General features: G+C 38.6%; 2 protein-coding genes across 2 annotated transcripts; both read right to left on the minus strand.

Annotated features, from left to right (window-relative positions):
• Positions 1–1,305: 1,305 nt before the first annotated feature.
• elovl2.L (ELOVL fatty acid elongase 2 L homeolog) lies at positions 1,306–40,856 on the minus strand. The gene is given in 8 exon segments (NM_001094095.1): positions 1,306–2,027; positions 3,856–3,990; positions 5,423–5,547; positions 10,521–10,692; positions 10,898–10,975; positions 16,001–16,188; positions 19,674–19,737; positions 40,763–40,856. Coding segments are annotated over 8 exon segments (891 nt in total). The 5' UTR covers positions 40,766–40,856; the 3' UTR covers positions 1,306–1,901.
• Positions 40,857–59,843: 18,987 nt separating this feature from the next.
• On the minus strand, positions 59,844–67,795 carry LOC108719133 (small integral membrane protein 13). Its single transcript, XM_018267791.2, has 3 exons — positions 67,634–67,795; positions 63,582–63,667; positions 59,844–61,454 (listed from the first exon to the last, which is right to left on the minus strand). The coding sequence occupies exons 1-3, from the start codon at positions 67,753–67,755 to the stop codon at positions 61,261–61,263; spliced, it is 402 nt and encodes a 133-aa protein (XP_018123280.1). The 5' UTR covers positions 67,756–67,795; the 3' UTR covers positions 59,844–61,260.
• Between the last annotated feature and the right edge of the window lie 4,294 nt (positions 67,796–72,089).

Consider the following 72,089-nt stretch of genomic DNA (forward strand, 5'->3'; position numbering starts at 1 on the left):
ACCTGTACTTCCACAGGACAGAACCACCCCAAGTTATATGCAAGAGTATAACTTGTATATAACTTGTTATACCTTGTGGAGCCAGCTGGGCATCAGAAGTAGGCCTTGACTGGCAATCTGTGGGTTCTGGCAAATGCCAGAGGGGCTGTTATAAGGTGCCATAGAAATTCAGTATTTAGTGGGCTGGTGGGAGTTGTTTGGGCCTCTGTGTAGGCTTATTGGGCCTATGTGTACCTCAAATGCCAGGGCCTATTTTAATTCTCAGTCCAGACCTGATCAGAAGCTATTATAAGAAATGGAAGACCAAAATCAGAAGCATTTACTACATATAGTTGTTAATCATTACTGTATTCATAGGCGGTGCCATGTTGAATTAGCTGGATCAGGTTTTTAAAATTGTGGCTGGAAAACCTGGTAGTTGTTTCTATGTCAGTAAGTATATTGTCTTTTGTTCATGAAATAGGATTTTTTTTTATAATGGTTATGCTATCCAAAGAATTTCCCATATGCACAATGTATTATTCCTGTGTATTCAGTCTTCTTGAGATAAGCTTGTCACTTCAGACTGAAATCTGGTCACTTGTCACATGTTCATATTATTTTTTTAATAATTGTTGGATTGTGTCCTTGACACACTTGATGCTAAGGGTTCTACACCATGACACTTTAGCGCCTAGAATTCAATAGCGCTGGAAGCAAGATAAGTATGCATATGGTGTAAGAGAGCCATACAAAGCCTAAGGGAATTTTAATTTTCAGTTTTAGGAAGGAATAACATGTTGGTATGTATAGGGTTACCATTTCTGATTGCTGGCATAAGTTTTAAACCAGTCAATACTAAGCAAGCGGAATAAGAAAATGATGAAATCTACATGATCCGCCAGGACTTGCATTTGAATTTTTAACTAGTAATGTAAATTTAAATCGTTTGGAAGATTTTTACTAGACCAGTCCATTTAGAACAAAACATGTATGGATTGAACACAAACTCCATTGTCACCGATTTCTAAACCAAAACTGATTGAAAGAGGAACTAAAATGGAATGTCCTGCAAGATTGTTGTTTTCGAGGCTCTGGGAAGAGTCACAAGGGAACATGAGTTAAAGTGATGGTGTAACAGTAGGACTACTGTCTCGTGCTTCATCCAACTAGAAATCTCTTTCTGGTAGGATACTATTCCAAATGTTTCTGAATATTACCCCTTTAATACATTTGCTGTAATACTGCAATGTGCATGCACTGTGAAAATTGCATTGGGGGCATTCGATTTAATGGGTTAACATAAAAGTAAATCACTTTCAGGGCTTTTTTTTTTTTTTTTTGAAGAGTTGATGAATCAATACAATCATATTAATTGACAATTGTGACCCTTAAAAGACTTTACTAGACAGTTTCATGTTATTTTAGAACTGTTCTAGCACCCTTCCCTCCTATAAGTTCTATAAGGATTTAGCAGTAAAGTAAAATTGGAGGTATTCAAAGCCAAAAAGGGCACAGTCACAGTTCGTTATTCCGGAATATTTTTTGATTCTTGTTGTTACCTTGGCTAACAGTAGCATGTCATCTTCACAAAGAACGACGAACACAAGCACATCTAATGCCCTATGTTATATATTTAAAACTGTTAAAAAAAAATGTAAAAGAATTTCAGTGGGAGGGCATAAGGCATTTTCTGGACTATAGTTTTTAAAAAAATGCTCTCCATCTGCATCATTATTAAAGTAGTATTTAGACAAAAGCTTCAGCTGCACATTCCCAAAGCCTAAATGTTATCAGGTTAATATTTCAGTGCAGTTGTTTTTTTTTTCATAATTGTTTCAAGCAGAATTCGGTCAGTAGGTATGAGGATTCCTATGTCTGTTTAAGCATTGGTTTTTTTAAGAATATCTCCTCTTAGTACACTATTGCTCCTTCTTATGCAGTACCCCGTTGCTTGCATTTATTAAGTCTTTGTGATAGCCATTCTTCATTTCAGTCAGGACTGGGATTCCATTTGGATCTGATTTGGAAGGTCTTTTCTTGTAAGCCTAAAGAAAGCAAAGGAAACAAAAAAGAAAAGATCAGGGGTATCTCTCGTCAGTGGTGTAACTAGATATTACTGGGCCCCAGAGCAAAATAAATTTAGGGCAACAAAATATTGGTAAGCTGATCTATTGAAAATTGACCTATTATACCAAGATATATTGAACTTGCTCATTAATTAGGGCCTCATTGGGACCCATACACAACTGTGTAGCCCTGCCCCTGTCAGATGTGCATTTTACACTGTAATTTACATTGCACTTAATGGAATGAAGTCTATCAAAATAACCAAGAATATCCTGTAAAAAAAGCCCTTAGCCTTTGTCGCTTAGCCCTCCGTGCTCAAGGCTGATAACCCAAGCTCACAAGCTGAACGCATAACACAGAAGGCTGAGGGCTAAGTAGGGAGGACCGAGCCACGAGGGGGGAGATTGCAACAGCAAGTGTGGGCAGCACGGAGGTGTGACTGCAGACTCTTCGGATCACTGAGTATAATAAAAGGCGAGTCTGCATACTACTTCGTTAGGAGAGCGAATGCAGGAGCGTTCTCCTGACAATATCCTAAAATGCGTTCCATAATGCAGGGCCCCTCATGCCCCCCCCCTGGAATATTTCCTGTGGACGCCTCTGGTGGCAGCTAATTATTACAAGAAGGCTTTGGTGTTCATAGTTGGATAAATAATTTAAAAGCCATCAATAATAAGAAGAATGTGTAAAGTATTTTTTTTGGTACATAGCTATTGGTTCCTTTGCATTAGAATTTAGTAATTAATGAGCCCTAAAGTGGTTTAGTAATATAGTGCTGTGTTGCCATCAAGCACAATTATGAGTGGAGTCTGAAGGATGAGACTGAGAACCACTATGTTAATCTAAGCAGTTTAAGTACAGTCATGGGACCTGTTTCCCAGAATGCTCATGACCTGGGGCAGGGGTAGGGAACCTGCGGCTGCAGAGCCTCATGCAGCCTTCATCCTGCTTCCTGCGGCTCAGTCTTGCGGCTTTGCCTGTCAGGTCGTATTTACAGCCCTCGCACCTGCTGGTGGCTTCTTGAGTGTGCGACCGCGGTAAGCACACTCAAGAAGCTGCAAGCAGGTGCGAGGGCTGTATAGACGTCCCAGGAGTGGCAAGACTGAGCCACAGCAAGATGATTCATCATGGTCCTTACTGCGGTCACACACTCAAGACAAGAGAAAGACAATCAGCATGGAGCTTCAGAAACAGAAGTCACATTAAACAGATGAGAACACTAGGATTTAATAGGGCTATTCAGTGTTTAATTTATTTCAAAGTAGCCTTGCATATACACACTGCACTTCTGTTTGTTGTATTCTGTTATTGTAACAGTTAAAATTAAAAAAAGGTTAAAAAAGTTTATAAGCTGTGTTATGTTTTGCGGCTCCAGACTATTTTTCTTTAGTGGACGATGGGGCAAAATGGCTCTTTTGATAGTAAAGGTTGCTGAACCCTGACCTGGGGTTTCCCGGATAAGGTATCCTTTAGTAATTTGGATCTCCATACCTTAAGTCTACTTAATAAATAAACCCAATAGGCTTGTTTTGCCTCCAATGAGAATTGACTCGAAATCTTAGCTGGGATCAAGTACAAGGTACTGTTTTATTACTGCAGAGATAAAGGAAACTGTTTTTAAAAAATAGAATTAGTTTGATTAAAATGGAGTCTATGGGAGATGGCCTTTCTCTAATTCAGAGCTTTCTGGATAACGGGATTCCCGATAACTTAGCCCATACCGGTGTTTCAAATTGTTCTGCATTGAAAAACTTGCAATGATCTGTGAATATGTGCATATGGATAATGAACCTTCCATTCACTTACCTTTAAGTAAAAGTTTACAAAAAGCATAACTAGAGTAGTCATGTATGAGGACTGGAACATGAGGCACCCAAAAGGAAACCCACAGGGTTTAACTGCTGCACTCAGTGTGTGCGTAATCGTCAGCAGGAATTGCACCTAAAATAAATGCACCATAACTGTGTCAAAGTTTATCAGTTTTAAAATCTAGTTCCAAGAAATAATCATTTATTGCGGATGCAGCGGATTAAACAATTAACATGGTAAAGTTAATTTTGTATTGGACCTTTTATAATTCCACATGTAAATATTCAATTTAATATAGAGTATTTCCATCAACTAAGCGAAAGATTTTTGTTTTAAAAGGGACATTTCATCAAAAATTTTAAATTGAAATCCATGTTCCCTATTCAAATATAAGCCTGTTTCCATTATGGTTTTATTAAACATTGTGCACAGATCTGCCAATAGGAGTCTGCTGCAGGACTTGGAAACAATGAGCAGTGTTCTGCACTCCAGTTCTGCAAATCCTGGAATCCAGAACTCCAATCTCTGTTCATTCTTTCTAAGGCCGGAGGCCGCCAGTAGACCTGTATGAGTAGTGAGATGCAACCCAAAGTAAATGTTTCTTTCAGTGATGTTGCTCAGTGCTGCTCAGCATTATCACCGAGCACCAACACCTCTTCAGTCCTTAATCCTCAAAACGAACAAATCTTTCAACTGCAGTATGTTTTTAAGGAAAGCATTGATTTTCTAACTGTATCCATCTGTATTTCACATTGAAAAAAAAGAAAACTGGGGCTTTTTGGTTGCTAGGGTGATTTGGATCCTAGCAACCAAATTACTGAATTTGCAAACTGGAGGTCTGCTGAATAAAAAGCTACGCAACTTAAATAACACATAATAATAAATAAAAACCAAATGTATCAGAATATCACTCTCTACATCATACTAAAAGTTAATTTAAAGGTGAACAGCCCCACCAAAAAGAGTAATGTAGTCACATGTCCTACTGCTTCTGCATTGATTTTAAATGCTGGAATATAAATGGGAGAGGGCTTGAATAGAAAGCTAAGTAATAAAAATAGCAACAGTAAATGTGTTGCCTTATGGATCATTTACATGGGGTCAGTGACCCCCATTTGATAGCTGGAATAATTAAAAAAAAAAAAATAATAAATTAAAAAAAAAAACATTAAGGCCAATTGAAAAGTTGCTTAGAATTAGCCATTCTATAACATAATAAAAGTAAACTTAAAGATGAGTCATCCCTTTAAGGGCAGTACAGCTTGAAATAGAAGCTAATGAAGCAGCAGATTGTGGCTGACAATTTTAAACAACTTATGGCTTTGTTTACTAAACACTGTTGAGGTTACATATCCGCTATACATAATGTTTCACAACAATTCAATATTAAATCTAGGGTAAAGCAAGATCATCACTATGCACCAGAAAATAAGCCAAAAAACATGACGCAGTTATAGCACTGATGGACTGAAGATGCTGTGGGGAATATTATACTCAAAATAAAGTGAAATCAGATACAGAAAGTGTGCACAACAATGTACCATATTGTATATTTACTACATACCAGCTGTGCCTGAGTGAGGTATTTCTTCCACCAAAGGTATTTATGCATGGATGGAATAACGGACAGACCATAATATGAGTACATGAGAACATGAATAAAGCTATTAAGCGTTGGTCCAAAAAAACCTGAAATAAAAGTATTTTATAGTTATTAGGCAACATATTACAACCTGTTTTATGCAGATATACAAATAATTATTTTATTTTATTCACCATCGTTTCTACAAAGGGGTCAATGGCTTTTAGTTTTAGGCCAATAGAACATGGTAAGAAGCTGAAGCAATCCTTCATATTAAAAAGTTTGGGAACCCCTCTTAATTCTTTGGAGTTTTGTTTATCATTGGCTGAGCTTTCAAAGTAGCAACTTTATTTTAATATAAAACATGCCTTATGGAAACAGTAGTATTTCAGCAGTGACATAAAGTTTATTGGATTAACAGAAAATATGCATCATAACAATCTGGGAACCTCAACAGAGATTATATCAATACTTAGTTGAGCCTCTTTTTGCAAATGTAACAGCATCTAGACACCTCCTATAGCCTTTGATGAGTGTCTGGGTGTGGGTATTTTTGACCATTCGTCCATACAAAATCTCTCCAGTATAGTTAAACTTGATGGCTGCCGAGCATGGACAGCCTGCTTCAAATCATCCCATAGATTTTTGATGCTATTCGATGCTATTCAAGTCGAGGGACTGTGATGGCCATTTCAGAATATTGTACTACTCCCTCTGCATAAATGCCTTTGCATTTCCAAGTGTGTTTAGGGTCATTGTCTTGTTGGAATATCCAACCCCTGCGTAGCTTCAACTTTGTGACTTATGCTTGAATATTATCCTGAGATATTTGGTATTGGATATTGGGTTGAATAAATTCACCCGACCCTCGACTCTAACAAGAGCCCCAGTCCCTGAACTAGCCCCACAGCATGATGGAACCTCCACCAGATTTCACAGTAGGTAGCAGGTGTTTTTCTTGCAATGCAGTGTTTTTCTTCAACCATGCAAATTGCTTTTTGTTATGACCAAATAACTCAATTTATGTCTCATCAGTCCAAAGCACTTTGTTCCAAAATTACTGGCATGAGTGCAGAAAGGGCTTCTTTGTGCAAATTGTGCTGAATTGTAGAACGATGTACAGATATATCTGCAGCAAGATGTTCTTGCAGGTCTTTGGAGGTGATCTTTGGGTTGTCTGTAACCATTCTCACAATCCTCCACATATGCCGCTCCTGTATTTTTCTTTGCCTGCCAGACCTGGGTTTTTACAGCAACTGTGCCTGTGGCTTTCCATTTCCTGATTACATTCCTTACAGTTGAAATTGACAGTTGAGATACCTTTTTGTAGCCTTCCCCTAAACCATGATACTGAACAATCTTTGTTTTCAGATCTTTTAAAAGTTGCTTTGAGGATCCCATGCTGTCACTCTTCAAAGGAGAGTCAAACAGAAGCACAACTTGCAATTGGCCTCCTTAAATATATTTTCTTATGATTGGACACACCTGCCTATGAAGTTCAAGGCTTAACAAGCTAATGCAACCAATTTGGTGTTGCCAATAATCAGTATTGAGCAGTTATGTGCATTCAAATTTTGTTGAAAGTGGAGTAAATTATTATGCAGGCTGAGAGGGGTTCCCCAACTTTTTCGTATGACTGTATGATTTAACAATTGTTTATGTGGAATGTAACTGCTTATCCGTTGAGAATTTTCAGGAAATATGCTTTCTTTTGCAATTATCACCAGACAAGCAGGGACACAAGTGTTTGTGAAGCAAGTAACATTCTGTATTGGGGTCTGCTTTACATGTTGGGGACAGTGTGCCTTTGCTCTTGGGGTTCCCAAGCTGCCATTGTCCCTGACTCTACTATTGTTGTGTACTCCCCTTAAGGAAAGCCAGAAAGGGGCATAGTCAGTAAAAAGAGACCATAGCAAAGACATTTCACTATGTTTTTATTTATATCCTACACATATACTGAAATCCTACTCCGGGAGATACCACAATGATGCCTTGGTCTGCCCTAACCCACCCTCTTCCAACCCTAAACTAACTAGGCTCAGGATATACCTGCAGTGGACCCTCTCTGACATGTCTGGAATAAATAAGCCATGGCTGACAGAAGGAGGGGAAATCAGAGCACACTGATATCTCTGGTAACCTGGGTCTTGGACAGAGTTCGAACCTGCCAGCAACCCACTTAAATAATGTTGTACCTTCCTAAACCCAACTGACCCACTGGTCCTGTAGGTTTGGACCAGCCTGTACAACATTGTAGCAGAACTATCAGGCAATAGTAACCACTGCACAGTCTTTTGTCTACATTTTCCCACTCAGTACTTACATAGGGGGTGGGCCGATCCCTCTTTACAGAACAAAGAAATTTTGTTAATAGGCTTTCATGCACATTGCTTGTTAAAGTTCATAAAGCTAAAGAATGTAGAAGTGTTTGGAAACTAATCTGCTAAAACCATAATAAACCCAAGTTATGCTTTGATTAAGAATTACTTGTATATAATGATGTCTTTTTTTTCTTTTAAGGGAGATTTTCTAATGTCAATTACATTACAAAAGTTCAAGAAAATAACTTGCTAGTGTAAGATCTACAGTGGATTTAATATGAAAAGGTGGACTTCTTAAAATTTGCATTATTCTGTGCATTTCCATTATGATCATTACTTTGCAACTAAAAACCCCTGTTTTTGTAAACACATGCACTTGCATATATACTGAATTACTTACAGTATGAGACAGGGGACCAGGGAATGTGCATTGATTAATTGGCCAAATCAGTAGCACTTCCATTGTATTGAAACACATTTTAACTTAGCCTTGGAGAGCACCCACAACCCCCCTATTTTGTATTTCCATTATACCTGATTTGTGTGTAACTCATAATTAATTTGTGGTCAATACTGCATTTGGGGAACTATATTGTATCATTCCCAGTGTTTGTTGTGGCCCTGTACTGCCTGAGATACCCTATAGGTCTCACAAACTGTACTTGTACAGTATCATGTTACTACAGGTATGGGACCTGTTATTCAAAACACCTGGGACCAAGATTTTCCTGATAAGGAATCTTTCTGTAATTTGGTAACTATACTGTACTTCATCTACTAAAAATCATTTAAACACTAAATAAATGTTATACAGTAGGTTTGTTTGCCTCCAATAAGTATTCATTACAGCTTAGTTGGGATCAAGTACCAGGTAACAATTTATTATTACAGAGAAAACTTAACTTTTAAAAATGTGATTTGATTAAAATGGAATCTATGGCAGATAGGCTTCCTGTAATTTGAAGCTTTCCAGATAACTTGTTCCCGGATAATGAATCCCATACATGTTTTTTTTTTATTCTAAAAAAAGTTAGTTTCTAAAATACCTAAAAATGGTTTCCTTCTGAGCTGGACCCACATTTGCTGACATTTTCATATAAATCAATCACTTTTGGAAAAAACTATGTGGTGATGAGTCTATGCGTAGGCTCGCTTACAAAACAGTTAAGATACAGTAGGGGTATTTATTCTAAAATCTTCCACATACCAGATACAAAAAAATTGCACCTCCCCACCCGAAGGTCCAAATTAACTAATTGTGTCTGAATGAAATAGAGGGTTGAGAAAAACAATAAATATTTGTAGCCTATGAGTGCCATTTAGGCACGAAACGCATTAGGCTTCTTGTATGTCCTAATAAAGTCTTTTTATTTTATTAAAACATGAGCTAATGATTTACTAGCAAATGGACCTCCCCAAATGGACTAGTTCAAATAGCAGTGTGCCAACTGTCCAAAAGTATATTCCTGGACCGATTGGTTCAGTGGTAATGTGGGGGTGATGGCAGATAATGTAGCTCAATTGCATATGTTAAAGGGGTGGTTCACCTTTAGGTTAACTTTTAGTATGTTATAGAATGGCCAATTCTAATCAACTTTTATATTGGTCTAAATTAGGCTTGGGCGAATTCGACCCGTTTAATTTCGACAAAAATTTGCCGTTGGTGAAATGTTGCAGACGCCCATTAAAGTCTATGAGCGGCAAAATTTGTTTGATGCAAGACGCCATACAAGTCTATGGGTGTCATTTCCACGGCAAAACAAGTTGAAAAAATCCGCCCATCCCTAGTCTTCATTATTTATTTTTCAGAGTTTTTTTTAATTATTTGCCTTCTTCTGACTCTTTCCAGCTTTAAAATAGGGGTCACTGACCCCATCTAAAAACAAATGCTCTGTATGGCTACACGTTTAGGGGCTGATTCACTAAGGGTCGAATATCGAGGGTTAATTAACCCTCGATATTCGACTAGGAATTGAAATCCTTCGACTTCGAATATCGAAGTCGAAGGATTTAGCGCAAATACTGCGATAGTACGATTGAAGGATTATTCCTTCGATCGAACTATTAAATCCTTCGAATCGACAGATTGGAAGGATTTTAATCCAACGATCCAAGGAATACCCTTCGATCAAAAAAACTTAGGAAAGCCTATAGGCTAACATTGACTTCGGTAGCTTTTAGCTGCCGAACTAGGGGGTTGAAGTTTTTTTTAAAGAGACAGTACTTCGACTATCGAATGGTCGAATAGTCGAACGATTTTTAGTTCGAATTCTTCGAGTCGTAGTCAAAGGTCGAAGTAGCCCATTCGATGGTCGAAGTAGCCCAAAAAAATACTTCGAAATTCGAAGTTTTTTTACTTCGAATCCTTCACTCGAATTTAGTGAATCGGCCCCTTACAGTTATTGCTACTTTTTGTTACTGTTCTTTCTATTTGGGCCCTCTACTTTACATATTTAAGTCTCTTATTCAACTGAGTGCATGGTTGCTAAGGATAGTTGGACCCTAGTAACTAGATTGTTGACATTGCAAACTTGAGAGCTGCCAAAAAGCCAAATAACTCAAAAAACACAAATAATAAAAAATGAAAACCAATTGCAAATTTTCTCAGAATATTACTCTCTACATCATACTAAAAGTTAACTCAAAGATGAACAGCCTGTTTAAAGAACAACATAGAGAGAGTCTATTGCATTGTAATGTTGTTTTTATGGCAATTCAGTGAAAAATGTATTACACATTACCATATAATGAACACTTACTTTGACCACATGGGATCCAGTTCAATACACACCACCATATATTGAACATAGTGGCATGGTGATATACATGAAGGAATGTAATTTGACTGTTCTTTTTCCGTAGAACAAAGAATATTGTGTCCATGAACTCAATAGCTTTCGAAAAATAGTACCACCACAATACTTTAGCCACCTGCAAATAAGAATGATAAAATAAATCTTAATTTGAATCGTGTAGCAACATAAGACATGCACAGAGCCAAGTACATTCAGTTTTAAAAGGATAATAAAAAGGCAAAGATGGTTACTTTGCAAATGACCAAGTTTGGAGCAACTAGTATGTTTGCTGGCAGTAATACTGTAAAAGTTCTTGTCACACTTTTTAAGTTCCAACTCACCCGAACATCTGCTTCTCCCGCACTATCAAGGTTCTGGCATTGTAAATTGTATGCCCCTTGCCATGTTGAAAGAATAAGCTAGGGGAAAAAAACACACCAAAAATGATTTATTACAAACATTCAGGTGATTGGTTAGTTAGCCATTATCTTTGTTAAAACAATCTAGGTATCATGTTCTATACAAACTGTAAATCTGGTTGCTTATAACTGTTAATATTCAGTATATCCTTCAACATATAGGTTACATTTCTGTGCTCATTTATTAGAAATATAATAATTTCACTTTAATTTTGTACTTGACAAATCCTCTTCTTTATTTCCTTTTTTTTAAGTACAAAAGATGAAAACAGATTCAAAAAAATAGAAATGACTGCTACACATAGAATCCTCCCCCATTTGTTAACCTTGAATACAGTGCAGATATCTGGAACACTCGCCAGCATGGGACATAACCTACAATGAAATGTGCCATGTACCTCTCTAGGCAAATAGTGACAGTGCAATTTATCATTCTGACAAAACTAGGTGAACTGAGGACTAGTAAATGCACATTATAATCTCTCTCGCAGCTATGTCTGAATGTAATAAAAGAACCCAGGATGATCACTTTAGATGCGCAAAAGAAATCTTACAGCCAGTTTGAAAGATAGTGGTTTGAGCTAGTAACACAGGATATCTTGACAGCGCACATGGATTTCCGGTGAATCCAATTACAGTGCATTCTTCATAAGAAACTAATATTCCTATTCCTCTGATTCTCATTTACAACCACAGAAAGTCAATGACTGCCCCCAGCTCTCTGCAGACCTAGACCTTTGTGACTTGCCCACAAATCCGGCCCCGGTTACTGATTGGATTTGAATTGCTCTATTTGACCCAGTGCTGAAACTCCCGACCCCCAATGTATCTACTGTTCTCTCATGGTCTCAGCAGTCATCATATAGAGCTGCTGCCTCGTCTTCCATCATGCCCTCTCTGCTTAACTTTGCTCTTTCCACCAGGTAGTCCGAGCCAATGTACATATCACTGTTAAAGGAGACATATACAATATATAAAAAAAACTAATTGTATACTATATATATGGCGCTGGTTTTACTTTTGGCTGTTGTGGTAGAATGAGCACAGAGAAGTGTAAAAAGGTACGTTTTACCTTTAATTTCTCCAATGTAGGAGTTGGATGCTGCAAGGGAGATGTGTGTAAACAAAGAATGGTTTCTCTGTTTAAAGGGATACTGTCATTGGAAAACATGTTTTTTTCAAAACGCATCAGTTAATAGTGCTACTCCAGCAGAATTCTGCACTGAAATCCATTTCTCAAAAGAGCAAACAGATTTTTTTATATTCAATTTTGAAATCTGACATGGGGCTAGACATTTTGTAAGTTTCCCAGCTGCCCCCAGTCATGTGACTTGTGCCTGCACTTTAGGAGAGAGATGCTTTCTGGCAGGCTGCTGTTTTTCCTTCTCAGTGTAACGGAATGTGTCTCAGTGGGACATGGGTTTTTACTATTGAGTGTTCTTAAATCTACCAAGCAACTGTTATCTTGTGTTAGGGAGCTGCTATCTAGTTACCTTCCCATTGTTCTTTTGTTTGGCTGCTGGGGGAAAAAGGGAGGGGGGTGATATCACTCCAACTTGCAGTACAGCAGTAAAGAGTGATTGAAGTTTATCAGAGCACAAGTCACATAACTTGGGGCAGCTGGGAAATTGACAATATGTCTAGCCCCATGTCAGATTTCAAAATTGAATATAAAAAAATCTGTTTGCTCTTTTGAGAAATGGATTTCAGTGCAGAATTCTGCTGGAGCAGCGCTATTAACTGATTCATTTTGGAAAAAAAAATTTTTCCCATGACAGTATCCCTTTAAAGGAGTTTGCTGGCTGGCCCTGGAAGCTATAGTGCTTGGGAAGGAACAGGCAATCCATTCCAGTGGTCCAGTTTGCATGTTGGAGCTCACTTTCCACAGGAAGGCTGTTCTGTGTAAAGGTATTTACTGCTATTGAGAGTGTTAGGAAGGTCTCTCAGAGCAGGGCACAGAACAGGCGAGGTTACCTGTCTGTGTTAGGAACTACCAGAGGGGCTATAAGACGCTGTGTCCCTGTCCTTAAGCTCTCGATCATCTGTTTACCTGCCTACTATAGTTGATTTCCCCCAAAAATTACAGGTACAGACAGCCAGCTTCTCCCACTGTATATTGATATTGTCTTCAAAATTAGCCCCTTTATTTGAGCTCTACATAGATGTTCTCCGGTCCCTGTTTCAAATGAAGGGTGGGCGTGTCCTAACGCTCCCTGTCAGAAGCACAGTAGGGGGGGGGGAATGGGCAATCACAGCCCTGCAGTCACACAAGCAAAGACAGACTTCAGTTCCCTATCAGGTCAGCCTAGCTTTTGATTGGTTCCCATCCTACAATGCAGTGTGCTGAGTGTCGCGGGCTTCCCTGCACAGCCTGGGAAGGGAGGCAGCAGGAAGTGGGACAGATGGGCGGGATTAGTAGGGATTTTGCAGACATATTCAATAAATCAGCCTGAAGCACTCCTTTTTTTAAGCACATTACTTCTATATTTAAAATAGTATAATACACTAGTACGTTCCTATGTTTAACACAAAATGTCTCCTTTAAGCATCTTCTGGGCCTGATCTGCTGATGTCTCATGAGCTAGTTGAACTGTAATAGCAATTAACTCCTGGATACTATATCCCTTCTGCCTCTCCCTGATATGATTTATTTTTATGTAGTGATTATGAAGTCAATATTAAAAAAGCTGAAAAGTTATACTGAAGAGCATTTAATTGCTCTTAAGTCAAAGGACTTTTGATTTCAAATTTTTACCTAAAATTACTTTATTAACCATAGATTTGTAGCTGTTAGTGGAACAGTACGTGCTTTTATATTATACTCCCCCGCATATTCTACTTTCTCCCATCATTATAATCACAAGTGAGGAATGTTGTAAATGAAGCCTTAACAAAGGGATATTGAATTAGAAGTGTTACAGAGGTCACTTTTATCCAGGCACAAATGTTAAACTGCTGGATGCTTTTCAGTGGGAACATTTCTTTTCATACAGAAATACAGAAGAACACATACAGCCTTCATATACGTCTGTATTTCATGTGCTGTTCTGGTGCTTGAGGAAAGGCATTGCAAGATCTGAGAAATGAAATCTTAGCATAATAAAAAATGGGTTTATTTTCCATCATAGCAATTAGTGGAATACACCATGTGGCTACAGCTAAGCCCCTAGCTCTGAAGCTATAAAACTGCATCTATATCACTCTATATCACTTTCTATTTTGAAATTATTCAGAATACCATAAAATATATTTGAAACTGTGTTAAAGGGGACATAAAAACTGCACAAAAAAAACTGAGACTTTTTTTTTTATAAATGTTTTATCAAGGGTTAAAGCAACAGTAAGGTTATATGCTAGGAATTCTGCACATATAAACACCTATACATAAAAACTCCATGCAAATAGTACTCTAGGTGGAATCTAGTTGAAATTGGAGTCCAAGCACAACAATACTAATGACTGTGCCATCAAGCTATGGGCAGTAAGACAAATATATATAACAAATAAATATATAGGTAAAATGTAACATTTTTCTGATGAATTATCCCTATTTATTTTGGTTTGTGCATTACCATGATTCAAAATTCTTTATGCCTTCTCGCCCTGGTCACTGTCAGTTCACTATTAAGAATGCATACAACCTAACCTAAGCCACTACAGCCCTGTTATGATGATTACATGCTCAAAAATCATTGGGTAACCCATCATGTGCAGCCAAAAACACTATTTACACAATGCCTGCCTAGATTCATATACTGTAAATAATGTTTGGAAATGCAGTTCTGCAACATGTGTACTGGCAAAGCTTTGTACACATTTAGGGGCACATTTACTAAGCTCGAGTGAAGGATTTGAATGAAACTACGGACTTCGACTTCGATTCGAAAGTTTCGAATTAAAAATCTTTCGATAGTCGAAGTACTGTCTCTTTAAAAAATACTTCGATTACATACTTCAGCAGTTTAAACCTACCGAGGTACAATGTTAGCCTATGGGGACCTTCAACAGCACACTTTCCTAACCTTTTTTTGATCGAAGAAAAGTCCTTTGATCGCTTAAAATCGCTCAAATCGTTCGAACGATTTTTACTTTGATCGATCGATCGATGGATTTGCGTAAATCCTTCGAATTCGATATTTGAATTCGAAGGATTTAAATTCGAGGGTCGAATTCGAGGGTTTGTTAACCCTCGATATTCGACCCTTGATAAATGTGCCACATAGTGTTTTACAGGTATGGAACCTATTATCCAGAATGCCTGGGACCTTAGGTTTCGGGCTTTCTGTAATTTAGATGTCCATACCTTAAGTCTTCTAAACATCATTTACAAATTAAATAAATCCAATAGGATTGTTTTCCCACCAACAAGGATCAAGTATAAGGAACTGTTATCACAGAGAAAAAGGCAATATTTTTAATTATTTCATTAAAATGGAGTCTATGGCAGAGCACCTTCCCATAATTCTGAGGTTTCTGGATAATGGATCTTATACCTGTATTGCAATTCTGCAAAAACACATGTTGAAGGACTTCACAAGGATGCAAATTGAAATAAATATAACCAGAGTATATAAACTGGGATCTTAGTTGTTAAAAAATAAATAAAGCAGGTGCACCATTAGCTCTTTATCAGAGTAAAAGGTTCCTTCGCATAATAGGCTTTGGTATTTTATTTCTTTTAACAAAGCACTGTATAAATTACTAGGTATTTGGTGACAAAGCTTTACATAACAGTAAACTGCTTTCTCTCAGTGTAGTAGAATGAAGGTACATTTTGTTTGCAGAGTGACACTTGATGAGGTGAACCCCAGTGTAATACACAACTTAACAGAGACACCACTTTGCTAAAGTGTAGGCTTCACATAATACAACAGTCGCTGGATCAGGCAGGTAAGCTCTTTCTCATGCCTATGTATATACATGGAGACTGTACAGGGAATAGCCTAAATCCTATCTGATATGGGGTTAAGCAATGAGTTCTTCCCCCTTTCAAATGTTAGAAAATGTTAAATCCTGAAAGCTTACCTCTATTAACATGTAAAAAGACAGCAACGTGACCCCAAGGTTGTAAACAATAAGGTGACCCCTGAGAGAGAATGCCGGCCTGTCCTTCATATATTTGGTACCCAGCCATATGGAAAGAAGATACAGCAGTGTCAGGAAAAGGGTTGGTAGGTAGGAATCCAGCATCAACCATCCTCTAACCCTAGTATCTGTAAATCAAGAAGAGAACATAATATGAATCCAAAATCAGTCATATCTATATGTATTTTGCATTCACTGATTATGTACATCATGAAAGGTTCAGATAGAAGAGTCCATCATGGTCATTTACTTGGGTAAAAATTGTAATTGAAAAAATTGCATAGGTGTTCCCCCCTAGTGCTCATTCATAGAGAACACCTGCCTTGGGTTTGGCTATACTCTGCACCTCACAGCCATAGGACAGCCTAAGTAGAAGGTCTTATTGCAGCCTATGTCCGCCATATTTTCCTAACTTGTGTTTCTGAATGACTTGCAATTTAGGGTAAAGGTAGGATGTGACAATAGCTTCTTTCCTCAGAAGTGGGAGAGTTTTACCACCTAAACCCATAACACTAATACATGGGTATGTTGTGGGGGGGAGCTCTGTGACCCATTTAAAGGTGGCATACATGGTCTGATATAAGCTGCCGATGTGGACAGTGTATGGTCTCTCCGACAAGCTTCCCCCAATCGAGAGTCTTTGTAATATATCTTAAACAGTTTTACCCCCGGTCAGATTCCTGGACTCCAGGCACACCCCTATGGGGAAATAGCAAATTTCCACACATGCAAAAGCATCCTCAAACAGGCTTGTGGGCCTCCTGGGAATAAAGTACCTGGGACAAGTAGTAGAGGGAGGTCAACTTAAATCCTTCCAAGAGCTGAAGGCAACACATCAGCTACCATCCCATATGCTATTTTGGTACATCCAGCAACAGCAAACCTTCCAGGCCCAGTTTCCAAACAGACCCCTTTACATTGACCTTGACCTTAGGCAACCCGCACTATTAAAGCCACTTCCCTGATATATGCAATCATAGGCAAGCCCTATGAAACCCACCTGGATAGACTTCGATTAAAATGGGCCACTGATATCCCAGTGATAGATGAAGAAGCATCTGAAGGGATTCTAAATCAGGTCCCTGAACTCACAATCTCCAATAGGGACAGACTGTTTCACAGGACTACTTGACCCCCCACAGACCCCCAAAATATATCCTGTCAGAATTTTTGATCCTTGCCTTATTATTATATGGTAAAATATAGTTATTACATTCCCAGTGCTGTTGGCTGGCATCAGTTTGTTTGAAATAGTTATAAATAAATGGTCTTTGGTTATACAAATGTGTGTTTACAAGAGGGCAAGGATCACTGGATAAAACAATCTAATAAATCTGTGGCCGACCTTCACCTACGAGCCATCTTCTCTGTCATTTATTTGGGTTACCATGCCAAGGGGGAATGGGTGTCCACCACAGTCTAAATTGGCCGTGTTGTGGATTTCAGAATGACATACAATAGATGTGCCATGTGCTGTATATGCTCTTTTGGGGAGCTATAACCATATATGTGTTTGGTGATCATATATAAAGGTTGCCCTTACTGCATAATATGACAAAAATAAATCTTGGAAAAAAATTAAAAATAAGATTGGAAATTGTATGTATTCTAGGATAGCAATGTGTCAATTGTATGTATACAAATATTACATGACATGGAATACAGCTTCTAAGCAACCTTCCTGTTACAATTAAAATTATACCTGCTAAATCAAGTAATAGGAGGAAGAAGGAAAGAAAGAAGAAGGAAATTTGGCATTGATTTGGCTACTGTCTGATGATAACCATCTGTTGAAAATGTATCCTCCTTGTTACAGAAAAGGAATCAGGTACTTAGAAGAATCTAAAAGAGTAGTATGGGCAGAGGGATTAACAGTTAAGCTTTATCCAAAAAAGACACAGCTAATCTGCCCTGACTGAATGTCATTAACACAGCAACAAAAGCTGTCTCTCTGCTATACTCTCTATAGTGGCTTCCCCCTGCCACAGCTGTCCCTTAAGTGCAACAGTACTTCTAACGAAATAGGTGAACTGCGGCACTCGAGCAGATATGTACATGTTTGGGCTAACCATATCAGCTGGAAAAAAAGTTCAACAGAATAATATGTTGGTTAAAAAGTGCAAAAGGTGAACATTAATTAACAAGTGCTTTTTTTGTTTAGTACCGATGTATATTTATACATCATTTCTACCTTAAACTAAGTATTAATAAATTGATAAGAGACCACAATGATCATATTATTATGAGTTAATGAGATGCCACCAGTAGCTTTGGGCATACAATGTATATGCTCACAACAAATGTTATATGCACACACATAATTCAGTATTTGCTCACACCCACCCAGTATTGTGTACACAGATTTTAAAGGGGTTATTCACATTCCAAACACCTTTTTCAGTTCAGCTATTTGCAGATTGTTCACCAGAAATAATTTTTTATTTTTTACAGTTTTTCCAGAACTGAAGTTTAATGTCCCTGTCTCTGGCATTTCTAAGCCTGGCAGCTCAGTAATCCAGGTGCAGATTCTGAACTGTTACCATTTGCTACATTAATACATGCATGTGGAATATTAGCAACTATTGTATCAATTCTAACAGCTGCCTTTAATGAAACTCAGGGATTCTGCTCAGCAGGGACAAAGATAAGAAAGGTATCAACTAATGTATCAATTTAGAACAGTTTACACATAGAAACAAGTAGGTCACAAATAGAAATTAGAAAGTAATTGGAAAAAGTGTTCATTTGTAATGAAATAAAAATAAGTGTTGAAAGGTGAACAACCCCTTTAAAATGTACACAAAAGATAACTGCATTGTGATAACACTATTTGGAGAAAGATATTGTTAAACATTTAGCAAATTACCTGAACTGCAAATAGTACAGCTTTCATTTAGACAATATTATTTGTTCAGTACCTGAAAACAAATTGTAATACTGCCTCCAGTAATGTACAGTAGTTTGGGAACAAAATTATGGATAGGAAGGGGTACCGCTATCCAGGAAACTGGCTGGAGAGGGGAGGGGGCATTTTGAGGGCGGAACCCATGGCATTGATTAATATAAATCTAGTATTTGCCTGCAACATCTACTGTCAAAGTGCTAATCTAAATAACTTCTTCATGAAAAGGCTCAAAGGCCTGCAGTGTTGATAACATTAGGTTTCAGAAATGATTTTTCCTAAGGTATATAAAGTGTATTTTTTTATATATTATATGTATAAGCATCCAGCGCCTTCCAAAAGCTGCCTTCATACAGTATGTACGTACTCTCGGGTCTCTGCACAACATCAGCACAATGTCAAATGCCCTTTAAAAATACAGTATAACATTTTATGCTTTGTAACAAAACATTTCGGATAATTGTGGAAAAGTAATGTCACATTGACTAAAGAACCGAGAATGTGCATCAATACTGTACAAGGGGAATACAGCCTGCTCGGTTAGATTTTAGTTTAATGATCCAAAAAGTTTTCTAGGAGCTCATTCTGGTGAGTGGTGTTAGGCTGTCTCCAAAAATGTACCAACTCAAACTAATATACTGTATTATTTACATTTACAGTGTAGATGATGCTCCTAGATAAAATAACTATACAAGTTAAGAAAAAGCTTACCTCTTGGTCCAAACAAATAATCAACAAAGGCATTTACTTCTTGATCAAGCTTCTCTATGTGCTCCTGAAAGAGATTCGGAAAAAAGAAAGTTATTGATATGAACAGTAGTAAAGTGAATATTTATTTAGTTCAGTTTGTTTCTCCATCAGCTTATCAAATGCATATGTTTATTGCCCCATATGTAATAAAAGGCACCAAGTTTGCCCAGGAGCAGTAACCCATAGCACCCAATACGATGCTTTTAAACAGGTGATCAGGAAATGCTTCTTGCTGAATAGTTGCCATAGGTGATTAGACCATTAACAATCATTGCTTCTATTCTTTAATTTGCCCATAAGTGCTTTATAAATCTTTTATATATAATGATACCTATATGTTTATTATAGATTAAGTAGAATAGTGAATCATTCCTTGCATACAATTTCACTGCGGTGGGGGGCTGTGGTATAAAACATGGTTTAAATAAATGCCATATTTATAAGGCTCTGCATCTCTCCATATGGGACTTTGCATCATTCATCATGATGTAATTCATTAAGGAGAACCAACAGCTGTATTTGTGTATTTTCTTTTTCACCCATATTGTATACCACCTCAGATATGGTGTAACACGTTCAAATCAACAAGAAAAAGTTTGAAGAAAATGTTGCCATAAGAACAGTAACGTAACTAGGCAGAGTTTGGCCCAGGTGCAGGCGTGCAGCCCCCCCCCCACCGGAAACGATTTTCTAGGCAGCTACGATGGAGTGAGAATTGCTGGTGGGCGGCGCCCAGGGGGTGCGGGGTTCCCGTTATTACGATAATTTTAGTGACTCAGCTAAACGGTACTTTCATACCCAACAACCCTGCTACAAGATATTTGTATTTATTTTTCCTATTTTATAGAGTTCTAGCACCTTTTGCCTGTGGTAAAGAGACAATGATGTCACAGGGGCAGGATGATGATGTCAGGGGGCAGAGTGTGGGTAGATTGGGGGTAGATCTAGGGGACTTGGATCTTGGGGAATTTGGAGGATCCAGTACTACTTAAATGCAAAATGGCTGACAAATGGATGACATTCCTAGTAACTACTGAGATATCAGACACCCACGGGTCCTAAGTATCGGGTGACATAGTGGAGTTGCTGGTGAAGGTTTGGATGGATGGATTTTACTATTTAGAATCAGGGCTGGAACTAGGGGTAGTCAGAAGATACACATGCCTAGAATGCAACAGCAGAGAGGGTGGGAGGGCCCTGGCCCTCATGGGCCCCAGCTGGCACAGGCCTCCTCCCCTGGTTGCCCCATAAAGAAATGTACCTGCACGGCTGGCCAGGGAATTCGAGGATGGGAGAAGGCCCCCAGGGACTGCCAGGAGGGCCCTTGTTTGCAGCCATGGTGGGCCCCCAAGGCTCCAGTACGACCCTGGTTCAGAGGCCAGTTGACTTGCACTCCACTTTTGACCATAGGTAATGATTCCAGTTCTCTGGATGTTTTACTGAACATCACCATATAACCAGAAAGTCAGTAGGTAATAGGAACAGCACTCACATAGAACTGCTGGCACCTTGCCCTAGACTTGTGCAATAAATTCAATGTTTAAGAGGGTATATCCTCCCTTCCACCTGCCACCTTGAGCCCTGCACATTACATTGACTGTGATCTTCCCACAAACTCTCCCTGTTGGTGATGTCATTGACATCACTGGCAGGTTTGGATTGAAGAAAAAGTAAGGGACCAGGTCTGGACTGGCAATCTGTGGATTTTAGCAAATACTAGAGGGGCTGCTGTAAGATGCCATAGACAGTCACTATTTATTAGGCTGCTTGGGGGCTGTCAAATACTCTATGTACTTGAAATGTAAGGGCCTGTTTATACCCCAATCCAGGCCTGGTAAGGACCATACACTCAGGTGGGTGTAAGTTCTCTAGGGTTTAGTAAGGGTTGAGTGTGAGTCATAGTTTTTGTTACCCACGCATCACTACTAGGTATAGCACCGACTACTCACTGTTTATAACTGATGACATCACTACTCACCGTTTATAAGGATATCATTTACAAGATATTCATGGCTTTTGTGTATTATATAGATAAATTAAATATGGTGTCCTCTTGAAAAATTACATAATATTGAGCTGTGCACCTTCCCTGGCACTTATACAGTTTGAACACATTCTAAGTGTCTGTCTCTCTGACTCCCTCTTAAAGTGTTGTGACTAATGTATGTGCAGTCCATTGTGTAGAACTAATGGGGTTATTTATCAAAGCCTGAATCCAAAAAAAACTTTTTTTTTAACAATAAAATCCAAATTTTTAGTGGAAAAAGAAAACGTGAATTTTTCGAGATTTATTATACCCCCAAGGATGGAAAAATTAAGAATCTGAAAATCCGGCATCTGTTTTGGCAAAACCCCATTATGACCCTGACCACACTCCTAAGCATGCTCTGAAATCTGCCCAACACTGCCTGGAATAACGGCATTTTCAGGTTGGGTGATTAACAGTAAATTTGAGGGCAAATTACAGGGAGCAGGATACTGGGCTGTCACTGTGTGTAAACTGAATCATAATATAAGGCAAACAATAATGAATTCCTTAATTACACTATTTGCTAAATATTTTATTGACTTACAAGCTTGTATAGTAGCAACCCAGTTCTGCTTACAAAGCAGATCAATGCAATCCTTTTATAAGTAATCCTCCTGAGCACGTTCCTGCTTTATCCTAAAGCATCAAGCTCAAAGCAGCAGTCCCTTCAAGACTCAAAGGTTTAAACTAGCACAAAAAGGAGCAAAATAGCAGCCAATGCCTTCCTTGCACATTTCTCATATCCCTCCATCATTAGCTTAATCCTTAAAGTGACCATGCACATTCAAAATAAAATTATATGGAGGGGAGTCTAGCTCTTTAACAAGCTGACATCATAGAAAAAAAAATAAAGTGTAATGTATAACTTCACATTTTTTAGTTTAGGATAATTGTGTCGAACTACTACTGTATGTAATGAGAGCAGCTGTCACTGATGTGTAGCCTTTTACAATTTTGCGGTATAACATAACATAAACAAATGATGGGTACAAGAATCAATTATAGCTTCACTAGGCTAGTAAACCTTGTGAAACAGCTTATACAGTATTGCCTGGATTGATGAGATCACATTTACAGAACTGATCACAGTTTTTTAAATGTTATTTTGGTGCAAGTTATTATTGTGCTCTGTTAGATTTAGGGGCAAATGTATTAATTTTTTGAGATTTTGCCATGATTTTCCCCAGCATGGAAGGCACTGCTTGCGTTAGGTGCTAGTTTAGGTACTAGTGTAAGCTGTTATTACAATGAAAGATGCTCTTAAAGAGAAATTGCAAAAAATTGTGGATCGATGAAAATTTCGGGGGCCTGTATAGAGTGTCTGTAATTCTGAACTAAAGCACCAATGGCACTACCTTTGTGATGCAATAGGATAATAATACTAATCATACTTCCAAGCTTTGTCTGAACTATTTGAAGAAGAAGGAAAGCTGAAAGTAATGATATAACCTGCCCAATCACCTGACCTTAAAGGGATCCTGTCATCGGAAAACATGTTTTTTCCCATGACAGTATCCCTTTAAAAGAGAAGGTTAAATCCATGTGGTTCCCCACCCCAAGTGATTATAATCAATACTGATATTCCGGGCTGGTGCTCCTGTTAACAGAAAACTGCACCCACCCAGTGTTTTCCTTTAACAGGAGTACTGGGTGAGGGTATTTGTCACCCCCAGGGATTGAACCTTTCCTTCTCCTTAACCGTACTAAGCTGATTTGCAATGAATTGAATAGAAAGATGATGGCTAAACAGCCAACTAGCACAGATCATTTGTGGCAGTTATGTATCAGTGTTAGAATGAACTATGAGACATACCTTCAGCCTTTACTTAATAGAATGCCCAGTGTTTGTTCTGCTGTGATCATCTAAACAGGTGGATATTTTTATGTCAAACATTAACCTTTAATTTTAGGTAATGTTTGCCATTTGTTTTATATTTTTCAGAAATTAATTCACACTCTTGCCTTTTCTGCAAGTCCATACCCTACAAATTGGCCTGACTATAGTGACCCAGTCTATAATGAATTAAAATGACCTGACTGGTGACAATCTTATCCAGCAGGTCATAAAATTAATAAAGATAGCCTTTGTTCCTGCAGTTTATTACAGTGCATTTTTTAGCATGATAACAACTCTTTCTAGTAGGATAAAGGCCCACTGTCGGTTTAACTAGGTCTGTGTGTATAGAAATACAAGGGCAAACACTGATTGGAGCGAACTTCTGCTATTTCTTTAGAGTGCTTAATATATTAAGTCCGGAAAATCAAATTAATGTACCAATGTGTTTAATATCAGCACAGTAGACTGGAAATTTGATGACAGTCCTTCAGATCTCTGTTAAAGTGCTGTTAACAATGTAGCTTTAGCTCCTGTCTGAGTGATCCTTCTTCAAGTAATTAAATAGGCACAGAGGGATGCTCGAGACTGCATGGTGCCTGACCCGGACGCAAAACACTAGCAATAGATACATTTCATTGTAAGCTTCTTTAAAAATGTAAGAATTAAAATTTAAGTAGTGCTTTAAAAGTTTGTACAGAAGTTGTACAGTAGTGTATATATGTTTAAAATATATGGTGCCAAGATGAAGTGTTTTCTATGTAACACATGAAAGCAATGATACATTAAATGGGTGCTCAGCTGAGTAAATTTGATAAAAGCAATCCAGATATCGGGTATGTCACGGAAAACAATGGTGTTTGTAAATATAACATGATATATTGTGAAAAGAGAAACAATAAGATTAAATGGGAAATATAGCATAAATAATTATTTGGACAAGTACCGTATGTGTAGATTAATTGAGTTATTCAGATCTCAGTCTATAAAGCAGGCTTACATAGAGTACCTTGTGGAAATGAAAATCGATCTCAGATACCGAAAACTTATATATAAACTATATTTAAAAAACTCTATATATAGTAGCCAATAAAGAAGTACATAAATTTGGGATGTATACATTAATATGCATAATTCAGAAAATCATGTCAACTAAAAACACCATCACTGAGGTGAGGTGTAGGAATATATAAAAGGAGCCTCTGTATTTTCTATACGATTCATTTTTTGGGGTGTAACGGGCAATAGATGGGCTTTGCAAGAATCTTGAAGCAATAATTATATTTTAGTAGCTAGTGAGATAGTGTAATCCATTTTGCTTCCCTGTGCATACACACTATGTTTGAGATTACCCTAGAAGTCATTACTGACTAAACCATGCAGCTATTTTGTACTTCTGCAACTAGCAGACAAGCAAGGATTTTTGTACTGGAAAATCATGTAAACATTAAATAAACCGAATAGGCTGGTTTTGCTTTCAATAAGCATTAATTATATCTTAGTTTGGCTGAAGTACAAGGCACTGCTTTATTATAACTAGGGATGCACCGAATCCAGGATTCGGTTTGGGATTCGGCCAGGATTCGGCCTTTTTCAGCAGGATTCGGATTGGGCCGAATCCTTCTGCCCAGCCGAACCAAATCCTAATTTGCATATGCAAATTAGGGGCAGGGAGGCAAATCGCATGACTTTTGTCACAAAACAAGGAAGTAAAAATATTTTCCCATTCCCACCCCTAATTAGCATATGCAAATTAGGGTTTGGATTCGGTTCGGTATTCGGCCGAATCTTTTGCGAAGGATTCAGGGGTTCGGCCGAATCCAAAATAGTAGATTCGGTGCATCTCTAATTATTACAGAGAAAAAGGAAATCACTTTTAAAAATGTGGATTATTTGGATAAAATGGGTGACGGCTTTTGCATAATCCGGAGCTTTCTGAATAACGGGTTTCTGGATAACAGATCCCACACCTGTACTACAAAAGGATTTTTTTTTTGTTTATTTTAATACTAGAGGCAAAACTACACAGGAGATTCTGTCCAGATATTGTTTGTCAGATTTTACCTTCCGTGTAGCTCTTATTTATTTTAGTTCCTATTAACGATGGCTTTTGCATTAGAATTCAATTTACAGGCCTCTGTTTCAAGTGCAACCAAATGTTTTCCCTTAATATCAATGTACTTGCCATCTGAGCTATGTGGGTTGAGCATTGTGCCATGGACGGGATTTTTTGTCCCATCCGATCGAGATCTGGCCGGCTTTCGGCCAGATCTCGATCGGGGAAGTCCGTCGGGGGGCCCCATACACGGGCCAATAAGCTGCCGACTTGCTCTGTCGGCAGTTTTTATCGGCCCATGTATGGCCACCTTAAATACCATTCAGCCAAAAAGCCTGTGTGAGCTTATGTATATTTCAGCCACACAGCATCTTATTGGAGGTACCCAGAGGTTAAACAGTGTGAATCCTTCAAATCTGATTCACCTACAAGGAACTGTCTTTTTTTTTTTATTTCTATTGGCAAGTCATTTAAATCAAATAAATGGGCAAAATAATTACATATAGATGGCCTGTTGGCCTTTATTTAACACAATACTTATGTCTCACATTATTAATAAATTATTAGAAGATTAGCAGCTGCAACCCCTACAGCAAAACCCAGTTTTAGTCAGCTAGATGTAGCAGGTAGGAATGTGCAACATAAGCCCAACGTAGTTTCTCTGCTTTAAATAATATAGTAAGCATAAAAAGCACTTCTTATACTAACATTGTGTTCTGAAATATACATGAAGGGAAGGGGTAATGGATTCACAGTTGCCAATTATTGGTATAAACTGATACTGTGATGCTAAAATGGGATATATGCAAATTATTAATTATTAACGAAAATGATTTTTTGCTAACATTTCATCCATCAAAATCTATGCAAGAAAGAAGCTTTATATTTAGGAGGATGTAGATTTCCTGACGTGAACCCTAAATACAAATGGAAAAAAAGCATCTGCAGGTCTGGATGTCTATATACAAGACAATCTGTCCTTTATAAGCCCAATGGAATCACTAAGGATGTTCTGTAACAAGTTTCTTGGCTGCAGAACCTTAAAGTATTGTAATGCCTGACCTTGTTTCATAGGGAAAGACTGTGCAGATTTCTCCTATTACCGAAGTATGCAACTCCTTGGACTGTGATATCTGAAACCAACCATGACTTTGCTTGAAATGCTGACTTAGCCTTTTAGAGCAGTCTCAACATTATTAAAAGCATGCTGGGATCTTTACAACTATATATAAATTATTTCAATAATTCAGAACTGCAGCATTTTTACATTAAAAGCATTATAAGGTGAATAGTTCCCCTAGATCCATGATCAAGTAATAACACAAGGATTGGGGCCTTCCAGTTGCCAACAATAACTAGGGTTGCAGTAACTGATTATTATCTGTTATTAGTAGGTAAGTAAAATAACAAGCACTATTAATAGCAGTTATGCATTAAGTGGCTTCAGGGAAAACTCTATAATAGTAGGAAAATATGTTTTTTTCTTTGCAACACATATCTAATCTCTCAATTGCATAAGGAGCGAAATTAGAGTTATTTTCAATAAATTATATATTTAATCTATAAATAATCCATGATTTAACTGAAACGGTTACAATCCACGGAACTATAGATGTCAGTTTAACTTGGGACATTGTATGAACTGGACAGCAACCAGCTTATATGTCTGTTATCAGTGTCCCATTGGTCTGCCCTGAGCAGCTCACCTGACATTTAACTTTGCACCGACCATAGTCCAATACCCTATCAAGAAAAAAATAAAGTGGTCAGTCCTTGCATCACCTCATGTCTACGTATTTAAGCCCTTTGAACAAATACAAATATCACCACTTTCACTTGAGCCAAAAGTTGGGAAGTTGTCTATTCAGCAAGGATCTACAACAGGCACAGCGACACAATCTCTGATCTTTGAATAATGCTCATGATCTAAAAACTCCACAAAAGTGTATTTAGAAAATATAATATTATAGCATGTCAACCCTGGACATTCAGAATATTTGATTCTTGAGATATGGCAGCACTTAACAAATGAAACTTGCATTTATTGAGAATTGTTACCAAATATGAGTGTTTACAGACATTTGTTAACACCAACCTTAGCTGGATAGATTTTAAGATGCACTAGGTTGAGGGAGGCAGTGCTGCCGTGACAGACATATCACATGACCTTATGCAGCAGCACCTAACTAGGTAATCTTTTTGTTTATAAAGAAGCGCACAATTTCACCATTACTTTTGAAACCCCATATCATTTCCCATAGAGTCCATTTTAATCAAATAATTCTAATTTTTTAAAATGATTTACTATTTCTCTCTAATAATAAGAAAATACCTTGTACTTGATCCTAACTAAACTGCATGAATCCATATTGGTGGCAAAGCAATCCTATTGGGTTTATTCAATGTATATTGTAATCCAATTCATGGAAAGAAGCCTTATCTGGAAAACCCCAGGTCTCAAGCATTCTGGATAATAGATCCTTTGCCTGTATTTTATACCACATCATACCTGATTTAACCTGATGCACCTGATACCGAATCAGAGCACTGCATTGGTGGGTGTACAGTCCTTACTGCCTCTATAGTACAGAAGGTAATTACAAGGCCCCATCGTTGCCTCCATCCACCGGTGCTCCCCTAACTTCTCTGAATGATCAAATTATGGGACAGATGGGGGTGCATGAACAACATCTCATTCCACTTTAAACACAATATTTTCACCTAATGCAAAAAATTCTAAGAAAGTAATAATCATTCTTCATGTCAATTGCAGAGATGTCTTTGGTGGCTATCAAGCAGAGGTGGGGACGCAGGGGCAGGACCGCCATCAGAAATCGCAGGACACCATATGACAAAACTTCCTGGGCCCCCTGGGCTGCGCCCACCGCAAGCCCCACCTACAGGTCCGCCCTCCCCACCCCACAGGTCTGCCCCCCACCACACAGTAAAAAAACAAAAAAAATATTGGTGGCTAGGGTTCCCACATGTTAATAAAAAATAAAAAGATATTGGTGGTCAGGGCCCCCATAAAATAACATTTGTGGCTAGGACCCCACATGAGAAAAAAAAATTGGTGGCCAGGGTGGCCCCACATTATAAGAAAATTGGTGGCCAGGGCCCCCCTTAAACGTCCATGCCTTCCCAAAGTCAGCAGCTCTCAGAAAGATGGGGGGCCTGGCTAATCAAGTAAGAGTGGCGTGGCCACCCCCCTTACCCTCGGGCCCCCTACAACTCTCCCCCCTGTCCCCCCTGATGGCGGCCCTGCGCAGGGGGGTGGCCATTCTTCAATATACTAAAAATTAACTCGAAGGTGAACCATCCCTTCAAACTCTATTGATACATGGGAACCCTGGAGGTACCATATCCTTCAAGCTAGCAATAATTCCAGGGTTACTTCAGGCTGCATCAAATGTTGCAGAAGCCTTGCTACTAAAAAAATCACATACAGACATGTTTTATGAAAGTATGGTTTGTAAATGTATGGTTTGTAAATGAGCCCTTATATGTCCCTTTTCAGTGTAAACTTTTGTATCTGTGTCTAAAACACAAAATTACAGTTACTTGGGCGCAGCAGGCCTACTATACACAAAAATAAAAAATCTTTGGAGGGGGCTCAGTCTGTACCATGTCGATATGTTAAAGGTCAGAGGTTGGGGAGGGGGAACTAGGAAACAGCAGACCCCACGTCCGAGACTCCCTGTTGCCTGGGCCCCCCTGTGACCATGGGGTAAGCTGTATAGGTAGTAATGCCACTAAAATAGACAATGTATTTAGGTTTATTTAGGGTCTATTTTGATTCTGTAAGTTTGACTGTAAAAATGACTGCAGTTGGCTAATGTTACGCCAACTATTGACTCATCCCATGCTTCTTAGAGGGAAACATAAATCTGACTAAATGGATGTGATGGCATGTTTCAATTTACAATATATCAAGTAACATTTCAAAGGACATTGCACTGGAGAAGAAAAAGCCATTATATCTCTAACAATGGCTATGTTCACCGATTAGTAGTTACAGAGCACTGAGCTGCAAGCAAATTGTACCCAGCATGTAGGTCATGGTGAGGCATCCAATTTATATAATGTTTAGCCAGCCATCACTTGCTATTCTACAAAGAAATGGACGTAAGTAATGTTGTACAGTTTTGCTGATACTGATATCAAATACAACAAAACTTCCAGTGCTTTTGTGGGCAGAAAAAAAGAAATTCAATTCTGTCAATGACACTCCCAAGGCATGTAGTCTAATTCTTCACAATTTGGCCTGTCTATCACTGCTGCCACTCTATAACCCTGCTCTACCAATCATATCCCCAATAGATCTGCCCCGTTACATCACAGCCCACGCTGCCCCTTATATCACTGCTTCATCGCCTTTTTTTTGCCCAGGCTGGTATTTATGCCAACCCTAGCTCTAACCTATATAAAATCATTTACATTGTTATTAGGGTTGCCACCTGGCTGGTGGCCCTGTCAAAATGCTCCCAATTGGACACTGCAATTGAAAAGACCTGCTCTTGTAATCTTTACATTTAAACCAAGGAGATGCATAATCATATACTTATTAATGTTTAAATTGTATTTAAATATATTTCATGAATATTAGATATTAAATAGATACCTGGATAAGATAAGTAAATATCTGTATTTACAGTAGATTATGTAGCCTCTTAATTTCATAGTAGAGATCTGGACCTGGCATACATTTTTCTTTCTTCTCAGGAAATGAACAGACCCGGTACTGTTATGCTATTAATTACTTAGCAACTCTACTTAACCATTTTAATCTGATCACTTTAGAGGCTTGCACTCTACAGAGCTGCAGCAGAGTCCTCACGCTACATTCCAACAATGATGCCTGTAATTCTACTGGGGATGGTTGACATTGCTATAGTTTACTCTGTCTCGATGTCAAAAACAAAAGTATTTTTATTGATAATCTGACCTCAAGTAACCAAAGGGAGAAAAATATTTCTATCTATCTATCTATCTATCTATCTGCGTGTGAGCAATCCAGCATGATAAATTCATGCAATGTGGGAGGCAGTCCAGCTTAATTCTAACTAATTCTGCCTAAAATAGGTAGTATATAAAGGTTTACTATAATGAGAAAAACATATCAGGGACTGATCACACCCACGCAAACAACCCCTTGTGATACTAAACCATGTTATCCAAGCTATACATGTCAAACAGGATATACCATACCTGTAACCATACCTGTAATCACTTCACAGCAAGAACATTCATACCCATTGCTCCAGATCAAGAGATGGACCACACTTAGGGACACCACCTGGCCAGTAATTTACCAGCCTGGTTGGTAAAAATGAAACTCAGTTCCAATGTTATTCACAGCATATATATGATGGATAGGATGGCCAGTAATATTTTGTAGAAAAGGAAGCAACACAAACCATACTGTTGTCCATTTAAAGCTAAGAATACTGTATAGTAATCTGTGTAGTTTCATTATCCTTGTATTCCTAATAAAGCTCATTCTTGAATAGAATAAGGCAGTGACAGCGAGAAATGCAACAGAAATAATAATCTACTTAAAAGTAAAATCCTCTTGTACAGAACAAAATAGCATAAGCTGCAGCCAAAAGGTACCTTTTACATTTTAAAATGTGTTTTTCAGCAGTTTTTGTTCACAAACTTCATCCCTTGTTATAGATCTACAGTAAGTAATAACATGTAAAGCATTGGTCATACATTGTAAAGTTATTTCTCAAGAAGAAATGGCTTAGAAAGAGACACCACTTGAATTTGGTTCTCATTAACACAGGGGTGTCCAAACTTTTTGCAGTGAGAGCCAGATTTGTTGAGGTGAAAATGTGTGGGGGCCGACCATTCAGCCTGACATTCTTTGAACCATTAACATTAAATCACAGGAATCGAGTAACCGTAGCAGTAATATTTGGGCACATTAGTGAAATGATCTGCCACTTGGACTATACTGCTGCCTGTGTGCTGAATTTGTAAGTAATAGACACTTACTGGCACGTAGTGACGCCACACTTTATAGTTTACTGTACTGGCACGTCAGTACATCTATTGACATCTTCAGCCCTAAATTTAAACAACGAATCGCCTAGCCATAGCAGTAATATTTGGGCACATTAGTGAAATGATCTGCCACTTGGTCTATACTGCTGCCTGTGTGCTGAAGGTGTTAGCAATAGACACTTACTGGCATGTAAATTTCTGTACTGGCATATCAGTACATCTATTGACACCTTCAGCCCCCATATGAGAGTGGCGCATCACTACGTTCCAGTACGTGTCTATTGCTCACACCTTCAGCACACAGGCAGCAGTATAGACCAAGTGGCAGATCATTTCACTAATGTGCCCAAATATTACGGCTAGGCAATTTCTGATTGCACTGTGCTGGTGGGCGGCACTATTATTAATTTATGATGGAGGCTGAGGGCAGGTGTAAATTTGAAGACGGGCCACATTTGGACCCCGGGTCGCACTTTGGACATGCCTGGTATAGACCAAGTGGCAGATCATTTCACCAATGTGCCCAAATATTACTGCTATGGTTACATGATTCCTTGTTTAAATGAATTAAATTATGTTAATGGTTCAAAGAATGTCAGGCTGAATGGTCAGCCCCCACACATTTTCACCTCACCAAATCTGGCCCTCGTTGCAAAAAGTTTGGACACCCCTGCCCTAGAGCAAAGGGTGGCTGGCTTCTAATTTGCTACATTATTTAATACATCTTATATTCAGTCCCACTGTTATGAAAGACAGGTGCTAGAATTGATACAATATTTGCTAACATTGCATAGATGCTACTGAGAAATGTATCAACTAATGAAGCAAACAGTAACAGTTCAGAATCTGCACCTGGATTACTGAAATGCCAGACTGAAACACCAGAGATAGGAACATTAAAGTTTCAAAAAAAAACTTTAGAAAAAAATGAAAAAAAGAAATCATCTTAAAAAGTCATTATTTCTGGTGTACTATCTGGATACAACTAAAATGAAAAATGGGTTGGAATTTGGAAGCTGAACTAGTAGTAATAGTTGTCCTTTACTGAAGATTTGTCACACACCAGTAAGCAATAAAATTGTAGGGGTCATTTAGGAAGCCACAACGCAGTGTGCAAAGTGCAAAAAGAGGCCACAATCATCCATTTTTTTTTGCACTTTGCACGCTGCTCTCTGCCTTCCCAGATTGGAATCAAGCATCTGTGCTCTTGAATACAGCACTGCCTGCTTTAGGCATCACTCTATATACTGTAAGTAAGGTGGGCAGGGGAGGCACATAGTTGCACCCATTGTGTTCCCTACACATCTCCTGACATGCACATCATTCTAGCGTGCAAGTTCAGGAGCAGCAGGTAAAGTGTAAAACGGTGGGTTATACTGTAGAGTAAAAATACAATATAAAATCCACTATACACTGAGATTGCTACATGGCAGGCTAGAAACCAGTGCATACTGTATCTAAATTCTGTGGCACCAGCCTCTCTGACAGATGTAGTCTCATCTTCTGCTAATGTTTTCATGAATTCTGACAACCCCAGAGCTTAGCTTCTCAACAGCCCAGAGCTCAGTGGCTCTCAATGGCTCTTACAGGATGACCAAACATGATAAGAAGATGGTAAGATCCTGTGAAAGGCATGGAGCATTACTGCCACTGGGTTTCTGAACCTCTGGGCTTGTACAATAATTTTAGTATGTATTTAAAAATACATCTATTACAGACAAATTCATTTTTTTTAGGCTTTTGTTCTCCTTTATTGTTTCCTGTACTTTCCTCTTTGCATGATGGTTGCTTTATAAGTTACCCAAATGTATATCTAGACAACCTCAACAATACTTAACACAGGAGACTATAATCGCAATTAACTGTGGCAGAGTGCATTTCCAGGGAATAATCATGCTAATGTGCCAAACATTTGTTGATTCTCATCAAGAAGCAATCCTCAAGAATTCTCTGCTATATTGTAGCAGCCTTTCTTGATGGCAAAATACCACATAATTGTAAAGTGGCCAGTGGTTCAGACAATGACCTGTGCAATTTTTGAATATCTACCTGTCTTTGGCTAAGTAAGATACTGTAAGTTATTTGAAAAAAAAAATGTTTTCCACTGTGAAAGAAAATTGAATTCTAAACAATTTTCCAACATTAATTAAAAATTTTCAGTGCTCACTGAGCGATTTCTCTCTCATGTGTAAGCAACAAAAAGCCTGCAAATACTCCTCCATAGGCCAACCCTGTAATCCATTTGACCTATTCTTGCTTGAAAATGCTCACTGTTGCAATTCTGAGCAATATCACAATAACACTGGCAGTGTTAGAGCAGTTACAGGGTTAGTCTGTGTGAGGAGGGCCTATGGATCAGGGGTTTTAGAGAGTGTTTTGTCGCCTGTCCACATGCAGGAAACATAACACCCCTGATCATTAGTGATATGTGCGTCATCTAAAAGCATACTCAACCCTAACCCGGTCCTGAAGCAGCCACACTTGACCCTAACCCAGTGTGCTCCCCTATTTTTATACCTGCTCCCGCCCCAATGTGATACCACACCAGCACAAGTATATAAAAAGGTGTGCATGGAGGTGGATGTGGGGCACAAGCCTATCTAACCCGTGGTTCCCGCTGGCTTCCTCACTACTATGCATTGCTCTTACAGCTATTTGTAAAAGTAATTGCTATTGTAATACACATATAAATAACCTCAATTGAAGAATTATAATTAAAGTATATTGAACATAAATTGCTCAGAATTGTATTTTCTTTAATTTCATAAAAAAAACTGTTTTAGGGGGCATTACCTTTAATGCCATATATTGTAAAATTGAAATGCTTATTTGTGCCAGCCAGAGAGTACAGTATTTAGAATCCTTTGCCTTTTAGCTACAGTTGCTGCTCTGAGATAAGTGAAACTGGATATTGCAGATAGAATGACAGGAATCAAATGATACTGGCTAAGGGAGGGGGTTCAGCAAACAAAATTAAAAGTACAGCACTCTCTCAAATAATTACTGCACATCCAATGGGCTAATGGAAGAACAATAAACAAGTTCTATGAACAAGGGCACACAAAGTGGATTCTCCGCTTTCCTGTGCTGTAATCAACTCCTTCCTGTAGCTTCATTGACAGGCCAGGCGTCAGCTTATGTGGAGCTACACAGAGTGGATTTTGGGCAGAAGCGTGAAAGTATGCATTTTGTCCGTTCTGTGATGCTCCACACAGGCCAACACAGGGTCTATCAATAAAGCTACAGGAGTGAGCACATAAAAGTGCTTGTGTACATAACATAAGCAGAGGAAAGCAGACAATCCACTTCACTTGGATCTTTATACCATAAAAATTATTTTAACATTTACAAAAACCCAATAGGGTTGTTTTGCCTTCAATAAGGATTAATTATACCTACGTTTGGATCAAGTAAAAGGTATTTTTACCGATAAAAATTGAATTTTAATTTTTTTGGATAAAAGTCTATCGGAGACGGCATAAGGGTTTCCGGATAACCATACCTGTAAATTAGCCCAACAGTTGCAGCTTAGGTGAAAGTCTTACCAGTGACTTTGCAGTGCACACATGGAAAAAAGTACTGCCCTTTTCTTCTGTTTCATCTTATTTATTTAATAACGTACGACTTTTACTGACCTGCAGGGTGGCAACACTAAATACAAATACTGTTAAAATTGCCAATCTCTCTACATCAGATTTGATTTGTACAACCAGCAGTGGGTGCAACATTTAACAGTTTGCTGGCGATAACAACAATGTCGATTTGTACATATGAATGATGAGAGTATATATACTTTCTGAAGTTTTCACAGAGCCACCCAAAAATGAAAATGCAGTATTTGAGGCAAACATGAAATATAGCACTTAACGTCACTTCACTTCAACTCACACCTATATAAAACTTTAGTGTTACTGGCCCTTTATGATGTTTGGGACGTGTCACCTGATCTAGAGAGTGAACTGGTGGTTCTCCACACAGCAATACTGTAGCAAAGCTCAGGTTCAGTTTTTTCATTTTTTTCTATGCTGTGGAGATACAATATGTAATGTATCTTGACTGAAATGTATTGTGTTGCCTGTCTGTGAATCTGAGCCTGATGGTTTTCAAATATTTATCAACTAAATACCTTTACTGAGAGTTGCAACGTAACTAAGACCAAGTAACACCAACAGATACAGTTGACATTGGTGATTGTTGATTTTCCTCACAGTTTTAAGAACCGTTTCAAAAGAGAATAGACACAGCTATAAAAAAAAACATGTAAGGTAAAATATGAACCATTTCATTGTGTGTGTTACTTCAGACAAAAAGTTCTATGGGTATGGGACCTATTGTCCAGAATGCTCGGGACCTGGGGTTTTCCAGATAATGGATATTTCCATAATCTGGATCTTCATACCTTAAGTCTACTAGAAAATCATGTAAACATTAACTAAACCCAATGGGCTGCTTTTGCTTCCAATAAGGATTAATTATATCTTAGTTTGGATCAAGTACTATATACTGAACTTGAGAAAAGGGAAATCATTTTAAAAAATTTGGATTATTTGGATAAAATGGAGTCTATGGAAGTCGGGCATTCTGTAATTCAGAGCTTTTGGGATAAAGGGTTTCCAGATAACAGATCTCATACCTATACATGTACAGATCTGACCCAGTATGTCTTTAATAGATAGAGGGATGTGGCTCTGACTGCCCACAAACCATAGTTTTATGCACGAAAATTAAAGTGAAGTGTGAAGTAGAGATTGATATTCTGAGACAATTTGGTCTTCATTTTTCAACAGCCAGTGGCATAACCAGATATTACTGGGCCCATAGCAGGCCCCCAAAATGTCTAAACGTTGACCACTTTTATCAATATTTATTGAAATTGTATATGAATTAGGGCCTCATGAGGCCCCTGTAGCTCCAGGGCCCCCTGTAGTTGCAGGGTCTGTTTTCTCTGTAGGTATGCTCCTGTCAACAATGCTCCAGTTTGAAATGTCAGCAGCTAACTGGTTGCTAGGATCCAATGAACCCTGACAACCAGGCAGTAGATTAAATAAGAGATAAAATGACTATCTGGCAGATCAGGGCATCCAATAGTCTTGCATAGGCTGAACCAGGTACAAACCTTAAAGGGGAACTATTTTGAAGATTAAAATTTAATATAAGTGTCAGCATACTGAAATGAGGAACTTTCTAAATACAATCAATTAAAAGTTCTGCATCATTTCTGAAATAATCAAGTTTATGTTCATTATCTCTCTCTCAGCATCTGTTTCTCTTCATTCTATCTTCATGCAGCAGTTGGGTGTCAGATTTACAGTCATTTACAGTTAGATCCAATATATCTTAGGGGGGGCTTCCTTTCCTAGCAGATGTGTTAGAGCTCACTCTAATAACTGATTCCATTACAAAGAAAATCTAACAAAATAACTGCCTTTTGAATAGATCCTGCCTGTAGAGAGACATGATGTCTGGTGATTTTAATACAGTGAGCTTTAATACATGTTATAGGCAAAAGGAGCCCCCCCCCCATAAGATATACTGGATCCAACTGCCAATGAATATCTGACACCCAACTCCTGTGTGAAGAGAGAATGAAGAGATGCCTGGAGAGGGATAGTGAAGATAAACGTGATAATTTCAGAAACGGTACAACATTTTTAATTGAATGTATTTAGAAAGTTTCTTATTTCAGTATGCTGAAGTGTATATTAAATTTTCATTTTCGCAATAGTTCCCCAGAGGCACTTTATTTAGTAACAGTTGTGATCCTTTATGTGAAGCCGTGCAGCTCTATGCAGATCATAGAACTAGAACTGCATTGAGATGCACAACAAGTTTTTCCTATTCAAAAAAGGGGGGGTTTAAACTTCTGTTGAGCCAGCTCAGTAAGAGCATTGTGTCTGCCAAACAGTGATATCCCATTACTACAGCTTTCTCTTAAAAGACATAAAGGGAAGCTTTGGAAACAAACAAAAAAACGTTTGCCATAATTATTAAACTGACTTGTACATTATTAAAAAAAAACAAAAACCTTAATACTTTGAATCTGGTTGTAGACTCTGTTATTGGCATCCTTCTTCTTGTCTTATCATTTGATCTTATACATATGTATTATTTTATTAATATATATTCTACTATTCTATTACACTTCTTGTGTATACAAGTAGTGCTATATAAATACTGTATACATTACATACACACACCATTAAACAACATGAGGAGGTTAAACAAACAAGGGCAAATTTCACTTTGTCGTAATATTAAGTTTGCTTTTATTTGTCAAACTGCTGCTTTAAATCATGAGAATGAATTTCTGATTGGCCGCTACAGGTTACAACCCCAGTTTTGTTAACTAAACCCCATTGTGTGTCCTGTATTGTGTTGTTGTGCATTTGTGTGTCACACTGCAAAAGACTTTTTATTTGGTTTAACTGAAACTGAGCCTGAAGCACAGTTGCTGTTACTATAGTTCTAAAAAAAACAAAGCCAGGGGACACATTGTCACATTGTCTATCTAAGTTTGTTGCACACCGATGTTCATTTAAATCCTGTAGATCATCATGTAAATGAATGGGCAGGGCAGAACAATCGGCTGTTACTGGGATGCTACAAGTTGTAGTTCAGCAGTAGCTAGAGGCAATCAGGCTGAAGATAACTGCTATAGATAAATGTAATAACAAGTGCAAAGTTTGCTTCATGTCTAGTAACTCCTAGGGACCAATCAGCAGGAAGCATTTACTGGTCTGCTCTTTGGAGCAAACATCTGATTGGTTGGTATGGGTTACAAGACCTGAAGCAAACTTTGCACTTGTTATTACATTTATCTCCACCTGATTGTCTCCTGATATCACATTAACTATTGTCTATCAACATCTTGCATATGTTTCGATATTTTGTTCGGGATGCTGAAATAAAATAACAACACAAATAACATTTATAATAAAAAAAAAGATATTTCCATATATACATAAATATTAAGAAAAGAAATGTTAACGATTAGAAAGTTTATTTTCTCTGGATACAATGCAGTTGTTATATTGGTTTTGAATTAAAGTCGGGTGGCCTTATTTATCAAAATTTTTCTGATTATTTTAATTAAAAAAGTCCAACTAAACGATTGGACCTTATTGTATAAAAAAAAATCGCAATTGAATCGGATTCAATTTGGAGTTTTTTCCCGAAAAGCCTGAATTTTTCTATTTTTTGCCTGAAAGTCCGAAATAGTTGGAGTTTCAGGCTAATTCCAGAGCAGACCACAGAAACTTTCAAATTTAATAGGGACCTCTCCATGGACTTAAGGTGGCCATACACGGAGAGATCCGCTCTTTGGCGATGTTGCCAAACGAGCGGATCTCCCTCCGATATGCCCACCTTGAGGTGGGCAATATTGGGCTGATCCGACCGTGGGCCCTAGAGCCGAATGGGAACGGGCGGTCGGATTGCGGGACAGCATAAACGAACAGATGTGGCCGCGATCCGACGGGATTTTTTGTCCCATCCGATCGAGATCTGGCCGACTTTCCATACACGGGCCTATAAGCTGCCGACTTGGTCTGTCGGCAGCTTTTATCGGCCGAACTTTAATCAATTTTCCTTTGATGTTAACATTAACAACAACAGAGATTTTATAAGATCAAGAATGCTTAGCTCCCGCCTGCCAGCATGCTGGAAGTTACAGTTCAGCTGATGGAAAGCAGCTTCTGCAATTTAACTAGGAACTTATCTGAATTAACATTTTAAGTAGTTAATAGTAGTTTAATACAGATTTTCTCTAATGAGAAATATGAATGGATTTATATATTGATAGTGAATATTAGGTATTGGTCATGAAAAGCAAAGCCCTGCTTGTTGTGCCTTTAACACTTGGCACTTCAACGTGACATTTAAATGTCTTTGCTTTCAGAACCATGTGTCTTGAGACAGTAACTGATACTGTATCTCCTTACCCAGCCTATAAAGATCTCTTTCCCTGCTTGTAGAGGCACAAACCATTTTCGAAGAAAGACGTTCTGGGTCATTGCTATAAATTGCTGGGCATCTCTCTCATTTGAATAAAGCAAAAGACTTTCAGCCCTCCTCCTCAGCCCACCATGTTCTCCTCCCATTTCCCAGCCCCTCTTACGCCAGGCATTTGCTGGCTATACTTATGTAGGATTTCTCCCACTTGAACACAAGCCAAGTATCTTCCAGCTCAGTGGGACAGCTTGGCAGGTGCAGATCTCAAGGATTCTCTTTCATTTTACTCAGTGGCACCCAGTGAGTTAATAACCCTGATCCCACCTGCACAATCAAAGTCAAATCCCTTATGGTTTTATACTACTGAATTATCTATGTTAAGCATGCCCAGCCAGTGGATTTCCCACTATTGAGAAACTACAACTCCCAGTATCCCCAGCCAGCTAAAGGTAGACGATTTCAGGCTGGACACTTAAATACTGTATGTTAAATGTATACATACAAAAAAATAAGAATTCTGTTAAGTTCTTACAAGTTAGGATCCTTGTTCTAATGCACTTTTCTGTTATTATTTCAGCTTGTAATCAGTAAGTCAAGACTGAACATGTAAAGATAAGCCCCTCTCCATGTTAAACTGGGGGGGGGGGTATCTTCTCTTCTTCCTATAATGGGTTTTTTATCTGAATTTTGGAGGAAACGACTGTACAGCAGAGAGGTGCTATATGGTAACAGATTTCAGTAAAACCAGTCAAACCAAAGAAAGACTTACCCATTGGCAAACAAAATGGTACATATTGGATAAATGCTTAGCGCTAAATTGACTCTACCTGACTGTGTGCCCCCCGACCTGGTGACCCCCTGTGCTGCTTTTGCACAGAATCCCCCCTCCACAAGCTCAGAGCTGAATGGAGTCGCTGTCAGGTTGAATGCTGCTAGAATGCAAATAGGGAGGGAGAGAATAGTACATTCCTACCCAAGCATCTCGTGTTGCCACAGCAAAAGGAGCCGAAGGGAGATGCCTACCCATCAAGGCGCTTTATTGTCTGGCAGCTCCCCGGTCCCGAGCTGTCGCGGAGCATCTATGCAGGATGAGAAGCGGCTGGCACAGCGGCCACAAGTATATATTTAGTTCAAGTAATTGATAAAATCATCATTCTCCCCAGTGCACTCACCATGTTCAGTGGAGTTTCAATGTAGAGAGTCCGTCTCAGCAGCTGTGGGTGTAGGGAAATGCGAGCGAGAGAGAGAGAGAGAGAAAGCGAGCGCTGTCCAGGGTATTGGCTCAGAAGGAGGTGGCACCCGCGTTGCCCTGTAGGCAGTAGAGGCCGGGGAACAGCAGTGTGACAATGGCATGAAAAGCATCAGATCGCTGTGAGGAGTGGCTAATATAGCGCGATCGGGATAGGGCTGGACATTAGGGGGCGCTCAGGGGAGCGCTTCTGTATTTGAGAGCGGGAGCTAGCGTCTACGGGCGCCTCTCTGTCCTTTCTTCAGCGCTCGCCGGGGATCAGTGTCAGTTTAATAACACGGACACATTTATTTCGATACCTCTCAATAGAGATAAACCGATGGACCTTACTTATACTAAACCTTAACGCAAAAATGCAAATACAGCGCTACTGTGCCCGCTGGCTGCCGCCTTCTGCACGTGCAATCGCCTATTTTGGCTTAATGCTATGTAAAATTAACCCGCAGCAACCGGGATCTTAAGTTAAAAGTTTGCTTTCAAGCAAGTGATCAGTAAGCTCTGCCTGCTTAGTTAGTGTCCATGCTCTATAAGCCAGCTAAATCTACCCATTCAGTTGCTCATTCAGTGCCCACTTTGGCTAGTATATATTTGTAGATGATTTGAATAACAAGCAGGCTTTTACTGTACAAAATCACTTACCCCCATTTACTGACACCACTTCATCAACTCTATATTTCAGGCATTTGGCTTTAGCATCTTTTCCCAGAGAAAAAAAATCATATGACAAAAATCAGCTTGGCACATAGCTAGGGTTCCCACCTTTTCTGCAAAAAAATACCGGCCTTCCTATATATTAATCTTTTTTTCCCTATTAATAACATTGGGATCAAGCATCATTTTTACCGGCCAGGCCAGTAAAATACCAGCCAGATGGCAACCCCACACATAGCCTCTATATCAGTGATCCCCAACCAATGGCTCCTGAGCAACATATTGCTCACCAACACCTTGAATGTTGCTTCCAGTGGCTTCAAAGCAGATGCTTACAGTCATATGAAAAAGTTTGGGAACCCTTCTCAGCCTGCATAATAATTTACTACACTTTCAACAAAAAAGATAACAGTGATATGTCTTTCATTTCCCAGGAACATCTGAGAAATGGGGTGTTTTTAAAAGATTTTTAGTGAAGCAGTATTCATTTGTATGAAATTAAATCAAATGTTTAAAATTAAATTAAATCAAAACTGGCTGTGCAAAAATTTGGGTTGCATTTAACTAATTTGAACGCATGTAACTGTTCAATACTGATTACTGGTAACACCAAATTGATTGGATTAACTCATTAAACCTTGAACTTTACTTCATAGGCAGGTGTGTCCAGGGTCAGACTGGAGCATTGGAGGCCAACTGGGGCTGCGACAACATGGGCCTAGCAGTCAGCGGGGGCCCCCTCCAGACATCCAAACTCCCACAACCCCCCTCCTCCTCCAGTGCGCATGTGTGAACGCCGGGCCACCGAGTGCATGTCCAAAGGCTGGACCGCCTCTCGAATGCCAGCTAATCTTTTTCTTTAGGGGGTGGCTGATTGGGGGAGCAGGTCTGGGCTGACAGGGGTCCCACTTGGTTTTTTCCCAGTGTCCCTCCAGCCCAGTCCGACCATGGGTGTGTCCAATCATAAGAAAAGGTATTTAAGGTGACCAATTGCAAGTTGTGCTTTTGTTTGACTCTCCTCTGAAAAGTGACAGCATGGGATACTCAAAGCAACTCTCAAAAGATCTGAAAACAAAGATTGTTGAGTATTATGGTGTAGGGGAAGGCTACAAAAAGCTATCTCAGAGGTTTAAACTGTCAGTTTCAACTGTAAGGAATGTAATCAGGAAATGGAAGGCCTCAGGCACAGTTGCTGTAAAACCCAGGACTGACAGGCCAAGAAAAATACAGGAGCGGTATATGCCGAGGATTGTGAGAATGGTTACAGACAACCCAAAGATCACCTCCAAAGAACTGCAAGAACATATTGCTGCAGATGGTGTATCTGTACATCATTCTACAATTTTGGAACAAAGTGCTTTGGACTGATGAGACAAAAATTTAGTTATTTGGTCATAACAAAAAGAGCTTTGCATGGCGGAAGAAGAACGAGCATTCCAAGAAAAACACCTGCTACATACTTTTAAATTTGGTGGAGGTTCCATCATGCTGTGGGGCTGTGTGGCTAGTTCATGGACTGGGGCCCTTGTTAAAGTCGAGGGCCAGATGATTTCAACCCAATATCAACAAATTCTTCAGGATAATGTTCAAGCATCAGTCACACAGTTGAAGTTACTCAGGGGTTGGATATTCCAACGAGACAATGACCCTAAAAACACTTGGAAATCTACAAAGGCATTTATGCAGAGGGAGAAGTACAATATTCTGGAATGGCCGTCACATTCCCCCGACTTGAATATCATGGAAAATCTATGGGATGATTTGAAGCAGGCTGTCCGTGCTTGTCAGCCACCAAATTTAACTGAACTGGAGAGATTTTGTATGGATGAATGGTCAAAAATACCGCCATCCAGAATCCAGACACTTATCGAAGGCTATAGGAGGCGTCTAGAGGCTGTTACATTTGCAAAAAGAGGCTCAACTAAGTATTGATGTAATATCTCTGTTGGGGTGCCCACATTTATGCACCTTTCTTAATTTTGTTATGATGCATATTTTCTGTTAATCCAATAAACTTTATGTCACTGCTGAAATACTACTGTTTCCATAAGGCATGTCATATATTAAAAGGAAGTTGCTACTTTAAAAGCTCAGCCAATGATAAACAAAACTCCAAAGAATTAAAAGGGGTTCCCAAATGTTTCCATATGACTGTATTTTTGAATTCCTAGCAAGTTTTGGTTGAATAAAAAACAGGTGTACTGCCAAACAGAGCCTCCTGTAGGCTGCCAGTCCACATAAGGTCCCCATAATTGTGCCCCAAAATGCATAGCATCATAGAGATGATAACTGCCAGTATATATAAAACCAAGATGCATGGCTTGGAATTTTATCTCATCAATGTTTCTCTGTGAGCAGTCAGCCAGACAGAAGCCTTAAATTCAGTTTATTACTCTGACATTCGGAAGGAGAACATGTCTGGCACATTTAGAGGTCTCACAGACTCTGCCACACCCTTTTATTGAAATGCATTATGTGCCATGCCAGCCAGGTGAAAAATCCACTGTGCTCCATAAGCGTCTAGATGGGTATTTATAAAAGGTCGAGTTGTGTTTTTCCTGAAAAGGAGTTTTCGAGGGTAGTTTCAGTAAAAACTAATTTTTTTCAATATGTATTATGCCCCAAAGCTGCAATAAGCTCAAATCCAAAAATAATGTAACTTAAACCTGTCAAGGTCATGTAGAAGTCAATGGCAGCGGACCCTTGAACCATTTGAAGATGTTTTTAGATTTCATGATTTTCAGGGTTTTTACGTTGGTTTGCACTTCACTCATAACACAATCAATTCAAGAATTTGTGTTTACCCCCCCCCCCCCGATTGCATTCATTTTTTTCATAAATAATCAAACATTCAAGTTGGGTTATAAGATTGTAATTCAAGATTGTAAGGTCAATGTTGAAAGGGATTACCTTCCTATTGTCTCTTTGACTCTTAACCTTAAATGTAACTGTACTTTGTATTTATTTGTATTTATTATTGTATTGACCCCTGTTTGTTCTATTCGTTTATTCTGTTGTACAGAGCTGCATATATAAGTAGCACTATATAAATAAATAAATACATACAAACATACTGTACATACATACGTGGCTGTATTGGTTGATTCATGTATCAGCAGCATCAGAAGAATGTCAGCAACTAATGTATCAGTTGGAACAGTTGCTCTGTGACAGGCATTAGTAAAGATCAGGGAGCATGCCCAACAGGAGCAGATGCTAATGCTTAGGCCTTTTTTTAAAATTAATTTTCCTATTGTGTACAGTATTGGAAGAAATACATCTAAGGGACTGCCGAGACTTCATCACAGCTCAGTAGCATAATGCATTTTCCAGATCCTGAAGTCTCTTGCACATACCTCACAATAAATATGGGCTATTATACTGACATTACTGAGGGTACGCTGGCATCCTTTAGGTTAATGGCACCTGGGGGCTTTGCAGTGTGCTATGCATAGCATTTACTGTGCCAAGCACCCAAATCCTTCCCCACAAACTTGCACTGAACTGGAACAACAGCTTGTTGGACAGTAGTGTTTCCAGACAGCTACTGCCTGGCAAGCACTGCCTGAGCTGCACATAGATAATTTGATTCCCACTTGGCCCTCTATGGGAAGTAAATAGTTCTATTCCATTACTAATGGGTAGAAAGTGTGCTGATCCATTACAGAGGCTATTTGGTAACAATATGCACAGGTCCATTACAAAGGATTCTTGGTAGAGATCCTTGGTTTGTACAGATCCATTACAGGGGTGGCTGGGGAAGGAATTGGGTTGTTTATTTTTATAGTCTGCCAAGAAGAAAATCCATACTCATCCATTTCCATTTTTTCAGACCACAAACAATTTTAAAGGCCCCTGCAGCTACTTTTGGCAGTGACAGCAGCAGCACGTGCTCTTTCCCTTTCTGTGGTTATCTGTTCAATACCAATTTCGGTTTTGTAACAGATACAAACCCTGCTAATTGTGCTTGATTTATACAGGGAAGAGACTCGTTCAGAAAAATACCGTTACCTTGGAGACACACACCCCTCAGTTACTGAAAAAACAACTACACTGGGCGTACATACACAACACGGTCACCCTGGATACCTGCAACACAAAGTTCAGTAATGACTAGAGTCCTTATACATCCATAGAATAACTCTGTATATCTCACAACTGTGTCTCCCTCCCTGGTACTTGTATTAGCAGAATAGTCCAGTACCAAAACAGTGATTGCCAAACCTGTTCTTTCTATATCATTTATAGCTTTTATGCATTTTACATATCACTATATGGGAAGCTGTATCTGTTTGTTAGTATGTAACAAGCAATTACATACTGTATCTGTCAGATCTGTTCCCCGTTATAAATATGGGAACTCTGACCCTGCAGCTTACATGAGAGCCAGATCATCAGTTGTTGAAAACTAATTAATCAATATATATTTACTAAATTAACTCATTGTTATAAGCTCAGTATAAGTAGAAATTTTACATACAATGTAACAATTATCTAGCCACTAAAGGAGGATTAGGAATCTACCTTCTAATTGTTACTCCACATAAGAAAGGATACAAACTAGGATACAAGTGACAAATTCTAACAGATAAAGAATTTAAGAGGTTACCAAGATAACTGATTGAAAATGAGTCTAAATTAAAATAAATCTTTTTTTGTTCTGTTGTTAAGACATGGGCTTTGGATACATGGCCAAGTTTTTGCAATTGATACAAAGCTGGTAACTAGTGATGAGAGAAATTTTAGGAGAAGCACAATTCCACGTTTAGCCACATGGAAATGTGCCAAGATTTATTCATAATCCTTTTCAACATAAAACAATGCACAAAATATGCCACGGGGTGGGGGGGATTGGGCATTAACTTCATTGTATTTTGCACAGAAAAAAAATTGCAAAAAAATCCCATTAACTGTAAAATGCCAATTAACTTCAATGTGTTTGGCAAATTTTTGCTGTTTCTCAAAGTTTTCCATGGTTTTGAATTTTTTTTGGTGAAACAGGACAGATTAGCTCATGGCTGCAAGCCTCACTGCAACTTTTTGCTTGTTTGTGTTCATTTAACAGCTATCAATCAGTTTAGAGCAGAGGACCAATAGTAGTCCACCATCTAGACAGCCCTACTGTAGATAAATTGTAGTGGTCCATTGCAGCGACAGCTGGATGCTAGATGCTTTTCCAAAGGCTGAGATCAGCCCCCATGTGGCACTAGCCTTAGCCAAGGGAACTGCTTGGGCAAAAATCTCCTGGTTGGGAGAATTTATGCTGGACCACATAGTGGAAACATTCCCGATCCTGTTGCTGTCCTATTTGTTCCACCATATCTAAATTACTTCTAGTTCTCTGTATTTGCAGTAACTAAGACTTTGATCAATGAAACACTAGACATAGGTCTACACAGGTCCAACGCATACACGTGGAGCAAACTAAAGCAGATTAGCCTTTTCACTGCCTGCATTTCCTGTTTTACTACTGACCTGTGTTACTTACTGCAAATACAATAAATACATAAATACAATATATATATATATAATTACAATAATTAGAGAATTAGAAGTTATCTATGTGGAATTTCATTGCAATCAAAAAAAAATAGGCATGATATATAATAGCATAAGAAACAGGGTAGTAGATAGGAGGAGGAAATTGAAAGAAGGAAGGGAGATTGAAGAAAGAGAGAGGAAAGAGACTCAGGGGAAGTCATGTAGTAGGATTTTGATGTACAGTAGCATATTAATAGATATTGCATAAAGATTCGGTGTCATGTCATAAAAGTATACATTTTCATGGTGAAATCTGCGTGATGTGTACACTCACAGGCCAGTGCAATGTCTGTCTAATCTTAAGAATGCTAAACAACATAGTGGTGCAGATCTTAGGAATCTTCAAGCTTCTTGCAAGTAATTTGATATGGCTAGTAGTTATCGGTTATATTTTTCACCAGGTTTGATTGCTTAAAAACGCCCATAGATTATTGACTTGGAAAAATGAGTTTCACAAATTTTCTCAGTTTCACAAATTTTTCGGCAAAACAGGACAGATTTGCCCATCACTAATGGCTGGGACTGTTTAGGAACCAATCCAACTGGCTAACAATGTAATCATCCAGTCTGGTTTCTATCATTTTTCAAACCAACCCAAATCAACCAATCAGCCCAAATACTGAATCCAATAGATTTGATTAATCTCTCTCGCTACCTACCTAGAGACACACAATTCATAAATCACTTTTTTTTAAAGAAAAATTGGGAGTGAAAAACAACTGAAGTGCCACAGTTTGGCTCAATGGTTTTTAATTATGAGGCTGTATCTGTGCTATTGAATCAGTGGTTCTAGGTGCAAAATTGGCCAAAGGAACAGAAAGAAGTCAATATGCATGTCTACCAATAATTCCTTAAGTGATGGCTAAAACCTCTCATTTTTGGTTTTATGGCAGGGCTATATGTGTGGCATGAGGCATGTGAATAGCTTCTGTTTGAAGAAGACTCTCAGTACAGATTGCATAGCCCTGCTTTATATAAATAAGGGGCACTTTTATAATATAAATGTGTATCCCCACATTTTAAACGATAGGTAAACCTTAAAAATTGTAATGTAAAATTGCTAATGCTGTTTTTCTACGCACTTTTGCAATTTACATTTATTATTTATAATTTTCAGTTTCAAAGCTATTAAAGTTTTTACTAATATTAAGAATGTTGTATTAAGAGTGTTGACAACACCACCTGCTGCTCAGTTCCAGTAAGTGTACAAAGAGATGGGCTTCTCATCATGTACACTTACAGGAACCAACCAGAACCCCTAAAACTGAAAAAAAAAAATGTAAATTACAAAAGTGATTAGAAAATCACCCTGCAATTTTACATTAATTTCTGTTAAGTCTTACTTATCCTTTAATATATTGTAGAGTCAACTTTTATAACAATATCAGGTTGAAGTCTTTTGGGCAAAGTACCTGTTTTGTTTGGGAGTGATTTTGCCCTATTTGCCCTAGATTTGCTCCTAGTTGTTCAGGTTATTTGGATGACACTTGTGCACCACAGTTTTCAAAGATTCTCAGGATGAAGGCTTGAAGTGTGTCATTGCTGGACATTGTATCAAAAATTCTTCTCCTGTTATAATAACCTAACCAGGTAATCAATTGTAGACTAGGTCCCTCTAGTGGTAAGAGATGGCACTGTATTGTTACCAATATAGTTTGCATAACATAACATAAAATAACAAATAAAAAAACAAACAAATACAAAAAGAATTGTAGAAATGATACCTATATTGGCTAACAATAAAAATACATTGCAAGCTTTCGGAGCACCAAGCAATATATGCCAATAGTTAGAAAATAGTTCGAAATAACAAAGAAAAGAGTGTCATACAAAACCAGAATGATTTTGCAACTAAAAAGATGAAGGGTAATTTATGAATAAACTGCAGAATGCTTCTTTAATTCCCACTAGTTGTCTTTCAGTTTTCTGGCATGCAACAACACTGAAGTTCATTGCACAATCACAATTTGTAGGCAGCACCTGATGAATGGTCTCTATAAAGGTAGGTGGCACTGGGGACCTACTGGAAGAAATTGTTTATGTGGAATATTTGTACTTTGGTAGAAATAATATAAATGAGAGTTATACATTAAATGGCAATGTGTTTGGGATTTATTTAATTGAGATGAATGTGGGATTTTTTGTAGATAACTAGTTGTCAAATTCCAGGCAGTGTCATTCTGTGGCCACTAAAGCAAATAAAGTTCTGTCTTGCATAAAAAATGGCATTAACTCATAGGATGAATACATAATTATGGCTCTTTATAGGTCCCTGGCAGAGCCGCCATCAGGGGGGCACAGTTGTCCCGGGCCCCGCATGGTTTGGTGTCTAAGGGGACCCAGCCAGCTATGCTTCACTTACTTGATTAGCCGCCCCCCCTGCTTTCAGTGTGCTGCCAGCTTCAGATAATAGGACAGCAGCTCCGTGCACAAAACATTTTTCTCCTATTCAGATCCTCTGTCCCCTCATTGGTTCTTTAAAGATAAGTCCCAGTAAAGCTGTACATGGATTGGATAGGTGGAGTAGGAACTTCCCCTTCAGCCTAGCCAATCGCAATGCAGCTTTACCTGTATTAAAATACATAGGACACTAATGGCTATTCATAACTTGTGGGAGGGGGCCTAGGCTATCAATTTTTTTTACTTGCAGGGGGCCCCTGATCACTAATGGCTTTTTATAGCTTAGGGGAGTTTAATGTTTTAGCTCTGATGTCTGTGGGGCCTTTTTACTGTGGGGTGGTTGAGATATGGGGTGGGGCTTGAGGGTGGGCTGGGACCAGGGGGCCCAGAAAATGTTGCTGTACAGGGTCCCATGATGTCTGAAGGCGGCCCTGGTCCCTGGTAAGGCCTCACCTGGAGTATGCAGTGCAGTTTTGGACTCCAGTCCTTAAGAAGGATATAAATGAGCTGGAGAGAGTGCAGAGACGTGCAACTAAACTCGTTGGAGCGATGGAAGATTTAAATTATGAGGGCAGACTGTCAAGGTTAGGGTTGTTCTCTCTGGAAAACAAGACACTTGCACAGCGTTGGACTGGCACACTGGGGGCCCATCAGGGCTGTGACACAAAGGCCCCTCCTGCAACCACCAGGGCCCCCCCCAACGTCCAACCTCCCCCACCGCACAGGCACAAATAGCATAATTTCATGCTGCGTCTACTTCAGTACTTCAAGTATTGGGACCGGTTTGAGGGAGCGGTTCTGGGTCGACAGGGGCCCACGAGGGCACCCAGTCTGACCCTACACTTGCGAGGGGACATGATTACTCTTTACAAGTACATTAGAGGGCACTATAGACCTATAGTGGGGAATCTTTTTCCCCATAAAAAGGTTCAGTGCACCAGAGGCCACCCCTTTTAGACTAGAGGAACAGAACCTTTTATTTGAGGCAGAAGGTGGTTCTTCACAGTGAGGACAGTGAGGTTGTGGAATGCACTGCTGGGTGATGTTGCGATGGCTGATTCAGTTAATGCCTTTAAGAATGGTTTGGATGATTTTTTGGAGGAGTATAATATCCAAGGCTATAGATATTGATATTGGTATATATAGTTTGTGTGAGTGTATGGAGGTGTCTGTGTGTGTATGGATGCTGGGTTTCATTTGGAGTGATTGAACTTGATGGACCTTGGTCTTTTTTCAACCCAACTTTAATATGCAACTAAGTAATTAACTATATCAATTGCAGAAGTTGAAAAGTCAGAGCCCTGGCATTGCTTCCTCCATTTTATGCACAAGTTAAGGACACCTGTAACACTATGCAGGGAAATTGGCCCAAATGATGGGAGTTTTGAAGGTGAGTCCAGTCATCTATGTTGCCTGTGTATATCAGAGCAGTGGGAAAAGGTGTGTGTAGCGGCGTTTCCTTTTCAGGAAAATATACTGACCTTCTTATCTTTATCATTTTTCATTATGAATAATAATGCATTAAACTATCATGTTTTACTGTTCAGTTTACTGTTCAAAGGGCCAGAATAAAATAGTTCTGCATTTGTTACTCTGATGCATTGGGCTGCTGTTCTGCTCCCTACAGAAAAAGCCCTTTGCTTTCTGCTTCCTTTTCTATGTCCAGGCTAAGTGCTTTTTCAGGGCACAGCTGTGCATATGCACACAACAGGTTAGGAGGCCAAAGCATCTATGCATGGGTGTCCACAGGAGCTTTTCCAACGGGACTCAAAACAGAGACATACCTACCATACAGCAACAGGAGGCCATAGGATCTGTTGTATGGTATTTTGTTTGTCCCCCTCAACAGTGCTCTACAATTCACAGACTGCTGCAAACAAGCAAGTGACAGGCAACCAACCAGAGTTTGGGGGGGGGGGGTGCTTGCCCCAAAAGATTTTTTTGCAGGCAGGCCCAACTGTTAATAGCTAAGCCACTGGCGTTAATGTTTTCCTGAATTAACTCTGTATGATGACTAGGTATTAAGTTAATGCCAGGCCTATGAGATATTTTATATGAAAGGTATTTCTTGACAAATCCCAGCGAGCAGCACACTATTGTCATAATGTAACTAGAGTTATATCAGGTAAGCATTGCATTCAATCCTGTTATTCATAGAGGCCCAGATTCAATACCGGTATCAATTCCTTGGGAACTCCTGTAATTGCCCTGTACTAATGGAATCCCCAATGAAGGGGTAATGTAATAAACGTTTGCACCACCTTCAGCAGATGCCTATGAATCTATAATAGAGTTGCTATTGCCAAATGACTCTGCTCTAGAAGGCACTTTATGCCCTGCCCTGCACAATAAAAAATAGCCGCACATCTCTGTGCCTTATAAAGGAGGGGAGGAGCTTGCATTTCCCCCATGAATACAGTGCTGCCTGTGTTTAGATTTGTTTAAATGGCATGAAATGTACAGTGCAGTCAGACCCAGGGCACAAGTGCTTTTTAAATGAGCAATAAGAGCCGTGCTTTTACACTTTAGTCCTAGAAAATTAACCCCATAGTCTAAACTAAATGTACCTGAATAACAATAAAAAAATTTTTTGTGTAATATCTATACATGCTCTTGATTCTAGATTCCCAGTAGATTAATCTGCAGACTATAACACCGATCCCAGTGCTTCTTGCTGACTGGTGTTTGGGTTATCTTGTTTTCCATCATTAACAGGCTTTCAAAGTGTGCAATGCAAAAGCCCAAGAGAGCTTTTCATGGAAACAAAAACAGACTTGTTGATTTGTATAAATGTCATTCCATGTAACGTGTATGTGTCATATTGTTACCTTAAACAAAACTTTGCAATGTGCTCCCTACTACTAACAGTACCAGAAAGGGCAAACCCAGGGCTACTGGTTGCTTGTAACACCATATCATTTAAAGACATACTGACACAAGAAATCAAACCTTTTTTACATCTATCATAACATTTTCTTTGCATGCAATTTTGCCATAAAAGTATTTGCACAATTATTTTACATAGCGCATCAGATTACCCATGGTCTATTGATGTGCGGGCTGGCCCGATACTCGCGAGACCCAGGGGTCAGACAGGTTCGGGCCGACTTCACACCTCAGGCCACCTTACACTGCCGGCTTCCTACTTCCTCTTTTATAGACATGTGCCTGCGTGTCCCGCCCCTTTTGTGACATCATTGGCGTGTCTGCGCAGGTCTATAAAAGGAACCCTGAAGTCGCGGGCAGCTGTGGGTGGAGAGCGGGTAAAAGCCGATCCACACATCACTACCATGTTCATCTATGGGGGCCCATATTTGTGCAGCAGTAGTCTGTTAGCATTAGAAACTAGAGACAGGTTGGGAAGGGACAGTCAGGTTGGCAAAAACAGTCAAGTTTAGGAACTTTAAGTAACAATTGCTTACAAAAGCTATTGGTAAATTTGAATGTACATTAATATTTTGAAGAGTAGTGTCAGTATCTCTTTAAAGTCACACCAATAGACAAGCAGTGTAAAATGACATATATCTGTATATTGAACTTAAAGTGCTGTCTAAAGCTTTTCATACATGTAAATATTCACCACCACACAAGTGGAGATCATATGGCCCCCAAACTGGCCCATGCAAGCCATGGACTGCTTCCAACCCCCAAATGTAGTCATCAGCCTGATCTCAATATATAATATAAGTCCTGAGCCAATAATAATTGGTTTGACCATAGTTTTGGATCTATACATAGCAATTAGGATGCTAAACCATCTATCTACTCATTTATTGGTAAATACTGTATACCGTTTATTACACTTTATTATATTATACTTTATTTATACAGCACCCACAAATTCTGCAGAATTGTATAGAATTTATGCCATTCACACCAGTCTCTGCTACATTGGAGGTTGCATTCTAAGGTCCCTATCACATAACTGTATATTTGACAATGTTTAACCACGAGCATAGAAATGACTTCATGACTGTATATGGCATTTCTTAACAAGATAAGTGATATTGTATAATTCCTTGGTGAAGATCTCGAATGGGCTGAATGCTTTTGAATGCCCATCAGAGGTTAACTAATGAGACCAGGGGGTATTGACTGTAATATTGAGGGAATACTGCTACATGCTACACACTGGCAGAATAGTAAATATAAATTCCACCAGTTTCAAAACAAAAATGTCAGCTGGTTACTGAGACCCATGTCACCAGGCAAATGACCTAGTGCACATTATCTGTGATTTTAGGCTCAGCAACGCCCCAGAAAGCAATCCAGCTGATTCCCTTTAATATAGTTACCATAGCATTTTTGGCTGGCTGGCCTTGATTGAGGTCACTATGAGCCTGTTATGCAATACAATGCAGCAATCATTAATGAAAGAAACCGGTTATACTAGAAATATATTTGGCTCAATCAGCTTTTTGATGTATTTGCTAATAGGAAATCCAGGAACACAATGACCGTATAGTATAACCCATCCTGCATTTAAGGCATCATGTACATCTGTATTTTTGGAACTACAGTATAGAAATTGCATTACCTGTGAGTAGGTTCTATTGGTCAGACTCAGTTTGGTTGCATGCCATAGTTGAAATGTGACAAATGTTACAACATGCGGAAACATTTGTTCAAGTGTATGGGTAAAGGTAGCCATAGAGGCACAGATAATATTGTACAAAACAAATATTTGTACGATATTCAGTGCGTGTATGGTGGGAAAAGACTTGAATATCGGTTGGCTTTTCGATCGGGCTAGTCGAAAAATTGTGATTGTTGGTGCTGAATTGTCAGACACAGGTAGAATTATATTGTTTCTACCTGTATATCTGACGATTCAGCTCTACATGTGTGTATCGAAACGAACGATCTTTCTTGGAAAGATCTTTTCCAAGAAAGATCGTAATTGTTATGTCTATGGCCACCTTAACATGAAACTGGAAAATCTGATTTTTAGGTACAGGCAAGAGCAGTTACTCAAACTCCACTTGCACAGACAAGGCACAAAGCTTCATAAAGCCGTTACAACGTGATTTTTGTTTTTAACACTTTATCCATACTCCTCCCTTAACCTAATTCTATCCTCCTTCAATGCATTTTTCACCTTCCTTCTCTACTTTGTCCCATTGCTCACAGCTCTCCCTGATTATTCCCATTTTGTACTCTGTTCCATGCATTCTCTTTCCATCAATTTTTTAAATAGAGTTAATGTAGCAGTTGTGCAGATTATTCATTGAAGGTTTAGCTGCTAAACTGACAGGTCTATCACTGGCACCAAACATCTCCAATAAGTTTTACAAATTGCAGGGTAGAAAGAACAGACCAACATGACACTAAACGCAAATAGAACAAGAAAGTGATGAATTTCAGTCCAACGCAGTGGGTTGCTGCAAAATCAGTGCTTTATTCGACACAACATGTTTCGAGCTAGGCTCTTGACAAAGAGCCTAGCTCGAAACATGTGTCGAATAAAGCACTGATTTTGCAGCAACCCACTGCGTTGGACTGAAATTCATCACTTTCTTGTTCTATTTGATATTGGCTTCATTGGACGGAGGCTTAGTGATTGAACAGTCTGGTCGAATCCACTCTATTCTGTCATGACACTAAACGCAGTACCTATGTGACCAAAATACTGTGACCTTAAAGATTTTACTGGACTTTACATTCTTATTTTATAATTAGGTGTGCCGTTATATGTAGCACTTTACAGAGATTGTTCTTTGCTTACATCAGTCTTTGACCCAGTTGTTATTACAATGCAGATTAAATCTGCAGATATCTGTACTTTAGACTGATTCAGTATTGTCCTGCAGTTAGTGGGCATATCGGGTTAAGATCCGCTTGTTTGGATCTAATAGCGTATGGCCACCTTAAGCTGCACAAACCCATGTTGGTGGCAAAACACTTTTGGGTTTATCTAATGTTTAAATTATTTTTTAGTAGACTTAAGGTATTGTGATCCAAATTCTAGAAAGATCCCTTATTCTGAAAACCCCAGATTCTGACTATTCTGGATGACAGGTCCCATACCTGTACTTGATTTCTGACTTGGTGACAGTAATGTTTATTACCATTATATGGTTCCTTCGATGTAATAAGCTGTATACTGTATATGTGTGTATGTGCTGAGTTATACAAGGTTACCCTGATGTGTTCAAGCTTAACTAATTTAAAAATTAGACAAACATGAATTTCATAACATCTTTAATAATGGTTATTTATTAACACTGACAAGGCAAAGTCAAACAATTGTTTTCACCTAGTAACACAAAATGCCCAAAATATCTATTATAGGAGAAAGCAACCTTAAACAAAGAAAAGGCATCCTTTCAGCTGTTTTAAACTACAATTCCCAGCATCCATAGTAAACAGCTGAAGGATAGATGTATCTTCTATGAGGGAAAAAGAAAGTACTATATTTGGGGGGGGGGGGAGTTCACAAAAGTGGTGTTTGTGAACATCAGATACTCAATCAGCAAATTTACATCAGAACACCAACTTTTTTCTCTTTACACTACCGTACACCAGAAAAGTAATTTTTTGTCAATTTTGAAATGGGTTAAGGCTTTTGTGAATTTGATGTTCTTTTAACACCAATTTTATTTCTTACTTTAGTAATAAAAGGAAAAACCTGCAGAAGAATTTGATAGCAGGAGATTCTCCTTAGAAATTGTCAGAGTCATCGAAATTTGACAGAAATTTATGAAAAATATGGTAGGATTAAAAACAAAAAAGTCAGCCATTGCTGTACTCAAAGATAAGAAATCCCTTCAGATCTATGAACTCTATACAGTGTCTACTGTCTGTTTTTAAGAATGGCATTTTATATTGTACACATGGAACATACAGTGCATAAAAACCTTATCTCTCTATATTTTACCATATTTCACATAAAAAATAACATCTGGTGTATTGTTTGTGTGAAAACTATCCAAAAACTACATCCGCTTATGATTAGCAATTTATTGGTATTCTATATTAAGAATGTTCAGATTTACATACAGTAAGCCATGATATGTAATACAGTAGCTTCCACTCACTTATATAAAAGCAAGAAGAAATATTTGCCCAGCACTTTGTAAGAGAAAATGATCCTGTTTTATAAACAATTTGCATTTTTCACTTATGTAAAGCAAGCTAAGCTCCCTATAACACAAAAAACAAAATCTAAATCTTAGATACCATCTACAATACTGAAGTTCTACAATTCTGCAAAGCATCTACAGAGCTTGGAAACGCAGTATTCTCAGTTTGTATTGTTAGTGAACCCCTTCCAATTACTCACTGAAGGAATACAAATTGCATGCATCCCTTTCTCATACTTATGGATGGAGGTTGGATACACCATTGTGTGTTGTGTTTCTTTAAGCTGGCCATAGACGCAAAGATCCGATCGTACGAATCAACGTACGATCGGACTTTCCCATCTCCCGACCCTCCACTAACCATTCAGATCAAAGTCTTTACCATTCCGATCAAATAAGAACAGATCACCCAATGTTCTGCCCCTGACAGCAATCGTACGATACTTATGTCTGACAACACTAGTGACAGTCTCCCACTGAAAATCGTACAATCGGCAATACACGCAGAGATATTATCGGCAGGCGACAGAAATTTTCTAACCTGTCCGATCGACCAAACGACCGATCTCCGACGGACGAAATATGTCGGGACTCTCCACACATGGTCCGAAAATCGTACGAATCCACGATTCGTACGATCGGATCTTTGCGTCTATGGCCAGCTTTACACTCAAGCTAAAAACACCTACTGAAAGACTGAACTGTATAACTCAGATGAAGGTCCTCAGATGCTGAATGCATAAAAAAATAAAAGAGGTCAGTTTTGTCTGTGTTCAGCACTTGTGTTCATCTAAAGTGTGCAAGACATAGAGCTCAATGAGAAAATAGATGTACTTTCAACCTTCCATGAATGTTTAGCAGGCACAAATTCAGAAAGCAACCGGTGGTGACTGAGTTTGCAAAAAATCCCCATGCTACAAACTGCTTCTGCTTTTGTCAGCAGAGATGTCAGTATCCCTTTAAATAAATATTTTAGCTAAAGTCTCAAGATAACACGATGAAAGCTTAAAACCAATACATTTCTGCTGGATTAGTACAGGTATCTGTATCCTGGCTTTCTGGAACATTCCAAAACAAGCACTCAGGGGTTCCCCCAGCTTATTTCCATATCTGGCTGAATACTAACACCTCTTCCCTACAAAACTAAATCCAGATTCAGAGGGGGTAGGAGTTTTAACCTTTGCCCCCCCCCCAAGAAACCGCTTATTCTGCAAGTATTGTGTCCTCAGGATATCAGCTAATGCAAGCCATACCGTTATAATGAATGCAGACATAAAAGGAAACCCATGTCAGGGTTTACAAAACCTGTATCACATAATAATCCCTGTCATTATTGCACCTTTTTTACAAAATCAATATTGCAACTGAAACAAAATATTAGATTTCAAACCAACAGTTACAGCAAAATAAATATTCTGCCATGAAAAGATTACACTTAAATAGATACAAAAAAATGCGTGGGTGTTAAACATTAACTAATGTGAAATAAAATAATCTGCGTTGTAGATTATGTACAGATTCGGCTTCTTATTGATAAAACATGGCGGAAAGCTTGTTTAAACGAGAATCCACAAATAAAGGGAGATTCATAAACAGGGTGCTAAATATATTCCTGTATAAAGCATTTATTTGCCACTGAAATGATTTACATACACAAAGAACATGTGCATAGCTCATTAGCTGAATGTATTTCCAAAAGTTCTACAAGGAATCATTGTAGACTTTAATAATATCTAAAACCAGTCTTAATTTCTATGGTTTTTTAAATGTTTAGCGTTACTTAGCAGCTTTAGAGATTGGAAATTTAGCAGCTATTTGTTGGCTATGACTCAAGTTATCATAACAGCCAGGCAGTGATTTGAATGAGAGACTGGAAACTGAAAATAGAAAGATAACAATAAAACTTTAGCCTCACAGAGCAATCGTTTTTTTGGCTACCGTTTAAAAGTTGGAAAGAGGATAGAGGTGGCCGCAAATAATTAAAAAACAACTATTTAAAAAAAAAGAACTAATTGAAAAGAAGGATAGACTATAACATATTAAAAGTATTAATTCATACATCTTCTCTGCTTTGTGTTCTGAGTGGAGGATGAGACAGAGCAGTCATACACATTGTTATTATGATACATTGTACTGTAGGGATGTTGAATTAATCTAGTAGTTTTAATTTATTCCTTACAGACATTTATATAAGTAACTATTTTGATCACCTTCACACTCTGAGTCACTGACAGATTTCCCCTGCTCTAATTGGCTGATTCAGCGTCTCTGAGCCAGACGCACCCAACACCACTTGTTGACCCCCGCCCCCTTTGCATGCTTACACATATGCATCCGGAGCACTGGGGATTCAGTGTGTGGGAGATATCAACAACTATCTCCTGCCCATTCTCTGATCCTGCTGATTTTGCATTAGTATTGCTACCAGTTGCAATACCTTAACCCCACCCCTATCCTAGCACATTACACAAAAATCTGTAAGCTTCCACACAAATAGTGGGGTAACAAACAATAAGTAGACACAATTAGGTTCATTCATTTATGCCGCAGTAAGATTACAGAATAAATGTTCCTGGGTTATGAGTCAGCCTTGTTAAACATAAAGAACATTTCATGTTTGCATTATTGTGATCAGAGCCATCATAAAGCTCTCAAATTCAAGACTAATGTTTTGATTAATGTACAGTTCATTTTTGGACAATAGCTTTGCTTAATGCAAAACAATACAACAGTTTCAAAATTAGAAGTGTTTTTCTGGAAACTCCATGTCTGTTCTCAGAGACCATACAGTATATAAATAAAAATGCTGATGAACAGTATTTAATTGGCTGGGTAAGCCAAACAGGTAGGTTTGATTCAATGCTCTAGGGAAAATATTGTATATAGTTTAGGAAGTATCTACAAATTAGCATATTGAAGGGGTTTGGATTTAAAAATGTCTTGATAAAGAGAGGAAACTTTTTTCAGGGGGTAATTTATCAAAAAACTAATTTTTCTGATTAATTAATTTAAAAAAATCCGACCAAACTAGAATCCACAATTTACCCTTATTAATCATTTAAAAAACACTAAAAAATCAGATCGACTTTGTTGCACGAAAACTGCAACTTTTTCAGACGGTTGCACAAAATCCAAATTTTTAGGATTTGATGCCTGAAAAGTCTGAACTTTTTGTGAAATAGGCCAAAAAGCCCAAAATGTTCAGATTATCGTACGAAACCTAGTGCACACAATATCGTCAAATTGGAAATAGGACCTGCCATTGACTTCTACTTCTTCGACAGGTTGAAGAGTATTTTCGGATTCTGACTTTTTGCAGCCTTTGGGGTATAATAAATCTTGAAAAATTCGAGGTTTTTTTTCCACTAAAAATTCTGAATTCTCAATTTATGAAAGTGTTGAAGCTTGAGAAGAATTCAAAAAAAGCAGATGTATCCTGCTAAAAAGGAACATTCTCTTTTCCCATTTATAGTTAAGTCATTTGTGTATGATATTATGTCTCTTTTACTTATTAGCGGCTACAGAAACATACGACAGCTTTAGAAATAATATCAAGTCAAATATATTTTTGTAACCATTGCAACTAAAAAGAGGTGGTGGGCAAAAAGTTATCAATCAAACTCACTCTGGGTATGGTATGTAACCATGTAAAAACAAACAAAACAAAAAAACAACAGTATGCACCTATTAATTTGTAAACAAATTAAACAGCTTGTCATAGAAGGCAACCAAACAGACATAATTCCAAACAAACTAGACATTTTCTGTTAGTGTTTTGAGTGAAACCTTTAAACAGGAAACAATAGAATAGCAATACAAACATATGTACCTCTTCTCTGAAATACGTTGTTTAACAAAGTCAAAGATCATCATTTTCCCTGGTGACACTTAAAACAAGCAAATTGTTTTGTAGCTTGACTTTTTATATCAGGTTACTGGGTATTCAGTTATATTCCGAGTAAGATCTCAGAGCAGAGAGAATTACTAATACGTGCACTGAAATGCTTTGGAGAAGAATCCTCTAACGTTTTCAATATGCAACCGTCATAGCAGGATGAGACAAACTGTTTTAAAAACGGAATATATGAAGAAGATACACGTTTTTCCTACAGTCTTAAGACCAGTAGAGTGTCTTCTATAATAGTTTTATAAAATAAAATGTACGCTTCCTGAATTAATAATTCTAATGGCTACACCTACTGCTTATCCTTGATATGTAGAATGGTATCAAGACAAACAATACAAAAGACAAGGCAGGATTCCAGCATTGTGAGCTTCCAATAGGCATTCTGGATGCTACATAATTCAATAGTAACCATGGAGCGGATGTGTATAGAAACCAGAAATATTATATTGATGTTCTTGCTGATGTGCAAATCCAAGTGGTCATAACAAGATAGGCTTTGATGGCAACTACCTGCAAGCCAGCATTATTTTAAAGGATGACAGGGAATGTTTAAGCTTCTTAATTCAAACTTGGAAGCTTACAAGACAATCACTGAAGGTTCAGCCATGAACTTTTTCTTCTTCAGGTCATAGGCCATGCATGAAATGCTTCCTATTGATTGATGAGGCATCATATATATTTAAAATGTGATCAAGCAGCTTCATAATAGATCTTATTTCTCTAAAGCAAACTCTTATGAAATTAGTATTTCCATGAAATTATAGAGTTGTCTCCTACAGTGCAGTTGGTGAAAATATTCTTAGTTCCCCATGGAGAAGCCTCAATATTGCCTTCATTTTTTTAAGTTGCCTCTTCAGCTGGAATTCTTCTCTGTCTTGTTGACTTAGGCTTCTGTTTTTGAGGAGAGGGTGGTGCATCTGAGTCGCTGGGTGTTTCAGATGACTCACTTTCTCCCTGGAGTGAACCACTATCACAAACTAGCTCCCTTAAAAACTTGAATTTGGACAAGAAGAGGTGCCAGACCACATACCAGCCTAAGAAAAGAAATAAAAAGTGGAACATACCCTTAATTAATTAGGCAGAGAAGGTACATAACAAGCTGCTTGTTTGTTCTGTAAATGAAGGAGGTTAATTTATATTTTCACTGTCGAAAATTGACTTTATAGCAGTATGCAGAACCCCAATTTATTGGGCCAGTATAAACGTATGTATTTTCAAAGCAGGGAGAAGCAGTTGATTAGAAAAGCAAATAAGTAATAAGACAAGTTCCTAAAACAGTAATATGTATAACAGGTATGACATATATTCTTTATAATGTTCTGCTATTTAGGAAACAAAATTATCCCAAGTAAAGTGCCAAGATTTTATAGTAACCAACTGTGATCATGTTACAGATACAGGTGTGCATGTTTATGATACAGCTGTTAAAGTATCCATAGTGTCATATGTATTTGCACACCTTTGCTTCAAAATACTACTTAGATAATAACTGAGTGCAATGAGATTTTCTTCCATAGTGCCATATGTATAGTCATTTTCTTTGTAAAAGGTGTACAGCATAGGGCAATGGTGTCTTGATGTGATAAGTAAGAATTTAGAAACATGTATCCCAATTTTCTTCCCATTAACTAAAGTGGATATCCACCCAAAAACTGTATTTTGCATAACAAAAGAAAATATATGTCTAAGCAATCATCCACCATCAATGGTTTTTAAGTTATTTGTAATTGTAACTGCAACTGAAAACATAACTTTCTGTTCTCTGGTTCTGACTCTTGAATCAATGTAACAGAAGGCTTGTTAATCAGCTGGCTAGGCTTGTTAATCAGCTGGCTTTGGCTCTATTGTTCAGGACTCAGAACCAAAAGTACAATTACATTTTTAATGACCATATTCTTTATTTAAATGTAGTTCTAATTAGGGGTTCACAACAACATAAACAATAACATGGACGAAGGGATGTTATACTTCAATAAAATATCTTCTAAACAATGATTATAAGAGTATCAAAATACAGTTGTGATATCAATCGTCTAATAAAAGAAGTAAATACATGTCAAACAAAATGGTATTAAATATTCAGATGTTCAACCTGTATATCTTCTGCTAGGAGCAAGAGTGCTTTAGGTTAGGCAGTCCTGATACCACAAACCACACATTAAGACTGACAAAACTCCACAGATAGACTCCAGTTTCTGCTGTAAAATACCATATAACTTCGACTATTCGCCACATGAAACCTGCCAAGTTTATGCATAAGTCAATGGCAGAGATCCAGTGACCCATTTGAAGATGTTAATAGCCTTCCTGACATTCAAGTTTTTTTGCAGAGTTTAGTTGAATTTGATTAGATTTCGATTTGAGTTTTCGGGTTGGTAATATTCGATCGAGGTTTAGATGTTCCAGTTTTTTCTTAAATAAGATACTAATTGAGTTTCTGGAGCCTTCAAATTCATTTGAGGTAAAAAGAAACTCTAACATTTGACCTTTGATAAATCAGCCCCTTACACTTTCAGAAAACAAGTACAATACCATACTTTTTTTTTGCACATGGCATGCAGCTTAATGAATCATATTACACAGATCTGCTACCATGCCAATAATCATGTATCATAGCAGTTGACTGAGAAACACTAGACCCCCTGTGAAGTCTGAATTGAATTGAGATCAGTGGCACTACATTCATAAAAACTTTGATTACTGATTTGTAATTTTTAATGCTCCAAAATGCACTGAAGCACTTGGAACCTTAAATGAATTTGGTAGATGAAAGGATTACTTAACACTTCTGCTATATCTGAGGGATCCTGAATATAAATCCAGCATGTACAATTTACTAGTGAAAAGGCTGTTTTTTTTATGTTAAAGTTCAGCTTTTTGCTCTACTATCAGGTAAGTGAATACAATCACCGGGGAGGTTCCTAACCTTTGGCACTCCCCCCAGTGATTTCGCCTTTCCTTTGCTCACTGAGAAGAACCTCAGGCCCATGCAGTTTTCTGCTAACAGGAGCACTGGCCCAGGGTATCAGGTAAGTGAATACAATCACCGGGGAAGGTCCTAATTTTTGGACCTTCCAGTGATTTACCTTTAACTTGCCTTTAAATTTAATATACCTTCCCTTTTATGCATTCATAGGAAAACAGGCAAATAATGTACTTACCACATAACATAAAAAGTAGGACACAAATTAATGTCGCCACAAACACCAGAAATGTTAAACCGACGTTCTGCCACATTTTGACTTTTCTATAAGAGAAAACAATGCGGTTACTAAAAATTAAAGTGCAGTACATGTTTCGTACAATGTGAAGCACAACTTATTTGTTTTAAAAAAGAAAAACCTTTGACATTTCATATCTCCTATTATTCTATATCTTTCTGTTCAGGCTCCCGCCTATTTATCTTCCAGTCTCTCATTCCAATTGCTACCAGGAGGTTTATAAAAATGATACAAAAAATGAAGACAACTGCAAATTGTCTCAGGTTTTCACAGTTTACAGTTTGACTATCCCTTTAAAGCTGCCAGAAAGAAGTTCTGTAATATGGATCTGAAAACACTATAGCAAATGCAAGTGATTATGTAACTGTCACTGGGACACAGTACATTTGTAAACTACAGAATAAGGAAATATTTCAGTTACAAAGCTGTTCAGATTTCTGTAATGTAGGTAATTTCCCATTTGAGACATAAGAAAACATCTTCTTATACGTAAGTTTCCTTAGAATTCAAGACTACCATAAGAACATGGTAGTATTGCAAAAACATATTTTTACAATGTGTGAAATGCCTTTGCTTTAGGCCCACCTCCCACTCTTGCTCTGCCCTGCTTCAGTAGTGGGTGCCTGCACCAATAACAAAACTCTGAAAACTTAATGTAACACCAAAAAATTAAAGTGTTTTAAAGTAATGAAAATATCATATACTGTTGCCCTGCACTGTTAAAACTGTTTGCTTCAGAAACACTACTATAGTTCATACAAACAAGCTGCTGAGCAGCAATTGCGGAAATTGAAAAAAGGCTATATGGCACAGGTCAATAGTGGATAACATATAACACCGTTATGTTCTACAGAGCTTATCTGATATCTATTGTGTGACCTGAGCCTTTCCTCATTTGAATGGCTGCCCACATTGCTACACAGCAGCTTGTTTATATAAATAATAGTAGTGTTTCTGAAGCAAACACAGCAGTTCTACCAGTGCAGGGAAACACTGCATTATGTTTTTATTACTTTAAAACAATTTAATTTTTTGATGTTACTGTTCCTTTAAAGGGATTCTTTCATGATTTTTAAGGTGTAGTTTTTATTTCTAAATTACACTGTTTACAATTCACTGTACAATAGCAAATTTAATTCCTGAACCAGCAAGTGAATATTTTTTTAGTTGTAATATTGGTGTGTAGGCAGCCATCTCAGGTCATTTTACCTGGTCATGTGCTTTCAGAAAGAGCCAGCACGTTAGGATGAAACTTCTTTCTGGCAGGCTGTTTCTCCTACTCAATGTAACTGAATGTGCCGCCGTGGGACCTGGATTTTTATATTGAGTGCTGTTCTTATATCTACCAGGCAGCTGTTATCTTGTGTTAGGATATTTTATTTAAAATTATTCAGATTTACAAAAATATATGTACAATGTCAAACAAAAGTATAATCAATAGCATCCAAACATCAGTTTAAATTTACAGATTTTGCCACATTTTTTTTATATTGTTCAGAGTATTGACTTTCTTTGGTTTTAATAAAGGTGATTTCTCTACCTATGATCTCAGTTGTAATTTCAATTGATGTATTCAATGTTGCCAGTAGTCATCCTACATCTCATGTGCCATAAGTAAGCCAGTATGATGGAAATAATGATGTACAGAATAGTTTTATCTTTACTACCGGCTCTATGAATTCTTATTAATCCGTAAACAGATTCCGAGTAGCTTAGATTTTTAATCAAGTCTAAATGGAGACGCTTTGCCACTTTTGCTCTTAAAGAACAAGATACTCTACAGTCCAACAAAAATGTTCCTGGGATTCCTCTACTGGACACTCTCTGTCTACGATACTTAGATATTTCATTATTATTATTAACATGTATTTATATAGCGCCAACATATTGTGTAGCACTGTAAAGTATATGTGATTATACAACTAAATCAGTTGAATTATATACATAGAACATATGGAGTTACAAACATAACAATCAATGCCGGTACAAAAAGGTGAGGAAGGCCCTATGCATAGGCATACACTCTCTAAAGGGAAGGGAGTAATACACAAGGTGTGGGAGTGGGCAAGATGGAATTAAGTGGGTGTTACCTCTTACAAAAAGCTTTCCCTGCATTGATAGCCATGCAATGTCCCAATATTTCCTAGGTATCCTTTTGCTTGTCAGTAGTTTTATACTTTCCACCAACTGCTCCTCTGTAGTCTCTAACCACAATTGGAGTTATCTTGTGTTAGGGAGCTGCTATCTGGTTACCTTCCCATTTTTATGTTGAAAGGCTGCCGGGGGGGGGATGCTATCACTCCAACTTGCAGTACAGCAGTAAAGAGTGACTGAAGTTTATCAGAGCACAAGTCACATGACTGGGGGCAGCTGGGAAACTGACAATATGTCTAGCCCCATGTCAGATTTCAAAATTAAATATAAAAAAAAAAATATCTGTTTGCTCTTTTGAGAAATGGATTTCAGTGCAGAATTCTGCTAGAGCAGCACTATTAACTGATGCGTTTCGAAAAAAACATTTTTCCCATGACAGTATCTCTTTAAAGAGGAAGTCATCTCTATATTAACTTATAGTATGTTACGGACTATTCTAAGCAACTTTCCAACTTGTCTTCATTGTAATCATTCACCTTCCTCACCTGCCTTTTTCCAGGCTTCCACTGAAAATAATATCTGGCTGCCAGGAACCTCTGATCCCAGCAACCAAAGGACTGACTGTAAGGCTCCATTTGTGTAGCTATTGTTATTTTTGTAATACAGGTATGGGGCCTGTTATCCAGAATGCTTGGGACCTGGCGTTTTCCGGATAAGCGATCTTTCCGTAATTTGGATCTTCATACCTTGAGTCTACTAAGACATCAATTAAACATTAATTAACCGCAATAGGGTTGTTTTGCCTCCAATAAGGATTAGTTGGGGTCAAGTATAAGTATTGTTTCATTACTACAAGGAAAAAGGAAATCATTTTTAAAAATCTGAATTATTTGATTATAATGGGAGTCTATGGGAGTCTTTCCGTAATTCTGAGCTTTCTGGTTATCGGGTTTCCGGATAACGGATCCTATACCTGTACTAAAAAAAGTACTCTCTGGTTGCTAGGGTGATTACCCCCCAGCAACAAAATACAAGTTTAAATGTCATGCCTGACAGCAGAAGAAAAGCATGCAAATAGTTCTAACATCTCAAATAAAAGCTGAGGAAAAAGTCCAACAGCAATTTGTTGCCTACCACTGTAATTTAAAGGTGAAATATGCCTTTACCCCTTATTCTTTTTTTTAAGTATTAGCTGAATAAATATGAGCAAAATACACCATGCAGTTGGGAAGAGCCCATCCAATGTACTTGCTATGAAGTGCCTGCTGCTGCCATTGCTACACACCACACACAATGATGGGAGCACAATGTTGTAACTAACAAACAGCAGCGCCCTGGCTTGTTCTCATTGGCCACTGCAGTTATGCCATGTCTATGCTCTGTATGTTTCAGCAGTTTTAACTAATGACAAAACCAGGCAGCATAAAAGAAACCCTACAGTCTCTGTGTGGCCATTACTCAGAGTTATTGATAGATCATCATAATTATGACATTTAATGTTGCAGTCTATATCACAATGTATAATTGGATTTCATAACTAGCAATAACTGTATATGTAATGCAGCACGACAGTGTGGGAAAGAGCGCAGCATTCGCCTAAAGCTACTGGTACAGTTTGGTGCTGAGTCGGGGTTCATGCGGGAGACATATGTTGGCACGTATGTGACGGCCCCAGTATTATGCCACTAAGCACACCGGCGCCAATCCCTGTGGATCAATGAGGTGTCAATAGGTATGTTACTAAAAGTATTAGCAGCCCACCGTGCGACGCTCACACTGTACGCCTGCATTGCCGGGAGTGTATATATATATGTACGTGCCACCATGCCCATAATGTGTTTCCGTGTAGGTGCCCAGCAATATATAGGTGACCTTGGTAAACTGCCCTTCACACTCACAGAAAGGAAGCCTGGATCAGAGCAGAGGCTCCGGCAGTGTCTAGTCTCCCTACTTCCCCTGGTCCTGGAGCTGCAAACAATGAAACGGAACCTTGTCCCAGGGCCGCTCGTCGCACGGTCATTGCGCTGCTCCTCCCCTCTCCTATGCCTATTGGTTCTTTAGTGATTGACGGCCAATCAGAACCACTCGGTTGTCAAGCCGGTAGACCTAAAAAGCCACGCCCCGTCGTCCCTTTCTTGAGTAGTATGAAAGGCTGTCACTGCGGCAGCTGCACTGGGGGCGGAACTGTGCAGGGAAATGGGTGGGAGTAAAGAGCAGCTTTGTCTCGCAACAGGAAGCGGGTTAGAAAGGCTTACTACTAGCGCATGTGTGGGTGAAAGGTGACTGGCAAGTAGGCTACACTTCTTAACCTGGCTGCAGTGTGCCGTTTTGACTTGAGACGAGGGTTGAACAAAAGGTCAGGATGGAATCTTACCCAACTACGGACTAAATACAAAGCCATTTGTAAATACGGACTAAATACAAAGCCATTCTTTCTGCAGCATTACAGAGTTACAGCTACTAGCTATAGTCGGAGCCGCCATTAGAAATCACGGGGCATACAACAAAATGTTTGGGCCTTGCCCACCCCAAGCCCCACACCACAGTTAAGGTGGCCATACGCAGAAAGATTTGCTCGTTTGGCAATGTCATTTGACCTCAAGGTGGGCAATATCGGGTTGATCCGATCATAACGGGCTGTCGGATTGCAGGACCGCATCAATGAACAGATGCGGCCGCAGTCCAACAGGATTTTTAGTCCCTGACTTTCAGCCAGATATCGATTGGGGAAGCCCATCGGAGGGCCCCATACACGGGCCAATAAGCTGCCGACTTGGTCTGTCGGCAGCTTTTATTGGCCCATGTATGGCCACCTTAAAACCACAGAGACATCAGCGCTAAAAATGATAACCCCCACACACACAAGTTATAAAAAGCCATTGATGGTCAGGGCCCTCCTATAAGTAAAAAAAACTGTGGCACCAGGGCCCCCTTAAAAGTTTATTTTAAAAAATTGGTTCTCAAGGCCCCACAAGTTCAAAAAAAAAAATGTTGACTAGGGCCCCCCTATGAGTTAAAAAAAAACATTGGCGCCAGGGTCCCCCATAAAAGTTTTTAAAAATCATTGGTGGTCAGTGCGACATTCAGCCTTCTCTGATGAATTGTTGACATCAACAAAAGGCTACCCTGGAGTTACTGGAAGCCTAGACCTGCTGTCATTTCATGGTTACTTTTGCACAGTGGTTCCCAGTCAGTGGGGCTGGCTGCCCTGGGACAGGTCTGGACTGAGAGTCAAAATAGGCCTTGGTTTTAGTTCAATCAGCAAAAACAGAGTCCCCAACAGCCCACTAAATACTGACTTTCTATCAATGGCACCTTATAGCAGCCCCTCTGGCATTTGTCAGAACAAACTGATTGCCAGTCAGGGCCTACCCTGGGGGCTCAGCCTGAATGTCAGTACCCAAGGAGTGTAAAAACTAACAGGATAGACTACAAAGAGTGGTGGTAAACTGAACATTTTCTAATTGGACCAGTGTTGTTAATGGAGTACCGCAGGTGGTTGTCCTTGGTCCTTTTCCAGTGCAGTTTTGGGGCTCCAGTCTATAAGAAGGATACTAATGAGCTGGAGAAAGTGCAAGGACATGCAACTAAACTGGTTGAAGTGATGGAAGATTTAAAATATGACTGTAGACTGCCACAGTTGGGGCAGTCTAGGGGGCATGATTTGGGGACATGATTAATCTTTATAAGTACATTAGAGGTGTTAACAGAGTATCTGGGCAATCTGGCTGTACAGTAATAATCAAGACTCTTACCCATCAGTATGATGCTAGAAGCATGGCTGATAATTTATTCTACTTACAACAAGCAGTGGAAAAAGTATATAGAATATGTCCTATATAGTAGCAAAACTTTATGAACACTGACACCAACTAGCAGAACTAAATAACAGTAAAACACAGTATATAAGTGAGAAGGTTTTTGTTGCTAACTGACAGTGTGCACACACTAGTCTAACAATTGGGCATTGTAGACAGATAACTGGGATCTTTTTTCCCATATAGAGGATCAATGCACCACACTCCACCCCTTTAGATTAGAGGCGCTATGGTTGCCACCTGTTCGGTTATTACTTGGACAACCTGATTTTTGTTTTTTTTCCAAAATTAGGAAATCCGGACAGGACATTAAACTTAATGGCATGGCAATCAGTCAATCGCTGATTGCCATGTCATCATTCCCGCCCCCCATGGAATCAGCCCTGCTCTGACATCACCCACTCTCCAATGTCACCCACCCCCTGCCTGGAGTTGGGGAAGGAAAGAGGTGGCAACCCTAAGAGGAACAGAACTTTCATTTGAAGCAGTGTAGGTAGTTCTTCACAGTGAGGACAGTGGAATGCCCTGCCGGTTGATGTTGTGAGGGATGATTAGGTTAATGCCTTTAAAAGGGGCTTGGATAATTTCTTGGACAAGCATAATAACATAGGCTATTGTAATACTACAATTAGTATAGATAATGGTTTTATAAAGTTTATCTGGAAACCCGTTATCCAGAAAGTTCTGAATTACGGAAAGGCCATCTCCCATAGACTATATATATTCCACATTTTTAAAAATGATTTCCTATTTCTGTGTATTAATAAAACAGTACCTTGTAATTGGTCCAAACTAAGATATAATTAATCCTTACTGGAAGCAAAACCAGCGTACTGGGTTCATTTAATGTTTACATGATTTTCTAGTAGATTTAAGGTGTGAAGATCCAAATTATAGAGATCTGTTATTCTGAAAACCCCAGGTCTTGAGCATTCTGGATAACAGGTCCCATATCGGTATATAGTTTCAGTGGGTGTGTGTAGGTATGTGTACTGGGATTCATTTGGAGGGGTTGGTCTTTTTTCAACCCAACTTAACTATGTAACTCTCTTTTAAAGATACTCTGTAAAGTGCAACACACTTGGGTTAGGGTCATCAGGAGCCATTTGACCTGCCTGTTTGTTTTTAGAGTGTGGGTGGAAGTATTTCTCCTTTTGGCATGCGTCCAGGTACTAGTTACCAATGTGTAGCATAAAGTCTTATCTGGAATGTAGGAGCCTGAGAAATGGAAAGATGTGGTGAACAAACCTCCAAATAGGAAATGTTCTTTGGCTTCTTACAGTAACTACTAAACATAAAATGCTATCGGTAACTTATATCCTGGCTCTTCTGCTCAATTTAGTAAGGTGTATAATGAGCTGAGTACATCTTTTTTTGGAATTTCACTAGTTGTTCCAGTGAGGAAACATTTGAGATAAGGACTCTAAAGGTCATGCATATATGCAAAGTTATAGCGATACTACAATTAAAAGATGTTATTAGAGAACAAACTGCACACAGAAACACATTGCACAAGGTGGGGGTGGGGAGGGAGCATTTGTCCATGGACGTCTGACTGTGTCCAATCTTTGTAGATCAAACAGGGCAGTGTTCAGTATTAATATTGACCCACGCTCTACTAGCCAATACTTCTGTGTTTTCAACTTTTTATTTTGCAGTTTTATACAGAAAAAAGGAAAGAAAGTATGAGTTGTCTTACATCGCTGTAAAGCATAATACAGGCACTGTGGGCAGTACTATATGAAAATGTTACTTTCACAAAGAAAAACTTAGAAAGATTCTCCCCCACACCATAAATATTATGCTGATCATCGCATTACCCACTGGGCCTACTCCAAGGATTTTGTTTCTAAATCAATCAAGCTCAGGGATCACTTGCTTTCCAGAGGGTACATTTTGTCCAGTGTAACCAATGCCTTCACGAAGGCATAAAACAGCCAGGTCAGATCTCTTTAAAAAATATCAAGCCCATGATGAAAGCTAAACTGGTTCCCCCTATCTCTCTTACCGAGACTGTAGGTCCACTTCTGGATCTGTGTATTTTTACATACAGTCCCCAAATCTCTTGCATAAATCCTGTTCTGGGTAATTTCTTAAGAGATGCCTGCAAATCTGTTACCAGGAGAGCTAAAACTTTAGCTAATATGCTGGCCCCCAGTTAATTACCTCTTAAACTCCCACAGCCCCTGCCTGGCTGGCCTGTAAAGGCATGTATAAATATCGTTCCACAAGATGTCTGACATGTAACTATGTATCAGTAGGTCTTTACATCATCAGTAACCAATTAAGGGTTACCATATCAGACAATATATAAATTCTGTAATTCTAAGAATGTGATTTATTTGCTAACAAAATGTGGAAAGCAATATATAGGTCAAACTGCTAGATCTTTGAAAGAAAGTATGTAAGCACCTCAGACATAAAGTTAAATAGAGGTGGTTCTAATGTCTCTGAAATTTTTTTTATCTGCTTTGAGAGAAATATACGGTTCCTTTCAGTGATGGGCATAGAAAGGGTCAGCCTGGGCCCCAGAGGA

This window comes from Xenopus laevis, chromosome 6L (genome assembly GCF_017654675.1).
Source record: "Xenopus laevis strain J_2021 chromosome 6L, Xenopus_laevis_v10.1, whole genome shotgun sequence".
Taxonomy (NCBI): Eukaryota; Metazoa; Chordata; class Amphibia; order Anura; family Pipidae; genus Xenopus; species Xenopus laevis.

Bases quoted from the DNA above. Each gene is read 5' to 3' on its own strand.
- LOC108719133 (XM_018267791.2), bottom strand. From the start codon at position 67,755: ATGACCGTGCGACGAGCGGCCCTGGGACAAGGTTCCGTTTCATTGTTT. The intron at 63,668-67,633 runs GTGAGTGTGAAG...TTTCTCTTATAG, and splicing joins CTGATCCAGGCTTCCTTTCT to AAAAGTCAAAATGTGGCAGA. The intron at 61,455-63,581 runs GTAAGTACATTA...TTCTTTTCTTAG, and splicing joins CCTACTTTTTATGTTATGTG to GCTGGTATGTGGTCTGGCAC.